The following is a 72,089-nucleotide window of genomic DNA, read 5'->3' on the forward strand; positions in this document are numbered from 1 at the left end:
ACCTCCATCGGGCCGGGGCACCTGACGGGCGAAGATGACATATGGTCCAGAGTGGGCAAGAGTTCCATGTCGGAGGACAACTGGTCACGGGAAGCGATCGGTGGTGCGTGACCCAAGGAAGCGCCCGGCAGTTGCAGTGGCGCGCCCACTGCGGGCGTCGCCGGCGGGAGAACAGGCGGCGACGGCGGCGGTGGCGGTGGCGGTGGCGACGTCGCGTTGCCATGGGACAAAATGGAAGGCAGTGTCGGTAACACCTGGGGCTGAGGCGAGCCGGTAGATGGATCCCTGAAGCGCTGACCGGACGGCACCGTCGCTGAAAGCAGATGGCGAGCGGCAGATCCCGTGTGACGACAGAGGCGCAGATGATTGAGATGCTGACGCAGAGGCCCCCGAAACCAGATACATAGCGCTGCCAAGGCAGCGAAAAATGTGCCCTTCGAGGCATCGCCGTGAATCTCGATAGTGGTGATAGTAGACAACATCGTCTGGAGCAAAAATAGGTGCCTGGCGCTGCACAGGAACCTGATGCGGCGGATGTAGCAAAGACATCAAGGTTCGATGATGATGACCGTGGAGCAACTCAGCCGGCGAGCGACCATCTCGGGGCTGAGAGCAATATGAGGACAAAAAGAGCAATAACGCGTTCTCCCGAGAATGCAACTCTTTCAACTTCAACATCTGTGACTTGAAACTCCTGACTAATCGTTCAGCGGCACCATTTGACTGTGGCGAAAATGGCGCGGACGTCAGATGTTGAATACCATTGGCCTTGCAGAATGACTGAAATTGTGCGGACATGAATTGTGGGCCATTGTCGGAAACAATAGTCTGTGGAAGACTTTCAATGCAAAAGATAACAGATAATGCTTAATGCAAGGATGGTAGATGACGTCGTGGAAGACGTTCGGAAAACAAAAGGAAAATTACTGAATGAATCTACCACAACCAACCATCGAGCATTCCAGAAAGGACCAGCAAAATCAATGTGTAAGCATTGCTAAGGGGAAGTGACTTTTGGCCATGCAAAGAATTTCTGCAGTGTTGCTGATTGTTGTTCGGCACACACCATGCAAGAAGAGCACATATTCGTAATCGCGGCATTGATTCCGAACCAAGTACAGTGCTGACGAGCAAGTTGTTTCGTTCTCACTACACCACAATGTCCTTGGTGGAGAAGCTGTAAGACAGAGGACTGTAACAAACGTGGTACCACGACCCTGGACTGATCATTATCAGAATGCAACAGCAAAACACCACGTCATACAAAAAGTCTCTCCTTGTGAACAAAATATTGGCGAACCAACGGGTTCCCGATCCGTGGCTTTGACAAGGGCCATTGCGTAGCAACAAAACGCAGAATGGCAGCAAGGACAGGGTCGGCAGCTGTGGCTATAGCTACACGATGAAAATCAATCGGAAACGATTCGACCATGTCATCGGTTTCCGCATCAATGAACATGCAAGCAAGTTCTGAGGAATCGAATGCCCTATCCTCAGCAACAGGCAAGCGGGACAACACATCGGCGTTTACATGCTTAGCAGTGGACCGATACAAGATATCATAGCGGTACTGCGAGAGGAAAATAGACCAGCAAATGAATTTCTGCGCTGTACGTGGAGATACAGGCTTGGTCGGATGAAGAAGCAATGTCAAAGGTTTGTGGTCTGTGATTATGGTAAAGTGACAAGAAATCATGGAACTTTCTAACACCAAATAAGAGAGCCAATCTTCTTCCTAGATCTGAGAATAATTTCTTTGCACAGACGTGAGCAATTTGGACACAAAGGCAATAGGGCGATCGTGCAATCCATATTTGTGCACAAGCACAGCACCGATCCTGAAATCCGATGCATCCACCATCAACAAGAGGGGCTTCTGGGGATCGAATGGCAAAAGGCAAGTATTGGAAAGCAACACCGATTTCAACCGGCGAAAGGTGCGTTTGCATTCTGTCATCCAGGCGAATGCAACACCCTTAAGCGTAAGCGATGAAGCGGAGCTGAAATGGATGAGGCATGCGGCACATAGCACAGTGTTAGTAATTTATTTTTCCCAGCACAATCTGTAGCTGCTTCAAATTCTGCAGTGAAGGCAAGTCTTGTATGGCACAAAGGTGCGTGGGACTGGGATGTATGCCTTGGGCATTGGGTACATGTCTCAGGTATGGCAAATCACGAGCAAAAAACACACATTTGTCCTTCCGCAGGCAAAGACTATTTTGTCGCAAGACCTGAAATAATGTTCTGAGATTGGCCAAATGTTCTTATTCCGTCTTTCCAGAGATCCAAATATTGTCCAGATAATTTGCTGCAGTAGGGACCTTCGCACAAACAGATTGTAGATATTGCTGAAACAATGCAGGAGCGGATGCACACCCAAATGGCAGTCGTTTGAATTGATACAACCCAAGATGCACGTTAACCACCAAATACGCTGGGATTCTTTGTCCACCGGTATTTGCAAGTACGCATCTGCGAGGTCCAACTTCGAAAAATATTTACCTTGGGGCAGTTTGTCAAAAAGATCTTCCGGGAAGGGTAAAGGAAAAGTTGCAATCACTAGTTGTGAATTCACTGTTGCCTTGAAGTCCACACAAAGTCTCAACTTTCCGGAAGGTTATGACAAAATTACTAAGGGTGATGCCCAGAGAGAAGCCCGCACACATTCAATTACACCTTGTGATTCCAAATTGTGTAATGTTTTGGCGACCTCATAACGCAATGCCTGGGGAACATTGTGTGCTCTGAAAAATTTCGGTTGCGCGTTTACTTTCAGTTCCAAATGTGCTTATAGTTCTTAGCGCAACTGAGGCCCAGTGCAAAAATGTCTGTAAATTCTTCACATAGACGAGAAACACTGTCTGAAGGCACCATCTGGTTCACTGATAGGACCTGATTTACTATAGAAAAGTTAAACAACTGAAATAAATCGAAACCAAACAAGTTCACTGCAGAAGAAGAACGAAGGACGTAAAATGACACAAGTTTTGTTTGTCCTTTGTATGTTGCAAACACAGGGATCTCTTGACCTGAAAAGCTAGTTAACTTAACATTTGCGGCACCCAACGGAGGTGTGCCCAGCAGTTTGTAAATGTCTTGATTGATCAGTGAAATGGCAGCCCCGGTATTGAGCTGGAATGGTATCACTTTGCCGTTAATGTCCAGGTCCACAAAAAGAGCCTGGAACGGTTTTGAGCTTCCGATCTGAGCCTTTTCTGGCAAACACTCTGAACATGTCCTTTTTTATTACAATAAAAGCAAATAGCTTGGCGTGATGGGCAATTCTCACGCGAATGTTTAGTAGCACACCGCGGGCATGATTTGATCACTGCATTTGCTTGCCGGCGCAGCACACGTGTCTGAGAGCCTGGTGGCAGCGGCGTGGCTGTTTACTGCTCTGTGCAGCTCGGCCGGCGGGCTGGTTAACCTGACACACTAATGGGGAAAAGTTTCAAATGATTCCTGAGCAAAGTCAAGTGTGTCCTGCCAATCCAATATGTCCATCACTTGTTGAAGGGAGGGATTTACTAATTTCAAAATCTGTTCCCTTATACAAACATCAGAAACATTCTGTGCAATTGCATCACATACCACAGTATCTGAATAAGGGAGTAAACATTGACACTCAAAAGCACAATCCCTAGTAAGGCATTGCAAGGTTGCAACCCACCCCCGATTAGTCTGACCTGCCGTACGTTTTGTACGAAAGAAGGTATACCGTTTGGCAACTACATTGACTGATACTTTGAAATATGCATCTAATGCAGACAAAATTTCTTCGTAGGACAGAGTTGCTACGTCGCGTCGGGGAAATAATTTGACTATCTCACGGTACATTTGTACGCCGACCGAAGACAACAAAAATGGCTGCCACTCGTTACCTTGAATTCTGTAGGCGGCGAGATGGAATCCAAACTGGTGTGACCACTCCATCCAGCTTTCCAGTGCAGCATCAAAAGGTTGAAAAGTTGGTGCAACAGCGTGTTGTGGCTGCGTTAGTGGTGAAGCGGCTGCTGCCACATCGTTTTGCATCGCACGTTGACCCTGGGCAAGCTGTCCAAGGGCATCCAGTAAGGCCTGCGTCTGCTGATTCTGTAAGCGATAAAATTCGGACAGTACATCTGGAGATTGTGGCGAAGCCATTACACAAGTAAATCAGGGCAATATCGATAAGAACGCGGTTGTGCCTCGTCGCCAATTTTGTGGTTGGCAGGAGAGCCAACAACGTGTTACTAGAGGAGGCCGAAAGGCACGCAATTTAGCTTACACAGGCTGGCATGAGGTCTGGAACAGGGCAAGGAAATTAGAATTTAGAAACAACAGACGTAGCTGGTGGAATAATTAACTTTAATCCATTAATGATGAACGTTGGATTTGACGGTACATAGTTCACATTATTATTATTAACTGATAATGGCGCCTTGCTAGGTCATAGCAAATAACGTAGCTGAAGGCTATGCTAACTATCGTCTCGGCAGATTAGAGTGTATTTAGTCAGTGAACCATCGCTAGCAAAGTCGGCTGTACAGCTGGGGTGAGTGCTAGGAAGTCTCTCTAGACCTGCCGTGTGGCGACGCTCGGTCTGCAATCACTGATAGTGGCGACACGCAGGTCCGACGTATACTACCAGACCGCGGCCGATTTAAAGGCTACCACCAAGCAAGTGTGGTGTCTGGCGGTGACACCACACTTTCCCCACAGAAAGAAATCCGGGGACGTCAGATCCGATGAACGTGTGGGCCATGGTATGGTGCTTCGACGACCAATCCACCTGTCATGAAATATGCTATTCAATACTGCTTCAACTGCATGCGAGTTATGTGCCAGATATGCATCATGTTGGCAGTACATTGCCATTTTGTCATGCACTGAATCATCTTGTAGTAACATTGGTAGAACATTATGTAGGAAATCAGCATACATTGCACCATTTAGATTTCCATCAATAAAATGGGGGCCAATTATCCTTCCTCCCATAATGCCGCACCATACGTTAATGAGCCAAGGTCACTGATGTTCCACTTGTCGCAGCCATCATGGATTTTCTGTTGCCCAATAGTGCATATTATGCCAGTTTATGTTACCACTGTTGGTGAAGGATACTTCGTTGCTAAATAGAACGTGTGCGAAAAATCTGTCATTTTCCCATAATTTATCTTGTGCCCAGCAGCAGAACTGTACATGATGTTCAGAGTCGTCACCATGCAATTCTTGGTGCATAGAAACATGATAGGGGGGCAATCGATGTTGATGTAGCATTCTCAACTCCGACGTTTTTGAGATTCCTGATTCTCACGCAATTTGTCTGCTACTGATGTGCAGATTAGCCATGACAGCAGCTAAAACACATACTTGGGCATCATCATTTGTTGCAGGTCTTGGTTACCATTACACATGTGGCTGAACACTTCCTTTTTCCTTAAATAACGTAACTCTCCGGCGAACGGTCTGGACACTTGGATGATGATGTCCAGGATGCCAAGCAGCATACATTGCACATGCCCATTGGTCATTTTGATCACAATAGCCATACATCAACATGATATCGACCTTTCCCGCAGTTGATAAATGGTCCATTTTAACACCGGTAATGTATCATGAAGCAAATACCATCTGCACTGGCGGAATGTTACGTGATACTACGAACTTTACATGTTTGTGACTATTACAGTGCCATCTATCACAAAGCGAAAACAGTGGTCTAAGTAAAACATTCATGTTTCTTTACGTACTACACGAATATATAATAAAAAAATGGGGGTTCCTATTTAAAAAAAAAACACATTTGATATCCGTTTGACCTAGCGGGCCAACCATAGCGCCATCTGGTTTACCCCTTCAAGCTGGACAAGTTTCGTTTTTTGTAGTTTTTTTGTTTGATGCTTATTTCGTGAGATATTTGGGCTGGTCACTATCAATGGACCACCCTGTATATGTTATTTCTTCACTATTCATTAATACAAAATACAGTTGTTCACAATTCACATGTAAGGTTACTCTTTCTTTTAAATGAGTATACTTGGGAAAGGTCCTAAAACTGTAAGTGAACTCATTGTAGCCCTTTAGGTGTTCAATGTATTCTTTTTTTAATATGGAAAGGTATTATCATTCTCATCTGAAAAGTTGTTATGCTTGCTTTGCTATCGAAAGCTAACCGATGTGTTTGATGTTCAAATGTTCTCACTTGAAGTTTATGACAATTGTTATCTGTTGATTGACTTTAATAAATATTGTGAACAATAAAAGCTGAATGGTCCCCCAGTACTAAGGTCGAGTCCTTCCGTTTAGTCCTTTGGACGTTTTATGATATGTCGTGATAATACTGGTTTCAAATGGTAGCAGAGCACGGTTGCTCTGGTTTAACAGGTTGGACAGGTATTTCCTTGCCTAGTAATTAATGTCATTCACCCTTTATTGTTTCCTGAATTCTTTTTTGGTATTTATACAGATTTACTAATTTGTATGCTGTTAATGTGTCAGTGGTCAGGGGTCTGTCAGTCATTTTGTTGTTAGGTTGTGATTTCATGCGACAAACCGGGCTTGTTTTGGATTATGCTGGTGGCACTATTTCCTTTCGATTTAATTCTAGTATCAGGATAGCAATATGTCCCCATCAAAAATTTCCAAGAGTTAACACCATGTAAGGCCAAACATCAGAGTTTGATGTCCATCATCTGGGGTCTACCGAGGGAAAGAAATTGTTGAGACTTCTCAGGCACTTTCCTGATGTTTTGACTACCAACCTGGGAGTCTAAGGGGTGGAGTATAATAAAATCCATTTGAAAGATGATGTCCCGGTGAGGCAATCTCCATATAGGCTCTCACCTCCCAAAATGAAAATTTTAAGGGGTTGATTTATGGTACGATGAGAGATGGGGTAATTAGGACCTCTTCATCTCCGTATGCCTCTCCAGTTTTATTGGTACCTAAGAAGCAAACGGGAGAATACCATTCTGTTGTGGATTAGAGAGTTCTGAATGAGAAAGTTATTTTGGAGTCTGTCCCTTTGCCAGATCTCCACAACTGTTTTACATGGTTTTCCAGTGTGCATTTCTTTACTGTTTTAGATTGAACCAAGCATATTACCAGATCCCATTAACTGAAGATTCCAAGCATGTCACTGCTTTCTGCACTGACTGGAATTTATACAAATTTAATAGAGTTCCTTTTGGGATTCCAACGGGAGCCCCTGTCTTGTCTCGTCTTCTAAATAATGTTCTGGGAGATATCAAGTTCAAATTTCTTGATAATTATTTGGATGATGTGGTCATTTATAGTGCCACCTTTGATGACCATTTAGAGCACCTTCATCAAGTTCTGTGTTGCATGAGGGAAGCTGGGCTCACAGTCAACCCATCTAAAATTAGTCTAGCTCACTCTCAAATTTCCTTCTTAGGGCATTTAGTTTCTGCTCAGGGTATTAGGATTGACCAGGAGCATATGCGCGATTTGCTCAGGTTTTCTCTTCCCAGAAACAAAAAGAGGGTAGCCCATTTTGTAGGTATGGCTAATTTCTTTCATAAATTTGTATCCAATTTCACTCAATTGGTGGCCCCTCTTAATAACTTACATAAGAAATTAAAGAAGCCTTAAGTAATCAACCTGTCTTGGACATTCCTAATTTTAAATTGCCATTTATTGTGCAGACGGATGCTTCCAATTCTGGAGTTGCTGCCGTGCTTCTGCAAGTATTTGACGGGCAGCAACACCTGATAACTTATGCCTCTAAGAGACTGTTGCCAGCAGAACTCAAATACTCTGTCTGTGAGTGGGGGGAGGCACTTGCTGTCCTCTTCATGTTAGACAAATTTAAGTTTTATCTTGAGCATAGAGTGTTTCAAGTTGAGAAGGGCAACCAGGCCTTGAGCTGGGTGTTGGGATGTCCGTAGAAGACATGAAGGGTTGCACAATAAGCCATCTGTATTCCCGCCTTTCAGTTTATGGTCAAGCATATCAGGGGTACTGAGAACCAGATTGCTGACACCCTAAGTCACAAGTGTGAGGAGGATACTTTTAGTCACAGCTGTTTGGAAGCTCAGCTTGTAGATTCCGTTGGTACCATTCTGAATGAGAGACTGTCTTTACTTGGCGATCTCAAGCAGAAACAAGATGGTGATATGATCATTAACCTGATTAAGCACGAATTGCTTGGGAGGGGGGGGGGGCAGGTTGAGGGATACTTGTTGCACAAGGGGCTGGTGTGTCATGAGGAAAAGAAAGGTGAAGACCTTATGATTTTTTTACCGATGGAGCTGATACCTGCCGTCTTTTGCTATTTCCACAGTTCTGTGGTGAGAGATAGAGTGATAGAGTGTACAAAGCTAATGCCAAGATCAAGAACCGTGTTACATGGCCTTTATTGTACCGAGATGTTAGACATTCGGTGGGGGAATGCAAAAAATGTAAGATGGAGAAACCCAATCAGAATTCACAAAAAGGGTTCCTGAATTCCACTCATGAGGAACACCCTATGCATAAATTGTACATTGATTATATCAGACCCCTTCTCAGACCAAAAATGGGAACCGTTATATTCTGGTGGTAATCAATGTTTTCTCCCATTTTATCTGGTTGTTTCCCAGCCATGGAGTTACCGCTGACTTGTTGATTAAACATCTTATGGGCATATTTTTGGTACTGGTATGCCTAAGTTGTTGGTGAGTGACAACAAATCAGCGTTTACTTCCAGGGAATTTGAGAAGTTTTGCTTTGGAAACGCTGTGCACAATAGAACCACCACCACGTATTATCCTCAGCCCTCATTTGCTGAAAGAGTCAACCACAATCTGAAATCCACATTGATCATTTCTCATGCAAAAGACCAATAAAGTTGGGATGCTCCAGTGCCCTGGCTAAAGTTCACATTTAACTCAGCTTGGCATGAAGCTATCAAGGCAACACCAGCGTCTTTAATGTTCACGTATCAGCTTAACTCACTGCTGACTAACTTGTGGTCATTGGACAAAATTCTACCAGACAAGACCAATGCCGATATTATGCAGCATAACTGGAAATGGGCAAAATGTAATATCGAGCTAGCACATAGAAGCCAGACTTATCGGTATAATCAGGGTAGGCGCCTCTTTAGGAGTAAAGTGGGTGATTCTGTGTTTGTGCAGAATTTTGGTAGCGGGTCAAAGTAAGAGGACAGTCCATCTGGGACATTAAGCACTCGATTCCTGGGACTCTGTCAGGTGCTTAAATTCCTGAGTCCTGTGAATATTCTGGTGCACAACCTGGCCACTGAGAAAACATCCAGGGTGCATGTTAGACAGGTTAAGGAATGTGGTTAAGTGTTTTGTGTGTGTGTGTGTGTGTGTGTGTGTGTGTGTGTTTGTTTCCCCCCCCCCCCACCCCCCCACCCCCCCACCCGGCCCGGCAAGTGGCTTTGTTGGGGGAGTTAAGCCATGCCAGCTTTGCAACTATTGATTTTTACTCAGAGATGCTAACTTTTCGGTGCTTGTGAGTTGGTCATGGTAGATATCAAAATAGACGACAGAGGGATAGAGAAACAATTAACATCGCTCAAAAGAGGAAAGGCCGCTGGTCCTGATGGGATACCAGTTCAATTTTACACAGAGTACGCGAAGGAACTTGCCCCCCTTCTTGCAGCGGTGTACCGTAGGTCTCTAGAAGAGCGAAGCATTCCGAAGGATTGGAAAAGGGCACAGGTTGTCCCCGTTTTCAAGAAGGGACGTCGAACAGATGTGCAGAACTATAGACCTATATCTCTAACGTCGATCAGTTGTAGAATTTTGGAACACGTATTACGTTCGAGTATAATGTCTTTTCTGGAGACTAGAAATCTACTCGTCGGTAAAGCAGATGCCAGACTGAGATTCATTGGAAGAATCCTAAGGAAATGCAATCCGACAACAAAGGAAGTAGGTTACAGTACGCTTGTTCGCCCACGACTTGAATACTGCTCAGCAGTGTGGGATCCGCACCAGATAGGGTTGATAGAAGAGATAGAGAAGATCCAACGGAGAGCAGCGCGCTTCGTTACATGATCATTTAGTAATCGCGAAAGCGTTACGGAGATGATAGATAAACTCCAGTGGAAGACTCTGCAGGAGAGACGCTCAGTAGCTCGGTTTGGGCTTTTGTTTAAGTTTCGAGAACATACCTTCACCGAAGAGTCAAGCAGTATATTGCTCCCTCCTACGTATATCTCGCGAAGAGATCATGAGGATAAAATCAGAGAGATTAGAGCCCACACAGAAGCATACGGACAATCCTTATTTCCACGTACAATACGAGACTGGAATAGAAGGGAGAACCGATAGAGGTACTCAGGGTACCCTCCACCACACAGTGTCAGGTGGCTTGCGGAGTATGGATATCGATGTAGATGTAGATGTAGATGTAGATGTAGATGTAGATGTCATGAGGTGGCGCGGCAGGGAGCAGATGGAGAGGTGAGTGCGAGTGAGTTGAGTTGTCAGCTGGAGAGAAGACGGTGCGATTGCCCAAGGAGGGGAGGTAACCCGGTCGGTGAAGAAGTGTTTTGATAAGGCCTTGTACAGGCGACAGTCCTTGCGGCTTCGTCTTCAGATGGTCTGTGCAGCCAAGCAGTTGGTGGCCGTTAACCGATTACATCTTATTGGGAGATTGTAGTGGCGACCTACTTCTCTAATGCTGTTGGATGATTATTCCACCAACCTGATAAGGTGACCTGATTCTAGTTACGTCTTTCACCACCCATGTACTTTCTGCCTTCCGTATTGCAAGTGTACCCCACCTTAGACAAACTATTAGCGAGTGCTGAGTTATGAAAATCTGTTAGTAATCCATATTGTGCTCGGACCCTACGGAATTTGTTGCACCATTTTGATGGAACTCTTGTTGCTTGGTGTCTAGTAGTGTTAGCACTCTGCCCTTACCATCCAAGCCATGGGGCTTATTGTGAATAATATTTTAAAACTGAGTGTTTAGTGTGTTCGAGACAATTGGGTGGATCTTGAACTGTATGATATAACAAAGTTTCCTAACTCTGTGAGGTATTGCTGCGGAGGTTTGAATGTTGGCATACACCAACGGCCAAGGGCTCAATTATCGTAAGGATAAAATATCATTTGGTGCCTTTTTTAGGGGGGGGGGGGGGGGGGGGGCAGGGTGGTGTGGATAGCATCACGCGTGAAAGTGAGCTCAATCAGTTACTTAAAATATCTCAACTCAGAGTGTGTTTAATTGTCACTTGTAAGCTAAATTTAGCAGTCACAATTTGTTTAAACTCTTGCAATACTACTGCTATGCCTCTTTATTTAAAGTTGTTTTAAGTGGTTGATTTTGGTTTTGTTAACATAGCATTGCTTCAGACATCTTGTTGCAGCATCTTGTTGCTGCCCCAGCATGTGTGATTTGTTGGACTATAACTGTTGACAATTTGTTCTACATCTGTGCCTAGGTGGTGGATCTGGGCTACACCATCAGGTTCATGCTTATTCTTGAATGTGACAGGATTAAACGTTCCATTAAGACCCAGATGCACCAAATAACAGCTCTCTGGATTAACCATTTGGGAGGGAGGAGCACCCGGGAAGTGAAGCTGGACGCACCTACAGTACTCTGCGCCCTTGGTCGGGCTGATAAATTGAGCTTGAACGGCACAACCAGGCATGGCCCGTGTTGGCCACTGCAGAATGTTTGTGAGTGCACTTGGCAGATCCCATGAGCTGGGAACTATTTGTAAGGCAAGTGTCTGATGTAGATTATTGTCTATCTAGTTGGGAGTCTGTATGTAAGGTTACTCTTTCCTTTAAATGAACATATTTAGGCAAGGTTTTAAAACTATCTGTAAGTGAACTTACAATAACCCTTTGGGTATGCAGTGTTTTTTATTTTGTATAAAAAGGTATTACCTGTCTCATTTGAAAAGTTGTTATACATTTGTCAGTAACTACAGGCAACTGATAGGCTTCATGTATAAATGTTCCCTGACAGGGAGTTTATTATTATAAATGTTATTTCTTCACTATTTGTTAATGGAAAATACAGTTATTAACAATTCATGTGTAAGGTTATTCTTTCTTTTAAATGAGTAAATTTGGGCAAGGTCTCAAAACTGTAAGTGAACTTATTGTAGCCCTTTAGGCATTCAGTGTATTCTATTTTTTTAATATCAAAAGGTATTATCTTTCTCTTCTGAAAAGTTGTTATGCTTGCTTTGCTATAGAAAGTTAACTGATGTGTTTGAAGTACAAAGGTTCACATTTGAAGTTTATGACAACTGTTATCTGTTGATTGACTTTAATAAATATTGTGAACAATAAAAGATGAATGGTCCCCCCAACCTAAGGTCCAGTCCTTATGCTTAGTCCTTTGGGCGTTTTATGATACGCCATGGTAATCTGTGGCTATACTGCCTATCCCCAAAATATGATGGATGTCAGTAGTAAATTGCGACATATACTCTAAATGCTGGTGTTGCCACCATGACAATTTAGAGTGATTGTTCTGAAATGTGTCAGTGAATGATTGGGGTCAGTGAAAATGATGAATTGTTGTGCTTATAACGACGAGCAGAAATACACTAGTATCCAAAATTAAAGCAACAAACTGTTATTTTCCTGTCCTGTGTCTAATTCACGATATAATCATACATACTGTCAACCAGATGTCCGTAGGATTGTGTTCTGCACGGAAGATGGCATTCCGGTCAATGGACAACCATGCCATCGATGATGTCAGGGCACCTATGAAACAAGGTAGTGTTTGCCGGATACCCTTACATCCACCATTGCTGTGTACAATGTCAGAGATGATGCAGTATGACACAGAGAAGATGCTTAGCAGTGGTAGATGGCCGTAGAAAGAAAGGAAGCAGGACAGTCGCAAACTGATGTGGCCCAATGGCTGCATGTAAATTGTTTTGTTGTTTCTCGGAGGTGGTGACAGTATATAGAGACTGAAACTGGATACTAAAGACCAGGGCAGAGCTGGTCACATTTGACTTCAGAACAGAGGACCATCATTTGTCTGTAAGGGCATGACAGTACCACCTTAGTACTGCACAGCAATTGGCATGTGAGCTCACAGCATCTACTGGATGTGTTGTATCAAGGCAAATGGCATGCAGAAGGCTTCGGCAGAGTGGTCTTAATTGCTGGAGACCTGCTGTATGTTTACCTCTGATGGATCTTCACAGAAGGGAATGTCTAGAATGGAATCATCAACATGCCACACGAATGTTTGTACTGTGGGTCCATGTTGTTTTCACAGATGAGTCCCAGTTTAGTCTGGAGAGGTATTCTGAGTGCATTCGCATTTGGAGGGAATGTGAAACTTAATTTTGGGACCCAAATATTGTGGAAAGAGACTGAAATCAAGGAGGACCCCTAATGGTGTGGGCAGGGGTTATGTTTACCACTTGAACATCTCTTCATCAGATAGGATGGGCGAATCAGCAAGGTTTAACTGCTGTCAGGTATTGTAATGAGATCTTGGAACCTCATTTTCACTTAATGCAAGGTGCTGTGGTGGTGTGTTGGGGCTTATGGGCGCTCAACATCGAGGTCATCAGCGCCAAGGTGCTGGGGGCCCAGATGTTATACTGATTAACGATAATGCTCAATCTTCTATAGCATGAGTGGTTGATGTTTTCTTGGAAATGGAAGATATTGTACACATGTCATGGTCTGCTCACTCTCCTGATTTGAATCCAATGGAGCATGTCTGCGATCCACTAGGGAGACAGCTTGCATCACGTCAGTATCCACCAACCACGCTCCAAGACTTCAACATGAAATTGATGACATAATTCACAGCATGCCCCATCACTGTCAGGCCTGTATTGCTGCCGGAGGAGATCACACCCCATTGTTGTTGTTGTGGTCTTCAGTCCTGAGACTGGTTTGATGCAGCTCACCATGCCGCTATATCCTGTGCAAGCATCTTCATCTCCCAGTACCTACTGCAACCTACATCCTTCTGAATCTGCTTAGTGTATTCATCTCTTGGTCTCCCTTTACAATTTTTACCCTCCATGCTGCCCTCCAGTACTAAATTGGTGATCCCTTGATGCCTCAAAACATGTCCTACCAACCGATCCCTTATTCTAATCAAGTTATGCCACAAACTTCTCTTCTCCCCAATCCTATTCAATACCTCCTCGTTAGTTATGTGATCTACCCATCTAATCTTCAGCATTCTTCTGTAGCACCACATTTTGAAAGCTTCTATTCTCTTCTTGTCCAAACTATTTATTGTCCATGTTTCTCTTCCATACATGGCTACACTCCATACAAATACTTTCAGAAATGACTTCCTGACACTTAAATCTATACTCGATGTTAACAAATTTCTCTTCTTCAGAAACACTTTCCTTGCCATTGCCAGTCTACATTTTATATCCTCTCTTCTCTGACCATCATCAGTTATTTTGCTCCCCAAATAGCAAAACTACTTTACTACTTTAAGTGCCTCATTTCCTAATCTAATTCCCTCAGCATCACCCGACTTAATTTGACTACATTCCATTATCCTTGTTTTGCTTTTGTTGATGTTCATCTTATACCCTCCATTCAAGACACTGTCCTTTCCGTTCAACTGCTCTTCCAAGTCCTTTGCTGTCTCTGACAGAATTACAATGTCATCGGCGAACCTCAAAGTTCTTCTCCTTGGATTTTAATACCTACTCCGAATTTTTCTTTTGTTTCCTTTACTGCTTGCTCAATATACAGATTGAATAACATCGGGGAGAGGCTACAACCCTGTCTTACTCCCTTCCCAACAACTGCTTCCCTTTCATGTCCCTCGACTCTTATAACTGCTATCTGGTTTCTGTACAAATTGTAAATAGCCTTTCGCTCCCTGTATTTTACCCCTGCCACCTTTAGAATTTGAAAGAGAGTATTCCAGTCAACATTGTCAAAAGCTTTCTCTAAGATAAGTCGTAAGGTCAGTATTGTTCGCATAGCTTCTTAGAGAAAAAACCAAGCAGCTGCCATCTCCCTCTGGCATACTGTTGTAATGCCACTCTGATGTCCATCTGGCTGGTGCCCATCACTACACCTAAATCTGCGTCGTGTGCCAGGAGCCTCGCTTCTGCGAGATTCCATTTTGAGTCCATGAAGCCCTGCTCCAATGCATCCATCCAATTCAAAGGTGTCATTTCTTTTGAGTTGGGACCATGTAGTGCGTTAGTCATGGGCTCTTGCACGTTGACAGTGTTAGGAAGATGGCGGCGATAAAAGTTCAACGTCTCAAGGTAACGGCATAATTCTTTGTGCTTCTGCAGATGCGGCATGTTCAACATTGCTTAACTTTCTCTAGTAGTGGTGTTGACACATTGGGGGGCCAAGGAACTCAATTTCCATCATGCCAAATGTAAACTTCATTGGATTGATAACAACACCAACTTCCCTCAGATGCTGAAAGACGGTTGTTAGGTGGCGGCAGTTGAGCTCGGGCAACTTGGAGTACACCAGGATGTCACTGAGGTATGCTAAACAAAATGGCAAGCCCCACAAGATGCCATCCAGGATCAGCTGCCAGGTCTGGGTAGCATTCCAAAGACTGAACATCATATATGGACTTTTTAAAAGCCCTAAGGGTGTTACTATAGCTGTTTTCTCAAAGTCTTTGGGCGCCACCAAAATCTGGGTGTACGCCTCTGCACAACTGATCTAGCTAAATACAGTGAAGCCCACCAAAGCATGGCTACAGTTTTGAAGGTGTGAGATTAGGTATCAGAAAGGCACCATCTGCAAAGTAAGGGTGTGATAGTCCCCACACGGGCACCGCAAATTGCCTTTTTTTGGGACTCAATGTAACACCAATGACCATGGGCTGCTAGATGGTTGAACAATGCCTTGCCACAACATTGCCTTGAGCTCTGCCTTTGCTACTGCAAGTCTATCAGGCATGAGTTGACATGGGCAGCACAATGTGGGAGAGCCAGGTGTGGTTATTTTGTAGTGCACTGTTAAATGTTTAAAGTGCTTTGGGGTGCCAGCTGGGCAGGTGAGGTCAGAGAATTTTTTGAGGATGTCAGAGTAAGGTCCAGGGCACTTCACATGTTTACACTACAGAATTCAGTCTGCTGGTGCTTTTCTGATATCTTTATATTTGTTGTCACATCAATCAGCTGGCCATTTGCAATGTCAGCTAGGAGCCTGTAGCGGTTGAGAAAGAGTGTGCCCAATATCAGCTCGTTTATGTTGGCCACAATAAATGTCCATGAGACTGTGGGCGTAGTCCTAGGTCTAAATTTTGGTTGTGTATCCTGTAAGTTTTAATGGCCAAATTTTTCACCATTGTGAGGGAGAGTGTCTCGGCCCACATGCAGCCTTTTAACATAAAATGGGAGAATATCCAAAGGTTCGAACCCGTGTCAACTGGTATTTGGGTGCTCAAAAGGAGGATGGCACTTAGCCGCTTCATTGCGAAGCACACGTGATACCAGTAGAAGTCGCTCACCAGCTGCTCTGCTGTCCATGGACTACCGTTGGAGCAGCTGGCGCTGGGTTGCCAGTTGCATGAGCCAGTTCAGCAGTGGCTGGATCAGCTGCCACTGTGGTGCCTGCTGCCATCTGCCTGTGAATGTGCCAAATGGTCGACTTGCATGGTGAGAGCTGACACATGTAGAGCCAAGTTATGCACTAGCTGGTGTAGATTAACATCAGATGCGGTGGCGGCAGGTGGTGTGTGCTGCACAGGGGTGGGAGAACGGTGTCATAAGCTGCTATGGTCGTGGTGGTAGGCACCATCACCACTGTATTATGCACCCTGTCAGCCAAGTTTGCAACAGCATCCATCTGCATCTCTGTCTGCACTACTATCACTGTTTGCAACTGAGCTGGGAGGCTGCACAGCCACATAGTATGTAACATCAATTCCAGGACCACGTCGGACTGCACGAGGCACCGCAATTGGTGCAGGTACTGTGGGGGTCTCCACACACCACATTCATCTTGCCCCAGCAGTTGGTACAACCATTGTTTCTCTGATGATGAGATCCACCAGATCAGCTCTTCCTTGAGGCTTTTGTATGATGACAGCATCGGCAGGGTGGTGATTATATCCTGCCCTTTGGGCATGTAGTTTTGGTCAGTCGGCTCACTATGTGTCTTATTTTTGCAAGGTTATGTGGTTGCTCATGACGAGTGCCTCCACTTGGCTGAACCATATTACAGGATGGTGGGGTCAAAAGGGAAGTAGCCTGATGAACAGCCAGCTAGTGCTTGAGTGCTGCAGCAACAGTAGGGGGCATTAGTGTGGCACAGCTCTGCATGCCAAAATTTTCCTGTGCTGTCAGTCACTGTGTGGCATCTGCACATGTAGGGCATGGTTGTAACTCACTCTCCAGCCTCTGGTTGTATACAAGCAGATCTTTGATAGTCTTTTTCAGCTCTTCTAAAGTCACCATCTTATCTTAGAGTCAAGTCCCCACACAAGGGGAAGCACACAATGAAAAGAACATGACACATAACAAAAAGAAGCACAAAAAATAACGATAGACAGTTCATGGGAGACGCATACAGAAAAATAAAAATGGAGCACTGTTCAGGTGCAACAGCATAAGTGCCTATTTCCTCATGGGTCCTCGTCACTCGTACCGATGAATGGTCATCACCACACGCCAGCCTCAGATCACACTGGGGTCACCAAACCAGTGAAGCAAGGACATAGTTATATCACCATTTACAGTCATAAACATGCAGTGAACTGGCTTTAATGCTGCGCCCAAGCACTAAGCCCAAGGGAGAGGTTGGTTACAGGAAATTACACGAGTCATTTTTGTCAATCACACACTTTTACTTTTCCATTTCTTGCTTGATGGTACAAACAATGTTTATCATTAATGTCAATCTGTACAGGAACGTTGCACTGGCAGTATGGCTCAATCATCAATCCTGGAGGGTATACACTCTGGTGATGAGCCAAGGCATGACCAGGTGTACAATGCGAGACGAAGGCCGTGTCTACAAAGTTCGATTTTCAGTGTGTCCCACAGAGTGTTGTGACTTTTCTGGATGGGAGAAAAAGCACCTTGGAATGAATGGATGCACATCATGAAATAAGCAAATGCACAACATGTCATAAATGTTTATGTGAGGAGTCACATTAACTCAACCCACGTGGTCTGAGGAAGAAAAGGTTCGAGATGTGTGTCATGTCGCATTGATCAGCTCGCACTGCCTGCCTGCTTTGTCCCGTGCGGGTGGGAAAGCTGCACATGTGGGTCATGTGAATGCTGGACGTGTTCGCTTGGGTCGGCTATGCCACAGTTCTGCCTTCACACGTTTCTGCAGTTCAGCTGTTATGAGTCTATAAAGATTTTTATAAATGAATGATTGGCGGAGAATGTATTAACTTATGGAGAATGGATACAGAGTAGCAGAACTTGTCTAGTAAAACTATTTTGGAAAAAAAGTTATAGTTCTATTCAGAGACATGGAAAAAATACCAATATTTTATATATTTATATTGGCAGTTAATAAAAGTACAATACAAGGTGTGTTTAAGTTCTAACATCTCCATTTTTCTTTCTCAGGACTGAGAGCAAATAAAATGTGATTTGGTTTCAAATACAAGGTCACCTTTTGCATATATGTGACACAGGTGGTAGTACTGTATGCCACACAGGATTCTAGTCATTGTGGAGAGAATGGGGAGGGATTTTGTTATTAGAAATGGTGACTTTCATTACAAGAGCAGTGAGTAATCATTCATTTATCCATGTGTGTTTTGTGCCATCCTTTGAAATTAATTCGCAGTTAGAGTGAGAGATGTTGATGGGGTCATGAATGTGAAGAAGGTAGATTCCGCGAATTCAAAGAAGGCCAAATGTCATGTGACAATGAACTAAAAGATTTTTGGCCTTGCGTCAGCCAGACTGAAAACATGGTAATGAGAATGAGAGCGTTTGCTTTGAAAGATCATCAATTGAGTGAGGATGATATTGCCAGCATAGTTGGTATTTCTGTGGGACCAATGCTCATAAACCTGTGTGACAACCTAAAAATGTGGAATGTGTCCTCCAAATAGGTTCCACAAATGCGGATGGATGACCTTAACAACTGTGACAGTGGATGAGTTATTGTCCCATTTTTCAACCCTCAAATGAACTCAGTGAAAGCATTTAGTCTCAATGCTGAAACAATAATGACTGTCATGTGTTGGACAGCAGGGGCATAATAGTTACTTAGTGTGTTCCAAAGGACACTGCAGCAATGGGTGTGAGGCACAAGATGTTTTGAAGAACAAGCTTCTTTCAGAATTGCGAGAATAACAGCCAGAAAATTTTGACATGTGCTCTTTCACAAGACAATGAGCCAATGCATTTTGTGAATGTGTCCACGAATTTCTTCTAGAAAACAACTTTCAAATGGTTTCTCAGGCACCTGACCTGGCTCCTAGTGATTTTTGCCTTTTTTCCAACAATAACGGGGATATCCATGATAGCAGTTTTCCAGTGGTCAAAAGAGACACTTCAAGTATTCATAGTGGCTATGGAATCATGATGACGATATTAAGAAAGTTGTGGATGGTTGCAGGGAGATTACTTTGAGAAATGACATATGTTTCAATTTTTTGTGAGATTGTTTTGTGGGAAAAAAACCGATACCTTAGAACTTTGATGCACCTTGTAACAATTGTTCATCAAAGCAAAAACAGATTATTTATATTTTTAGTGAATCAGGAAATATATGAAGTGAAAAAGTGCCTCTCATTATAAGTGAGATCTGAGGAATGATGCCTACTCCAAGGTCTCAGAGTAAGGTTTTTTGAAATCCCTTGGTTCTTATTGAACAAGGGCATAATGTAGGCTCCAAGTGAAATAGCACAAAGCTCCTGCTCCAGAAAAACGATTCCACAATCGTAACTAGTTGATGGAACAGCAAAATTTGGAATCAGTTTTATCATACCTACCAAGACACTTTAATTTTTAGCTAAGGCACTGTCACATCTACAGTGGGAAATGTACCATACGTCAAGGTACACGCCAGATGTGTTCCATGTAGTATATTTAAGACATTAGAGTTACACAGCTGTCAAGACAGAGGAATGTTTTATGGAAAAAAAGTAACCTAACCTGGACTAGTTACGTTTCCACAGGGTGTCTTGGTGTCAGCCATTCTATTTAGTTACTACACACTGTAATTGTAGATAAAATCAACATATTCCATTTGTAGAAAAGTATATCTTCATGGAATACATTAGAATTCTAAGAGGGCCAGTTCTGCATGATTTTTGAAGGACTATTTCCTTTTCTGTCTGTTCATAATATAAATGGACGATAACCTATGCCGTGTTTTATTTGTGTTAGTGCGAAGTATCCCAATATGAAGACACAATGTTTCTTCACTCTGCCGAAAAATAATGTGTTGATATCATCATCATCATCATTGTATGCATCAATTACAACAAATCCAATACACATTTAAACAAAAAATACACATGTGCAACTATTTAAACTATATAAATATCACGCATCCAGTTTACACACTATTTCGGAAGCCTCAGTCCAGTGGAGCACCTAATTGGATGCGTCAAGTAGACTCTTAATGCCACTGGAAAAATATATGTTAGGTTACTCATTTACAAGGTAGCTCATTGGATGTCACCATGGTTATATGTTCTGTCAGTCTCAAAGCCCCTTGCACTTACTATCTTCAGTCCGCTATCTGTTAAGCTGTACCCACACCTCTTTCAGATGATAAAATCGTGGAACTTCAACAGTTGGATTGTGAATAAGTTCATGGTTCTTGGTTCCCATGGTTTGCCACTCACATTTCCACTCACTGTCATGGCTGAACCCAGTGGAGAGCATTAGGACTCCTCCTCTCTATGCTGTTCTTATGGATTTGAGGTGTTTCCTAGACAGTGAGAGAAATCTTCATCAAGAGAAATCGACTCATTATTAGAAACTTGCTGGAAAAGATTTTACAGAACAGCCTTTCAATGAAGATGAGTTGGACATATGTTTGATGCTGTTGGCAGCCAGCATGTAGGTGTCACTAACAGTTCTCATACTTGCACTCAAATGAATGCCAGTTTTCTTCACATGAGTGCTGCAGAGCCAAAGCGGTGCCCAATATTCTGCTGTAGAACATACCAGTCCATGTGATGCTCCATGGACAACTGGTGAATTTGCTCCCTCATGTGCTACCTGCCAGCTTCCTTACCATGTTCATTGGTGTTTGTACCTTCTCAGCTGTGTTGGAGAGGCGTGTATGATACGTTAGCATTCTGTCTAATGCGACACCAGGTATTTTGGCTTACCGTTCGAGCCATGCGTGGCTTGTGTTACCACCATAATATATTTTACACCCTGTTTTCAACGTACTTCCACCTCACTATGTTAATTTAAATTACTACTGTCACGGAGTTGCTGCTTTGCCTCACTATGACTGGCACTAGCACTGCATATTGATATATCCCCTCTCATAGTATCTTTGCTAGACTGCTATGACTTCCCGGTAATTGTCTGTCGTAGGGGAGTTCAGGTTGCGAGTTCGCATCGCGAGTTCCGGTCTGACAGTCAGTTGGAACATGTTTGGAGTGCAGTCCGGACCTGCCAGTTGGGGAGTTGCAATGCGGCACTAGTGCAGTCGGGTTGGAGCAGCACTGAGGTCTGCTTGCCCGACCACTGCTGCCATGCATCACTTGAGCTGGGCTGCAGTCTTGGTGGATCGTTGGTCAGTCGTCCTACCGGACAACACCTTTGGGCTCGCCGATTGTTTATGAGTTGTGTGTGTGTGTGTGTGTGTGTGTGTGTGTGTGTGTGTGTGTGTGTGTGTGTGTGTGTGTGTGCATCAACTCCTGATTTGTCTTAGTGCGTGCTTAGTTGCTGTTGGGTATCATTCAGGTCTTCGTGCAAGTGTTTGTCAGGTTGTGTGTGTAGTTGTGATTTGCGTCGACAAGTTATTTTAATGTCATCGCTGTATTGGCTCGTTCGACCTATACTTGAGTATTGCTCATCAGTGTGGGATCCGTACTAGGTCGGGTTGAGGGAGAAGATAGAGAAGATCCAAAGAAGAGCGGCGCGTTTCGTCATAGGGTTATTTGGTAAGCGTGATAGTGTTACAGAGATGTTTAACAAACTCAAGTGGCATACTCTGCAAGAGAGGCGCTCTGCATCGCGGTGTAGCTCGCTTGCCAGGTTTCAAGACAGTGCGTTTCTGGATGAGGTATCGAATATATTTCTTCCCCCTACTTATACCTCCCGAGGAGATCACGAATGTAAAATTAGAGAGATTCGAGCGCGTTCGGAGGCTTTCAGACAGTCGTTTTTCCCGCGAACCATACGCGACAAGCAGAGAAGGCAGGTAATGACAGTGGCACGTAAAGTGCCCTCCGCCACACACCGTTGGGTGGCGGAGATGTAGATGTATGTTACAAAACAGTTTGAATTTTTGAAAGGCACAAATACACATTACATTTGGTACACCGTGTTTTGTTCACTTTGTACAACCTGCATTTCTACAACATCCTGCAGTAGACAAGTCATCAACTGTAGGCCAGTGTGCATATTCATCGAGCCTTCTGTCCAAAAAAGGCTGATTAGCAGGTCGTACTTTTTTTGCAGGAACCTGTGCTGCCCAATTATCAGGGTTTTCAGTGGAAGGCCTTCATTTAGTAGAGAACAAAAGTGACTCTTCAAGAGCCATTCTGAAACCATAAAAATGTAGTTTATCCTTCACAAGTACTCCAGCAACTTGACAAGCTTCCTTGCATCCTGTCCAGGAATTGATGCAAGGTCTATGAGATGAATGCATTTCAGAGTCCATATAAATGTTCTGCAGGCCTCCACCATCTGATCACAAATGTCAGCTCCTCCCAGGCTCATATTGTACTTTTGTAGCAACTGATGGATAAAGAACATTGACACACACTTTTTCCTTTTTGCTACACTGTTCTACATTTGTAACTGGATTGCATCCGAAGCAGTTTCATATCAATGCCACTGTGTGCATGTATTTTCAACAAATACCTTGGTGTCCGAAAGCTTATTTTGTGATTGTCTTTTTGTAGTGCCTATCTGTGACTCAGCCTCTCTGCTATATGGTGAGTAGCAACTTCCCTTTCATAACATGTATGTACTTTCTATTATTTTACAGAAAATAGATGAATAGTGTGGAGATAAAATTAAAAACATGGAAAAATATATACATATTTTTTTAATAAGGAAGTTGCTGAATTTTTTGTGATGATTGTCAGATGTAGATACCCATATTAATTTTTTTTAGTATCTATACCATGCCTCTGCAAAAATATATGTCATTGATTTTGCTAGTACTAATGCAAAAGTTTTCATGCGGAGAGCTATTGAACATAACAGTCTATATAAGCCTCTCATTTTAATTTTCTTATTCAGGAACAATGGACATTTGTTTGCAACAAGTAAAATAGACCTAGGGACAAGTACAGTGTACCCAATTCACTTGGGTCCACGCACTATTCTCTAAATCTACTTGTCCCTTACAGGATCGTGTGGCACAGTAATTCTGTTTTTGCTTCTACACTGCTGGAAAAAAATTTGAAAGATGACTTCAGTTTTGATCTGATAACAGCATAATGCCACATGGGGGAGAGCCAGAAGGCTTAATTTGCTGCATACATGTGAAGCAAGCAGGCAACCATGCCACAGGGACACACTTGTGCTTTCTAGAGCCAACTGAGTGAGTTTGAAAGGGGTCAAATTGTGGCCTACTGAATGGCGAGATGGTCCTTTCAGAGAATTGCCACACAATGAGGCCAAGAGATGAATACACCAAGCAGATTCAGAAGGATGTAGGTCGCAGTAGGTACTGGGAGATGAAGCTTGCACAGGATAGAGTAGCATGGAGAGCTGCATCAAACCAGTCTCATGACTGAAGACCACAACAACAACAACAACAAAAACATGGATGTGCTGCATAGTCGTGCAACAATGCTGGTGTCAGTGGTCCCATGAACATTCTTACACCCTTAGACAAGGTTCTGAACATCCACATAGCACAGACACCTGGAAGGATCATTCTATTGTACATGCGGCAATGGCAAGTTGTAGAGCCATCACAGCACGGATAAGGGGGCTTATGAGCCCACACATATCAACACAAACTGTGGCAAACCAATTATTAGCAGTGGGACTACGGGCACACACATCTGTAGACCATCTTCCACTAATGCCACAGCAATGACCTGCATGGCTCAACTGGTGTCCACAATGGACTCACATTTGGGATGATGATTGTTCAAATTCCCGTTCAGCCATCCAGATTTAGGTTTTCTGCAATTTCCCTAAACCACACCGTCAAAATACCAGGATAATTCCTTTAAGAAGAGCACAGCCGATGTCCTCCCCCATCCTTCTGTAATCAGAGTTTTGTGCTCCATCTCCAATGACTTCGCTAATCTTCTCCTCTTGTCCCCTGCCCCTTCTTGACTGGTGCCATCAGAGCAGCACTTCCATCGGAGCAGCACCTGCAAGAAGGATTGGCATGCTGTGGTCTTCCGTGATGAAAGCGAATTCCACCTACATGCAAGTGGTAGTTATTCACACGTCTGAAGTAGATTTTGTGAGTGCTGTCTCGTATGTGCACTTGTCCAAAATACACTGGCTCCACTCCATGCCTTATGGTCTGGGGTGCAATAAGTTAACTATTGTTCATCTTTTGTGTTTCTGTAGTGGTCCCTAACCAGCAGTGTGTGTGTGTGTGTGTGTGTGTGTGTGTGTGTGTGTGTGTAGAATGCTGTTACACCTGTTCTTGCAACAAGAAGGTAATGTGTTGTTCCAACAGGATAATGCTCACCACAATACTGTCAGTGAAACTCACCGTGCTCTAAGAGACATGCAGCAACTTCCCTGGCCAGGAAAATCTCTTTAATTGTCTCCAATGTAGCAAGTTGGTATATACTGGGAAGAGCAGCGATTCATGCAACTTGATGGCCAACAATTCTTACAGAAAAACATGAACAGGTCAAGTGGACATGGCACAACGTATCCTGGAACTGGATGTCAGAGTCAGTGTGAACAATGCAGTCCAGGGAGGTTACATCATATACTAATATGGGTGTTCCAGCATGGTTTGATGTCTAGTACCTCAGAACCACTTGTGCTGTTGATTTGTAAACATAATAATTTCGTGTACTCCTATTCACTGTTGCAACAATAAAGCTCGAGTGAAGAGGGAACCTCTAAAAGGATGTACTAATGTTTTTTCCAGTGGTGCCCATACACTAAGGTGACAAAAGTTGTGGGATTGAGATACGCACATAGTTGAGTCACATGAAAAGGTGTCCAACACGATTGTAGCCGCACAACTGGTTGAACATAGAATGGTAGCTGGAGCTAGATGCATGGGACATTCCATTTTGGAAATAGTTACAGAATTCAATATTCCGAGCTATACAGTGTCAAGATTTTGCCGAGAATACCAGATTTCAGGCATTACCTCTCACCACGGACACCAGAGTGGCCAACAGTCTTTGCTTAATGACAGTGCAGCAGCGCTCCTGTAGAGTGTCAGTGCTAACAGACAAGCAACACTGTGTGAAATAACAGTAAAAATTGTTGTAGGATGAATGACATATGCATCCATTAGGACAGGTTGGTAACATTTGGTGTTGATGAGCTACAGCAGCTAAAGATCGATACGAGGGCTGTCTCCGAAGTACCCAACCTACCAAATAAAACACAGAAAACTGGGAAAACACATGTTTATGTCTTCACAGTCTCCTTTCATGTTGATACAATTTTGAAATGTTCAATAGCTTCTATACCCTGTTTATGGTGAGAACTGTCACTCTCTGCAGAACAGCCATCAAATGCAGACTCCACCTCTATTTTTGGCAAATCTTTTACTATCAAGCCATTTTTTCAAATTTGGAAACAAAATAATCAGAGGAGGCTAAATATGGTGAAGCATGAGGAAGCAGTTCAATCTTTAACTAACTGATTTTGGCCATGGTGACAACAGATATGTGAACTAGTGCATCATCTTCATGAAGCAAAGCTTTATTTTTTGCTAAACATGGCCATTTTTGCTTGAATTAATCACTCAGTTGCTGCAATAAGTTTGCATAATATTCCTCATTGATTACTTTTCTTTCTGAACATAAACAATGAAAATTATCCCACACTCATCCCAACAAAATGACACCATGACCTGGCCTGCAAATGGAACTGGTTTCACCTTCTCTGGTGCTGATTCTTCCATTTCAATCCACTGTTTTGACTTTTTGGTCATCCCAGGTGTGACATGACAGATCCATGGTTACGAATAAATGCTAATATTAATTTATTACAGGGAAACATCACCAAAAACTCAACTGAAACCTCCTAACAACACTGCTTTTGCTCCATTGTGAGTAGATGCCGCACACACCAAGCACACAACCTTTTCATGTTCAAATTTACAGTCAGTGTGCAGTGTACAGCACTTTTTGAAATGCCTACAATGTTCACTAGCTTGTGCACTTTCACCCAGTTATCATCCACAACCATTTTGTGGCTTTCCTTCACAGTTTCTCACATGGATGCCTCATTTGGTTGACACACTATGTTGCCATCTAGTACAGCCATGCTTAAACTGTGTCATTCACTATTTTTTTATTGTAAACAAAGCAGCGGACTTTTCCAGAGCAGAATCTAGCTTGCCTGTAACCTAAGCTGGACTGCGGCCTTTAAAATGAGAATGCTGTATCACATAATTACCATTTTATCCATATTTACAAATTTGCTGAATGTTCACAACTGATGGCTGCCAAACAAATACCAAACAGTATAGCATTGTCTAACATTATCTAACTTCAGATGTTAGCTTTATAAGACTGGTACATTCTACCAGACTCATCAGGTCTGGTACTTCTGGGACAGTCCTTCCATAAGATGCTTTTTCCAGTTTAGAAACATACGCACAACTAGAGAATGATTGTTATGGCATTACTGGGTAACAATCCTGCCTATTTTAATTTTCGTCAGAGGAACGTACCTCTTACCATTAAAAACTTAATCATTTGTGTGTGTGTGTGTGTTTTCTACTATTTTAGCAAGTGTTTGCCCAGAAACAAATGAGTGTCATATTGAATCACGCTAATCCTTTACTAATAATTATAGTTCAAGTAAAAAATAAATGCTGATAATTTGATGAAAATCCATGTTCATTCGCAAAATCTTATCATCCACACTTAACAGGAATAGCGTTATAACTATATTTTTGGAAAGGAATTATTAATGACTCCAATAATGTTTCGACACTAACAAGTTCCTCAACAGTGCCTATTTTTAAAACTCTACCATCACTCATATTTGTAGATTTCATCATTGAAATTCAGGTCTGCCAGTTCACAAATAGCTTCTTTTTTAATTGGCCAGATATGTTTATACCAAGCTCAGAACAAGAACATGAGCAATGTATTAAATCTCATTGGAACTTGTTAGAGTTGTTCTTTAAAAACACGTTCTATTTCTCTGTACGTATTTCTGCAACAGATGAGCAAGCAGGTGAGCACTGGAACCAGGACATAATTATATCAAGCTATACAACAATGAAAAGTAGGTCATACAGAACTTAACAGCCTAAAGAATGTGACCTGAATAAAAGTACTGATGTTTGAGAAATAAAAAATTAGTCGTTTCCACTATAGGTGGTCCTGAATTGCCATAATTTGAAAAATGTAGCTGATACAGCTAACATGGAATTGGTACAATGAAAAAATTTTACATTAATTACAGAAATAAATTATTTATTTTTTAACAATATACAACATACACTTACATTCAAGAATAAAATTACTTTCTTTAGCACAGCCACATTTTTTTTACATACTATTCTGCATTAACTTCATGCAGATCATGGTGATTACAAATTTTAATGTAATGTTCTAAATTTCATTACTGACACTTATGACTATTCAGTACAGAAGACTGTACTTCTTTTCATCCATGAGGTCATCTCTAATCATGCCTGCAGGCATGTGTACAAAATGAACTAGTTAACTTCACCCTGTTAATATAACAGGAATTTTAAATAAATTCAAGGCCTTCATACTTCATCTCAGCAACAGGAGTTTCTTTAAGCAGTATTTTACCAGTAACTGTAAATGCCATAACAAATGTCCGCACCTCTTTAGAAGTCTCCATTGTTTTGAGTGCTACTATTATACTGTCATCAGTTCCTGGCAGAAACTTGAAAGATGAAAATCCATGGGTAGGAACAACTTCCCCAACGAAAGTAACCTGTAAAAAATAAATAAAGTTACAAATGTGCACTGGGCAACACAATACAAAGGAAGACATTCACTTACAAGAGATTTACAGATGAAGTACATGAAGAAATATCATAGCTTTATTTTCTCCCTGCATCCCTTGATCTTACAACAAAGGTGACAATCAACTCACTTCTGTAACCAACATGCAATGTATACTTAGAATATGAACAAGAATTAAAAAATGGCACCAGATATCACTAGCAATATGCTTGTGTTATGTAAAGTGAGAAAAAAAAATGGCCATGTCAGTTCCAAAGCCCACCCCAGTGTGAAATTCCTGCTGAAAACTAATTTTATGGATACAAACACTTACTAAAAATCACATCCAACTCATCTGGATTTAATGCAAAGATATAAAAATGATGTTATCAATTTTAAGAAGCAGTAATGATTAAAAGTAGTGAAAAGTAGTGAAATTCATAGACTGTGCCAAAATTTTCTTGAAGATTTAGATTATGGTGAATGATTTCAACATTGATCCAGAAGGGTCAAAAATCAGACTGCATTCAGCTGTCACAGACTTGACTGCGTTATCAGAAACTATACACATTGGGTCCTGAAAAAATGATCTCACACTGAAGATTTAAGTGCTAAGGAAAGATAAATGACAATCAGTTATGATGCTCCACAGAGACTTTTACATTGAATGTTTTCTACATAACCTTACTTATGAACATAAGCAGTCAGACTTAGTAATAGTTATTATGCTATAAAATAAATATAAATAGTCCTTCAGTACTTACAGTTTTACACAAGTACATTTCATTATTGTCATTACAACATATTGCAGAGATAAGAAGAGATGTGTGTGCATGTTTCACCAAAATTTAGTGACCAACATACTAATGGGGGGAGATTACATAAACATTATGTTTGGAAATTTGTGTTAAGTTCTTATGGGACCAAACTGCTAAGGTCATCGGTCCCCCAAGCTCTGTTTAAATACATTACTGCCTTTTAATTCACTGTAAATTTTAAACCCCATATAACTATTTTTAAATAACAGTGGTCAACAGGATAACCATTGTTTTGCAGGCAACACACATGTTCCTAATTATTTTCTTTTGTAATACTAGGAGTCTCATGATGTTGAATTTCCCCAAAAGATTATGTCATAATGAATAACTGACTCAAAGTAGTGGTGATAGACTACCTTTCTGTTGTCTATATTTGTGAAACATGGCAAAACACACACTGCAAATGCTAAGCTTTTAAGTTTACTTGCTAAGCAGACAACCTTTGAATTTAGATTTTTATCAAGATTTATGCCTAAGAACTTTACACTGTTTGCATCTGTGAAATCCTGATAATTGTGAGTTGCTTTTATTTCACTCCATTCTAATGCTTTAGCTCCTAAGTGCAACATTTTACTTTTAGTTACATTGTACTGAAATGCAGGAGGATCTGCAGCGAATTGACACATGGTGCACGGAATGGCAATTGAATCTCAATGTAGACAAGTGTAATGTGATGCGAATACATAGAAAGATAGGTCCCTTATCATTTAGCTACAAAATAGCAGGTCAGCAACTGGAAGCAGTTAATTCCATAAATTATCTGGGAGTACTCATTAGGAGTGATTTAAAATGGAATGATCATATAAAGTTGATCGTCAGTAAAGCAGATGCCAGACAGATTCATTGGAAGAATCCTAAGGAAATGCAATCCGACAACAAAGGAAGTAGGTTACAGTACGCTTGTTCGCCCAATGCTTGAATACGGCTCAGCAGTGTGGGATCCGCACCAGGTAGGGTTGATAGAAGAGATAGAGAAGATCCAACGGAGAGCAGCGCACTTCGTTACAGGATCATTTAGTAATTGCGAAAGCGTTACGGAGATGATAGATAAACTCCAGTGGAAGACTCTGCAGGAGAGACGCTCAGTAGCTCGGTACGGGCTTTTGTTAAAGTTTGGAGAACATACCTTCACCGAAGAGTCAAGCAGTATATTGCTCCCTCCTACGTATATCTCGCGAAGAGACCATGAGGATAAAATCAGAGAGATTAGAGCCCACACAGAAGCATACCGATAATCCTTCTTTCCACGTACAATACGAGACTGGAATAGAAGGGAGAACCGATAGAGGTACTCAGGGTACCCTCCGCCACACACCGTCAGATGGCTTGCGGAGTATGGATGTAGATTTAGTTTCAGTTACATTTAGTTTCAGTTACATTTAGTTTCAGTTACATTTAGTTTCAGTTACATTTAGTTTCAGTTACATTTAGTTTCAGTTACATTTTGGCAGAATCAATATGCAAGACATTTTAGAGTATTTTTGACACTTCCTGGAATTCTTTCAGGTATCTCACACTTCCAATTAGAGTTGACATATTGTCAGTAAATAAAATTTAATGAACATCAATGACAAGTGATAGCTCATTGTGAAATTATGTTATGTACACTTGACTACAGAAGTCGGTATCTCATCCCACCCAGACGAGGTTTTTTTTAAGACAGTTTCTCATTTTCCACAACCCTTTGGATGCTTCTTTTAAACACTTTAAAAGATGAGTTCCATTTGTTTACCACGATTATGAAATTTGCTTTGTCTTGTTAAGTTGCCATATCTACCTCTGATCTTGCTGCATTTAAGAAGAATTTGTTGAAACAGTTTGACAGCTGAACAGGATTTATTATAATATTTCCAAATTTAATTTTCAAAATCTCTTGACTATTGACTTTGGCTCCTAATTCTGACTGAACAAGTGACCACAATGCTTTTGCTTACTTTTAGGTTTGAGAATAAATGTACTATTTGCCATTTTTACCTGCTACTACAGCTTTCCCAAATAAAACATTATCATGTTTGACATATATAACAAAATCAGGATTTCTGTTCTATTTTAATTCATTACGTGGTTATCTTTTTTCTAGCACTTGAAATTTTTGTTCCTGGTGTAATTTAAGTTTACTATTCATGTTTATTTGACAAGATCTAGTAGGAAAAGACTCATTAAATATATTTAAAATACAATTTAAGAATTTGCCACAGTTTACAGTGCTTTAATAGTAGTGGTCTATTGGTCAGCTTACAATACACAGTTTTTTTTGTTGTGAAATATATCCATATTATTCACACACACACACACACACACACACACACACACACACACACACACACACACACAAAAAAAAGAACCAGTACTTAGAATGATGTCATACTTTAAAGGGATATTATTGGAGAAGAGCAAAATGTTACAGAAATAGAAAGAACTAACAAAAATGTCTCCCCTTCTATGTGGCATCGTAGGCACCATAATGGAAATAGGTTCTGCTACAAATGACACATGAACCACAATACAACAGCTATGGTGTGATTCACACATTAAACTAACCTTACAGTGCAACATACATGATCACATAAGTTTTGCATTCAACAGTTCTGGTACTTATAGTCAGGTAAGCCCATCCCCTTAGCAAGGTTGTAAGATATCAGACAGGAAAATCTGTTTTTAATTATCCTGATGCCAAAACTGCATAAAAAGCAACACTAATATTAGTTTTTAATTGTTCTGAGACCAAAAACCACACAAAACAACAATTAAATCTGTTATTAGCCAAGAGACTGGTGTAAGACATGTTCAATAAGCTGTTCACAGTTTTCTGCTACAACTGAAATCAAGAAACAGTACTTTCCCCAACAGATAAGAGTGTCTCACAGATCACATTCAGGATGTGTTGTGCAATGCATACCTTCAATTCAGGTACATTTGTAATCTGAGCAAGTTTCAGATAACCCCACAGCTAGAAGTCACACTGACTAACATCATGTGATCTGTACAGCCAGGCTATAGGGAAATTGTGGTATCATGTACAGAAACCAACCCACGAGCATCAAAGTTAGCAATGGAATTGTGAGTTTCCATCACTCACTGGTAGCATTAGGGTGGGATCTGGCAGACTCAAAGGCACTTGTACTCTGAGCCACACTTCCAGCAGCTCTGGACCATGAGCCGCCTCTACCTCTGCAGTATAGTATGGTCAGTGACAGTCACTCTGCTCATTCGTGCTTTGAGTCTCTTCACTATGGGACGTATGCAGGTGGCGCCAAGTCAATATTCCGACACCACTATTTGTGCTTTAGTTCAGAGAGCCTCTTCCTTGTTGACACCGAGCTGCATTATTTGTAATGAGCCTCTGTATGCTTACAGAAATACAAGTTCAGTAAATCTTCTTTTTACTATGTTAATTTGCTCACTTATCATTTCTGCTCCTGTCCAGCTCTCCTAAAATAACAGTTGTCGCACCACTCTGTAGGCTACCTACTCTTACAGTTGTGTATGAAGTCTTGTACAACAGAAATGGCAGCTGACAGTTTAAGCAGTTTCAAAATTTCCTTTGCAGCAGCTGTTTCACTGGCTGTGCAATGTGCAGAGTAGTGCCGTTTTGAATAAAAAGGGTCCAACCCACATGTCCATGCTGCTGATGGGTTGGAACAATGTTGGTGCACAAGACTCAGTGTGTACCAGTGGCATTATAGGTACGAGGAACTGCAGGACCCATTTCCTTCATAAAATATGGCCCTATGATAAACAATGCCATCAAACAAGTCACCTTTGCAGAATGAAGTAGTATTGGCTGATGTGCATGCAAATTTTGTGTTGGCCATATTGTATAATTCTGTGTATTGACATGTCCTTGCAGACAGAAATGGTGTTCATCTGTCCACAGAATGTTCCATGGCAATTCATTGTCCACTTCCATGCAAGCAAGAAATTCTAGAGCAAACATTTGCCTTTCATGCAGGTCAGCATGAAGCAACTTCTGAAAAGTAATTCTGTATAGATAGCAAAGCAGGATGTTTTGTCAAATTTTATGTACCATGTCCACAGGCAAGTCCAAAGCTCGTACAACTCCCCATGCACTGCATGTTTGCACACCACCACTCAATCACACATGCAATACTGCAACCACACCTACTGATGGCAGATCAGTTTTTTGTCTCCCACAACCACATGGACATTCAAAAAGATTGGGTCTTTTGAAGTGCAATCATTTCTCCAGAGCCTTGGCAGCAGTGTATAAATGCCTCTTATCGTACCCTTGAGTGTCCAGAACTTCTGCAGAGTTACTAGCGCGCAGTCACCATTGTAGTAGAAGAACTTTATCAGCAACACACAATCCTGCTTGAGATAGGCTTGCCGACCAGCTCAGACGGAAACTGCAGAACAGATGTGTACATGGCATTCTATGCATATTCTGCCACTTACAGCACCATCTGAGGGTAAGATTTTTGCAAATTTTTATTTGTTTACACAACTTTTCCCTTCTATTTGATAATATTCAGCTCAAATTTGATGTAATTCTGAACAATGGTTCTTATGCTTACAGTGTTTTGGACCTGGAACTTTAATTATAATCACACTGTATATACTGGTTGGTCGGCCAGTCTGTCAGAGCTATGGCAATTAGATTATCTGAACATGAGAGAGGCATGAGATTAAGAAAGAAGAATTCAACCTTTGCCAATAATCTTTTTAACAGAAAACCACTCATATGGCTTAAGAGTGTGAAGTTTTATACTTCGTTAAGCAAAGCTGAAGGATGGCCCTCCTGGAAATATTGTAGAACAAAAACATGATACTGAATTCCAGGTTCATATTAAACCAGTAAACTCTTCTATTCTTTACAAATCTTACTCCCATGTATAAACCTGCTTCAAACTTTTTACTTTATAAATGAATCAATGGGGTCAAATATTTTATATCTAGCATTGAAGTGAGAGAAAGTTTAGAAACACTCAATTATGTTTGAAGTTTGTGGTCAGTCACTAACCCAAATACTAGACGAGTATGCTGTTGTGGTCATCAGTTCCGAAGACTGGTTTTATGCAGCTCTCCACGCTACTCTATCCTGTGCAAGTCTCTAAATCTCTGAATATCTACTGCAGCTTGCATCCTTTTGAGTGCTTACAGTATTCACTTCTTGGTCTCTCTCTCTATGTTTATTACTCCCACACTTCCCTCCAATACTAAGCTGGTGATCCCTTGATGTCTCAGAATAAGACCTGTCAACCAACCTCTTCTACTTTACAGGCTGTGCCACAAATTTATTTTTTCACCGATCTGTTCAGTATCTCCTGATTAGTTAAAGGATCTACATATCTAATCTTCAGCATTATTCTGCAGCACAACATTTCAAAAGCTTCTCTTCTCTTTTTGTCTAAACTATTTAACACCCATTTTTCATTTCCATATGTGGCTACACTCCACACAAAGACTTTCAGAAAGGACTTCATAACACTTAAATCTGTGTTTGATCTTAAATTTCTCTTCTTCAGAAACATTTTTCTTGCCATTACCAGTTACATTTTCCACCACCATTTATTTTGCTGCCCAAATAGCAAAACACGTCTACTATAAGTATATCATTTCCTAATCTAATTCCCTAAGTATCATCTGATTTAATTTCACTACATTCCATTATCCTTGTTTTGCTTTTGTTGATGTTTATTTTATATTAACCTCCTTGCAAGACAATGTCCATTCGATTCAGCCACTCTCCCAAGTCCTTTGCTCCCTCTGACAGAATTACAAAGTCATCAGCAAATCTCAAAGTTTTTATTTTTTCTCCCGGAACTTTGAAACTAGTCTGCATAATCTACACTCAGTTTTAAGAAAAATATGGCTTTGCATGCATCTCAATGTTTATGTCATATCTCCAGAGGTATGTGTTGCACAATGGTAATTTTTGCTGATACCTTTTTTGGTACATGTAGACACTGTCTGCAAAATGTACTGTATACAGAGTAGTAGGAAATAAGTAATAAAATTAAAACTTCATGCTTGATGCAGCAGTTTTACTGCACGAACAGCAAAAAAGATTAAGCAATAAACTTTTTCCTTCCATCATTTGTGAAAGATGTCAATGTGAAAAAGTTTTGTGAAGTTTTGAAATTATTTGTAAAGGTTGTTGGAAGTTATCAAGTGCTTTCACTCTCAAATAGTGGATGAATTTATTCTGGCTGCCTCCAGGCATATACACAGTTTCTAATGTTAATACTTGCCTTATAGTGTTAAACGTTTAACATAATAATCTTATATTAATGAGTGGATTATTACAGCATTTTTTTTTTTTTAATCTGGTGAATAATCAAATTTCTGTTGCCTCTGGAAGCTATCAGTGAGACAGTTTACAACTGGGACCAGGTGATGGCCTAGGAAGCTGAAAACTTGTTATGACCAAAAATTTAATTTTGCAGAACATTATGAAGCAATTATTCAATATGACTAGGAGTATACATACATAGTATCAATTTATCGTTACTATTACACTTTTATTAATGTATTACTGATTTTTTACCTTTATATCATCAAAGTTTTCATCAGCTGTGATAATCATGTTAGTTCCTCTTTCATTATCCAGATTTTCATCATATTTTTCTTTTGAGGAACGTCTTGGAAGGAAAAACCAGCGTTTATGGTATGTACTCCATGAAACTGCTTCATGGATCATGTACCCTGTAAACAATATGAGCTGTTACTTTTGTCTACAGTAAACTAATACAGAAACTATCTCTTCTAGATGCAAAATTGTGTGTTACATTTCTTCTCACACATGAAACCATTTCTTTCATTTGCTAATATAAAAATATGTAAATTCTCCAAATTCCTACTTCCAGACATCTTGCAAAAGTGTGATACATTTGGGAGGAAATAATTTTCATAAACTCATGTAAAATATTGTCTTTGGAGGTGGTGGTTCACTTTGTTGTCACTTACTCAGTGGCATGGGGCACAAACAGCAAGCAATTTTTTTACTCTGCACAGGTTGATAAGATATAAATCTCAGAGGCTGCTGGATTTTAGACCACTTTCTGTATGAGATGCACTTCGATACTGTCACATCTTGACATTTTTCCTTGCTAAAAAATGGGTTGTGTGAGGAATTTATGCATACTTCAAAACAAAGTTTGTGTGTAGATGCAATATATTTTGCATATAGTTGCTTTTTATGTACTAATCTGGTGGGAACATACTTCTAACATTTAGGAAAAAGTAAGAGATCAAAGGAATACTAGAACACATTTTTACACAGGAAGACAGACTCTCTAAATATTTGGATTAAAACAGCAAGCTGAATACATGTAAAGGTAATTTTGGCATATTCACTGTATACCTTTTCATCACATTCTGCACATTTCATATCACATCTTCCCCTTCTTTTCTGCAAGTGTGCAAGTTGGTTCAACTTAAATAGGCTATGTCCATGACACGCAAATGAACTGAGGCCCTTGGACAAGGGCACTGTGTATCCCAAACACACATTTCAGACAATGATGCTCCTGCGCTAAGGTATTATAGCACTTATGGAAAGCGTGACTTCAATGGGTCAGTGACTAATGAGAAGCTTTTAATTTATTTTAAACAGCAATGTTATCTAACAGGACAACTTAAATGAAGTCTCGAATACGTAAATGGTTCTGGCTCAAGTATGAAAATTAAAATAACTTCAACATGCAACCATAAATCTTATTTATGATTTTATGAGTAATGTGTATGTGTTCAGAGACATTAGATTACCTTTAAGCATGTGCCAAGGAAAGAAAACTGAGAACTGTGTACTGAAATTAGTTACCATCTCATTAAATGTAAGTTATGTTTGAATATGATTACAAAACAATAAAGGAAATTGCTGGAAGGCAATCACTCAGTTATAGCAGACTGATGTGTAGCATACAGCCACACAAAATGGTGTTCATTAGCTTTGAAGCCCTGCAGACACCCAAATGCACAGTACCGTGGCCCTGTAAACACTTGCTGCGGCTACAGTGAGTGAGTGAGTTTTCTACTAGAAAAACAGCCAGAGCTCAAAAGCTAGTAAACACTTGTGTTGCATGTATCTATATGCCACATGTCAGTCTATCATAGATGGGTTTTGAAATAAATATTTTGGTCTGTACACTTCTTACGAAAATGTAGCATATTTGGACACTAACATAAATTTCAATTTTGGTAAATATCACAAATTCATAGTAAACATTTATATATCCATCCTTTATTTACTGCTCAATCATGTCAAAGATTTAACTTATTTATTAAATAAATGTTTAAGCATCATAATTTTCATTGCCCAATTCAACTGCTCCTCTCCTCAGAGCGAGCAAGTGAGCAAGCGAGAGAGAGAGAGAGAGAGAGAGAGAGAGAGAGAGAGAGAGAGAGAGAGAGAGAGAGAGAGAGAGAGAGAGAGAGAGAGAGAGAGAGAGAGAGAGAGAGAGCGCATACAATTTTTCTTCACATTGTTACAAAGGGTTTTCGTCAACGCAGCTGATGATGATACCTGGAAATTCAATCCCTACAGCACGTCTAATCTTGTTGTACTTATCACGCCAGTTTATATGAGAAACTTCTCCAGACACGGATACTGTTTTAATCCATTGAGGGTTGAAGTTAACAAGCTCTCCTGAACTTGTGGTCCATTCTTTACCAAGGCCACCGATGTACAAGGTTTGATCCTTCACTGTAGCCCACTCCATTTTGAAACCTGAAAAAGAGTAATTTTGATAAGCGTATTTTATCAAAAAAGCAGTATCTAACTGCATCTTAAAATGTTAGTTTATTTATATTACCTCTAAAACTCAAGATTGTAATAAAATCAACTTTGAAAAGAGAAACTGGACATACAAATATCCGATGTTAGAAATTCAAGCCATGTGGTAATAGTAACATTTAGCATGAATGCATAAAAATGTGATGAATGTAATCAAAATACACGACAAAGAACAGTAACGTTGTCAAGGATCTGAATGCCGATACATGAGACTAAGCCCAACAAAAATAGAAACCCTGAAGCAAAGTGAAAAAAAAGACTCCAAAGAACTTATGATTTTTTTAAAACGCAAAAATCAGAATACATAATGTAAACTAAAAACATGTGTCACCTATGAGTGTAGTTCAATATAAAGAAATGACAACAGGTTGAAACAACAGAAAGTAAACAACTATAGGAAAATGGCTTACAAAATTTAAGGAACAGGAATACTGTGTTTCAAGACTCATCTCTTACGCCCATTAACCATCATCACGAAATATCAGAAATTATCACCTATACAGTCACATATACTTTTACACTTCACATTAGTTTAATCAATCCACTGGCAGTTGGATAGAGTAATTAAACACAGTCTATAAAACTTTTGCCGCTCAATATTGTAGGGAACTCTCAAGATCGTTAAAGATTGGGTGGAACTGATATGTTCAACAGGTCACAGAGGTGTTTGAAGTGGAGATTAGAAGTATCTCTGAATTTCAAAAACTGATGCTGCTTTGTCTTCAAAGGACAAAGTTTTTTGGTCACAAAACTGGTATAAGTGTAATAATCTTGTTACCTATGTCAAGTCTGCTGCACTGTTCAGCATTCAATTTTTATAACAAGTCTTTTTGCATAGCAGCAACTGGTGTTCTCAATGACTCTTCAGAATTCAGTTTCGCAGTCTGACTGCTTCAGCACTTTTTTGATTTCATTCAAATTTGTCAGTCTGCGAGCATCACAACTGTTTGATATGTAATCGACACACACACACACAGACACAGACACAGACACACAGAGAGAGAGAGAGAGAGAGAGAGAGAGAGAGAGAGAGAGAGAGAGAGAGAGAGAGAGAGAGAGAGAGAGAGAGAGCGGGGGGGGGGGGGGGGCAGAGGAGAGGAGAAGAGGGGGCAGAGGAGACGAGATGGGTGTTGGGGAGAGAGGAGAAGGGTGTTGGGGAGAGAGGAGAAGGGTGTTGGGGAGAGAGGAGAAGGGTGTTGGGGAGAGAGGAGAAGGGTGTTGGGGAGAGAGGAGAAGGGTGTTGGGGAGAGAGGAGAAGGGTGTTGGGGAGAGAGGAGAAGGGTGTTGGGGAGAGAGGAGAAGGGTGTTGGGGAGAGAGGAGAAGGGTGTTGGGGAGAGAGGAGAAGGGTGTTGGGGAGAGAGGAGAAGGGTGTTGGGGAGAGAGGAGAAGGGTGTTGGGGAGAGAGGAGAAGGGTGTTGGGGAGAGAGGAGAAGGGTGTTGGGGAGAGAGGAGAAGGGTGTTGGGGAGAGAGGAGAAGGGTGTTGGGGAGAGAGGAGAAGGGTGTTGGGGAGAGAGGAGAAGGGTGTTGGGGAGAGAGGAGAAGGGTGTTGGGGAGAGAGGAGAAGGGTGTTGGGGAGAGAGGAGAAGGGTGTTGGGGAGAGAGGAGAAGGGTGTTGGGGAGAGAGGAGAAGGGTGTTGGGGAGAGAGGAGAAGGGTGTTGGGGAGAGAGGAGAAGGGTGTTGGGGAGAGAGGAGAAGGGTGTTGGGGAGAGAGGAGAAGGGTGTTGGGGAGAGAGGAGAAGGGTGTTGGGGAGAGAGGAGAAGGGTGTTGGGGAGAGAGGAGAAGGGTGTTGGGGAGAGAGGAGAAGGGTGTTGGGGAGAGGAGAAGGGTGGGGGAGAGGAGAAGGGGGGAGATACTTCAGGTCACTGCTTTGTAATGTAACACACTTCATAATCTAGGTCAAATCTTTGAATATTACTGAAGAATGATTATTGATAGCAAAATTATTACTAACAGCTAGCAAGTGTTTCTTGATCATAAATGAGTTCTTATATGTTAAACTGTTTTCAGTGGGGGGAATAAAAGCTTTCTCAGATGTAACAACATACTTGAAACAGACTATAGTTTTCTGTTGAGATCCTTTCTTTATCTACTTTTGTATGACTGCACTGCTTTGAAGGTAAAATGAGAACATTAATGAAGACTCAGTAACAAAGAATCAATGCCCAGAACACTAGAAACATTTGATTCTGATACTAGTCAATTCCTAGAGAAATGGTGATTCAAGGGATCTGAATCAGCACATGACTCAACAACCCTAATTAAAATCATTATGGATAAACTTTTTTACTTTAATTTTTTTGTGGTTGTATATTGTAAGATAAAATACTACCTGCAGACTACCTACTTAATATAAACTAGCCTTTATTTTCTTTTTTTATTATTATAATGTACTGTCCCAAGAATTGACCTCATTAAAATGTATAATTATATTTACAGCCCACTTTATTCCCCCCTAATAACTCTGCCATAACTCTCAAGCAGCTTTTTCAACTTGGTTACCCAACCACTACAGAAACAGTGTTGCAAAACACCTTTTCAAATAAAAAAATATCAGTTAATTTTTTTTTTAATATAAGCACCACCTATCAATCTTTAAAATGCATAAATGCCTAGGCATTTATGAATTTTGGGTATTTGCTCCAACTTACAAATGCCCAGGCATTTTGCATTACTGATCAGAGAAGCACCATCCTTCTCCAGCATCTACTGGTGACAGCATTCACTTCAGGGGACCCTCTTCCCAGAAATCTAAGGATCAGCAGCTCGACACCAGCAAGTGGATGTAGGAGCCACAGCCACTGCGTTCCAGGGCTGACTAATACTCTTCTGTTCCTGCTACCACAGTGAATAAGCCCTTGCAAAACTCCCAACATTTAAAAGTACTTCAGGAGGAGGCTACATCACTGATCCCAGAGGCACCAGATCCTTCTGAGCTATTCGACTCAGAATCTATGTTCATTGATGCTGTTTCTGATAGCCGGCCTGTCTCCTTGGCTGCTTCATGCCTAACCACTGTGCCCTCAACATAATTCAATGGAAGTGGAATGGCTATTACTATCACATACCAAAACTACAAGTAATACCCACCTGTTCTGCGAGCTTTTTGCTGTTTAATAAACATATTTCACTGACAATCATTCTCCAACATTTTGAGGCTACCATGGCATCTGTCAGAACCACTCTGATCTCTTCTCATATTGGCCCCCCAGAACATCTGGAGAGGTCTGTGTGTTGGTTCACATAAATGTCATAAATAATCTCCCCCCCCCCTCCACCCCCACCCCATACTACATTGGAAATAATAGCAGTAAGAGTGTGAAAGACACCAGCACTTACTACTTGCAATATTTTTTTAGCTCTGGACAGGGCATTTACATACACTGAGATAGCTGCCTTCATCAGACAATCTTACCTCCCTGCTCTCTGGCCCCCCCTCCTCCCCACTTAGAATGTAGATGCACACCACTGCCTGTGAGGAAGTACCACGTTACCATGTTATTCGATGGATCCTCTGACCAACTTCTTTCTCATATTAATCTCTGTCTTCAAAATAGTGATGTAAAATGCCTGGGTATAAGTTGGGACAACTCCTTGAGAATAAGGAGAGAGTTACTAGAGAGCTCTTTGATGAGATCAAACTTGAGTTTAAAAGAAATTTTTGAAATAAAGTATAGTTTGTATTAAGTAGTTAGCCTGAAAGTAGTATTTTTATCAACTACTGATTCAGAGTGTTGCCGATTCTCTGGGAAGGAACTAGTGTCAGAATCAATTGATTCCAACATCTTGGACATTGATTCTTTGTTATTAATTTTTTTTTTTAAGTCAGCTTTCTCTTTCTATCTTCGCAGCAGTGCAGTCATAAGAAAGTAAGTAAAGAAAGGAGCAGAACAGGAAACTATAATCTGTCTCAAATGTTGTTACATCTGACAATAAAGCACTCTTTTCTTGTTTTTCATTGAAAACGGTTAAACATTTAAGAACAATCATCATCAAGAAACATATGCCAGCTGTCCAATACATCCAGTAATAATTTTGCTATCAATAATCACAAAAATTGATAAAAAATACTTTTTTCTACATGGCCAGATTTTGGACATTTAAAGCTGCTTTGGGAAAATTCGCAGGTAAAATTCTCCTTTATAAATGCCCTGCTCACTGGGCATTTGCCCAGCGCACATCACTACCGATCACGTGTAAACGGTCAAGATCCCTGAAGACTTTACAGCAGCCTGAATTGGGGAAGACCTATCTGCCTTATGGGCTAACTTTCTTGTCCAACTACCACAGGTCAACATTAAGGGAACAGAGGGAGTAAGCACTCCAAGTATGGCTGATAAGCACCTCACACAAGAGGCGAAAGGTGACACCAATAGGATGGAATGCAAGCAATCTTACTTTTTCTGAGCTTCGAATATGAGAAGCAAAGACCTTAAATTTTGGATTATGTAGTCCTTAATTAGGCTGGGACACTTCAGGCAGTGGGGAGGATGATCATCTCTGCAATTGACAAAGAAAGATTGTGACTCGGATAGCAAGTTTTCATGACACAGTCGACCAGTCCCCACAAATTGGGGTGTTCATATAATTCGAGGACATATGCTCAAAGTGTTGGGGTATGAAGCATTAACCTAGGCATCCAACTATGCTACAGATTAAACTATTACCACAGTTTTTATTTTAAATCACGCTTTCACATTAACCTAGGCTGTGGTAGCTACATATCAGTCTGTCACCACAACCTACATTTCAAAAGCTGATATAAACACAAAAGAAATGTCAATTTTCTACTTTCTCTGTTTGTGCACATTTAACACCTGACCAGCATTATGTAACAGGGTAAAGCTGATATCTAGTATTGGTAGCTCAGTTGACCTGGTTCATCAGCCTGAGCATACTATTCTGGATATACAGATGAGCCAGCATCCAGCCCAAATTCCAATTCCCACCTCCCCCCAAACTCAACTGTGGACAAATTGCTTGACTGAACTCACAATTTAAATGTTAAAAATAAATTAAATTTTAATTTAAATATTCATATTAAAATCTCACTGAATCATACACTGATAGAATCTCCCAAAGGTTTATTAACATACAGAACACACACTGTGCTCCACAGAAATTCAAATGCAATCAGCACATTATGTCACAGCTGCCATAAGTAAAATTTAACTTGAAGTGAGTCATGAGTCTTAAACAAAAGATCATTTTCAAAGTGCACAAGTGCAAATTTCACAAGCAACCAAAGGATACAAAATGACAAAATTATAAATGTGAAAACTGAAAAAAACTTGGTAGAGTATGTACAAAAAAGAAAACATGAGCAAAAAAGGAGTCAGAAGACAGAGGAAATCATCCACCAGAACCAATATAGAGAGAGGGGGGGAAAAAAAAGGAAACCACAGGAACAAGCAGAATTCTAGTTGTGTGCAAATGTTATCAAGTCCAAGATAAAACAATGAAAAAGCTATATTGTTTGTAAATGAAGTGGAGTCAAAGTAAACAGGTTGATAATCTAAAAAATATTATTATTAGGCCCTATCCAAATCTGGAGAACAAACAATCTTCTTACCACAAACAATTCAGTTGGCAATGATAAACCAAAATGAAAATTTACACAATACTAGACTTGACATGCACGCCATTAAAGAAATGACAAAGTGTCCATCATTGCATTAGGAGTCAGTATTACAATTGCCAATAAATACATGTCTAAGTTCTGAATATACTATCAGGTAACTCCTCTACATCAGGACTATCAGTTGCACAGAGTTACACAAAGGATACACGCAGTCAGTTTTCAAAGATTCACTCAACTTAAAAAGTTAGGCTGTCAGACTATCTGTAATTTGGTAAGAGCGGCAGTGTAACTTGCATTCTGTAATGTAGGTAAGCACATGTATTCCATACTATACGCCTAAGGCACCAGCGTCCTTACCAGTACCATGTAGTTACAAACCTTTTGAAGTCCTTCCATCACCATCCGGTAGTACCACCCAAGGAATAACTTTATCACTGTTGATTTCGTAAACCACCCCCGTTCTGTCATCAAACGCTAAAATTTTGGCATTAAATGTTACTAGTTCTGACAGTTCCATGCCCCTGCCAGATTCGCCAAGGTTGGATTTTAAAGTCAAAGGTTCCACATCATCCCAGGTCACTAACATTTTTTCCGTTTTTGCATTCCAAGTCAGGTACCCCTTTTTCAAGCAACTTCGCCAAGCATTTTCTTCGTTTGCCTGTTTGGAACTTTTATCCATATCACTTATAATACCAATACGAAACATGACGCCCTTTGGTGTTGTCATTGATGGGGTCAATGGATAAGAAAAATTATAAAACTCTTGCTTTATGGGAGGTAAATACAAATTTTTTATGTTGTAATCTACAGACGCGTGGTCTTGGGTAAGAACTATATTTCGTAATTTATGCCGACTAGATGGACCATAAGTATATAATACTAATAATAATATCAAAACACCAACAGCAATTAAGCTGACGAAATGTGTCTGAATCCTTAACGTACTGTTCCCAACACGGTATGCTGTTGGCGTCCTGATTGCTTGCCTCCAGTCTCGCAATGTCATCATTTCACTGCTTTCTGAGGCGACTGGCATGTGTTAAAACTCAGTGCACAAAGTATGAAACATAGAAATACATAACTAATAATAAACCCCCCCTTTTGTCACATATTCACACCTACAACTTTCACGTCCCCATGTTCGTCTGCGTTACTCCCCCCTCCTGTCATCATACAACACCTGGGCTAACTTCAGCCAACTGTACACCAAAGATAATACATTTCTCGAAGAAATGTCACTGCCCACTATATTGCGAGAATTAAATGCGGACGGGGAACTACGTGCTATTTTAAATCACTACGTCGTTCCGTGGTGCAAGTTCATTTTCCTTGGGTTATTTCTAAGAGATTTGTCTAAATAATTTGCAGAAAATCATTGTAGGTTTTGGCTGCGTCATTTACTTAGCAAGTTGACTGCCATACACTGTGATGAATGTTTTATCACTACTCCAGGTCAGGCATATCGCGTTAGGCGTGCTGTTCTACTGTGGCCACTGGTGGCTACATCGTGTTGGACTTAGGTCCTCCAATGCTAAAATGCATATCAGGCTACAAGTTTTCTCCAGCAAACTCGATCAGCTGTCAGGGTTTTCACCTTCTTTCCAGTTCATGTCCAAGCATGAATGACCCCTTTTCAAAAATTTTCTATCTCGGGTTTCGAAGTCTTCGGCTACATCTCCAGCCAGTGGTTTCCATAACAGTGTTGATTTGGGAACTGTTCCATAAAACATGCCCCACAAGCATCAGTATCCTTCCAGCGACAATTTTTTGTGGGCTACATTACACTTCATTATCTAAAGCTTTGTCCCGATTACTGACCTTTAGAATTCACATCAAGTATCGTTGGTGAAAAATATTGTTATTGTGTGCTGATTTTATTGACATTTTCCAGACCTCATATGCGTTTATGGCCATCGGTAGCTGATAGAGAAGAACAGCTACAGCCGCAGCATTGTGGACATAGTTATAAAGTCTGTTTGCCATATGGATCGCATTCGTTGAAGACTGTAGAAGCTTGTGCAATTCTGCTCCTGATGTCTGAATCAACATAACCCTTATACAGATAAGATTGTCGAGACATGGAAATCGATCATCTTGTAGTACCTTCCGTTGCACTCTATTTTCAGTACACATAGTGCCACTTTTAATCACGTTGCTTTTGTCTTCTCAACATTTATTTTTAGCTCTACACAACTGGTCATTCCACCCATCTTGGTAATCATTGGTTATAAAATTTGTTGTGTTTCAGAAAAATATCGTCAGCAAAAGTCAGTGCATAAGACTTGATTTCTTAATCCGGCACATAATCAATTTGGAGTTGTTTTCTCATTATGAATTCTGTGATTAATATTAAAAAGAATAGTGATAAAATGCATGTTTGTCTGATGTCTGTCAGAATTTTAAAGAAAGAGGTGTCGTGTCTCTGATACAGAAACTCGAATCAGACAAGTTTCTGAAAAGCATCAATGAGATGGACAGGAATTTCATATAGGCTTATAATATTCCAAAACGATTTTAGGTATATATTGTTTGTTTTAATCAACGAGGTGCAGTGGACAGATGAATTCTACGAATTTTTCCGTTTTGTTCCACAGAACAAATATTTCTATAGAGCAGAATCTCTCTCTTTGAAAGCGAGCCTGTTCTTCTGTTGAGAACCTGCTGCTTCTTGTATCTCTTTTATGAGAACACGGCAAACGACTTTGTTTGATACCCACAGAAGCATGATACCCCTCCAATTTGTACATTTCGTTTGTTTACCTTTCTTCAGCAGTTTAACAATGATGCTAGACCTCCAGTCTATTGAAATTTACTTTCTTTGTCAAGAAGTATTGCACAGTTTTGCAAGGCGATGAATTAAGTTCACACATACAAATTTCAAAATTTCGGATGAGATTTTGTCGAAGCCAGATGCTTTATTGTTTTTAAGTTTATCAATAGCTGCCTACTGCGCACACATCTGTTTATGTGACATCATCCGTCTTTTTTTTTTTTAACCATTCGTTCGTGTATTTTTGGCTCATTTTCGCAGTTGTAAGCATTAAGTTGACTGGGCTGGTTTTATTTTTATCTCATTGGGCATTTTGTTCACGTTTTGATGAATTATAGTTCTTTTTGTGAATGTTTAGAAAACTGGGGGCTACAGTAAGACATGGTATGGATAACAAACAGCCTGGTGACATTTTGGGCAGCATCATTACAAAGCACTAGAGCAACCATTGTTACTACATAATCAATGGTTCTCTTGAGGTCTTCAGGTCGGCTACAGCACTGACTACAACCAAAACGTAGGTTGTGTAGCTGTTTTAGTGATTTATAATGACATGGCCGAATGCCCCAACTGATTTTATTCAAATTGACACTGTCCATGGACGCCAACGAACTTATGTTGTCTAAACAATTTTATCTACAGATAAATTTATACAGTATACGAATGCATGTTTTCGCGGCGATATATACTAATAAAATTTTCTCAGTCTTCCAGCCACGTCCAGTTGTTTAAAATCCACCTCTGGACTCAGCTGGAAGCCCTTGAAAATTTTATCAAATGTATATTACTATCATGTTTTCCAATTATTTGTTATAAGATACAAACTCGTGGTGTAGCCAATGGGAGCAAATAGACATCAGTCATTGATTATCTTTTTCTGTTTTTGAAGTTCATCTGAACACCACGTTTAAACTGCAATTAGCTTTAATTTTTTTACAATACTTCATCATCTGTTTACACTTTTCAGTTTTCTCTCGTGCTGTCCATTTTCGCCCTTGTCTCCTAGAGAGCAGAAAGTGTAACGTTTTAAGTTTATTTCTGAACTTCGACATGTTTTCAATATTCTGTTAGTTTGTAAAAAATTTTTCGGTATTTCATGCACTTTCCCAAGCCAGTTGCATTTTCTTCTTGTCACTCTTTCGTAAATTCGTCTGTAATGTTTCAGACATGTCTGCATATTTCTTAATTTAAATGTTTCACCTAGTCTGTTCACTTCCATCTATTGTTGTTATTTTATTTATTTTTATTTACTCGTCGAGTTCTGTAGGACCAAATTGAGGAGCAAATCTCCAAGGTCATGGAACATGTCAGTACATGAAATACAACATAAACGTAATAACAGATAAAAATAAACGTTCATGAACCTTAAAAAAGTCAGTCCATAAGTATAAATAAACGCTATCAGCAATACAATAAAAATCAGCTTAATTTTTCAAGGAACTCCTCGACAGAATAGAAGGAGTGACCCATGACGAAGCTCTTCAGTTTCGATTTGAAAGCGCGAGGATTTACTGTTAAGATTTTTGAATTCGAGGCGCAGCTTTTTGAAAATGGATTCAGCAGTATACTCCACACCTTTCTGCACAAGAGTTAAGTAAGTCCGATCCAAATGCAGGTTTGATTTCTGCCGAGTATTAACCGAGTGAGAGTTGCTTATTCTTGGGAATAAACTAATATTGGTAACAAGAAAAGACAATAAGGAATACAGGTAGTGAGAAGACAATGTCAAAATACCCAGACTTGTGAACAGAGATCGACAAGAGGTTCGTGAACTAACACCACTTATTGCCTGAACCGCCCGTTTCTGAGCCAAAAACATCATTTTAGAGTGGGAATAGTTACCCCAAAATATAAAACCATGCGACAATAGCGAATGAAAATAAGCAACGTAGCCTAATTTTCGTGTTGAGCGATCACTTCAGATACCGTTCGAATAGTAGAAATGGCAGTATTAAGTCTTTGAACAAGATCCTGAATGTGGGCTTTCCACAACAGCTTACTATCCATCTGAACACCTAGAAATTTGAACTGTTCAGTTTCATAATCATATGCCTGTTCTGTGAAATTAAAATGTCAGGTTTTGTTGAATTGTGTGTTAGAAACTGCAAAAACTGAGTTTTACTGTAATTTAGCGTTAGTTTATTTTCTACAAGCCATGAACTGTCATGTACTGCACTATTTGAAACCGAGCCAATGTTGCACACAACATCCTTTACTACCAAGCTGTCATCAGCAAACAGAAATATTTTATAGTTATCCATAATACTAGAGGATATATCATTTATATAAATAAGGAACAGGAGTGGCCCCAACACTGATATCCTGGGGCGCCCACCACTTGACAGTACCCCACTCAGACCACACATCACAGCCGCTATAAACATTGTGAATGATGACCTTTTGCTGCCCACTGACAAAGTAAGAGGTGAACCAATTGTGAGCTACTCCCCTTATTCCATAATCGTCCAACTTCTGGAACAATATTTTATGATCAACACAATCAAATGCCTTAGTTAAATCAAAAAATATGACAAGCGTTCGAAACCTTTTGTTTAACCCATCCAGTACCTCGCAGAGAAAAGAGAGTATAGCATTTTCAGTTGTTCAACGACTTCTAAAGCCGAACTGTACATTTGATAGTAAATCGTGTGATATAAAATGATCAATTATCCTTACATACACAGCCTATTCAATAACTTTTGCAAACACTGGTGGCATAGAAATAGGTCCAAAATTATCTACATTATCCCTTTCTCCCTTATTATAAAGTTGCTTTACTATTGAGTACTTTAATTGCTCAGGAAACTGTCCATTCCTAAAGGATAAATTATAAATATGGCTAAATACAGGGCTAACAAGTGCAGCACAGTACTTCAATATTCTGCTCGACACTCCATCATAACCATGAGAGTCCTTAGTCTTCTGTGATCTAATTATTGACTCGATCTCCCTCTTGTCTGTATCACAGAGGAGTATTTCAGAAATCGATCTCAGACGACATTTGTAAAGAAAGTTATACGATTTCCTGTAGAAACTAAATTTTTATTTAATTCACCAGCAATGCTCAGAAAATGATTGTTAAATACTGTACATATATCTGATTTATCACTAACAGAGATATTTTTACTGTGAACTGACTTTATATCGTCGACCTTGTGCTGCTGTGCAACAGACCATATGGTTTTGATTATATCCTGTGAATCAGCTATTCTATTTACATACCACATACTCTTTGCCTTCCTGATAACATTATTAAGCACCTTACAATACTGTTTCTAATGGGCTACTGCTGATTGATTGTGACAACTTATAACATTTTGATATAATTCCCTCTTTGTTCTAGATGATATCCTTATCCTACAAGTCAGCCACCTGGGCTGCCCATTACTGCCAGTACCCCATTTAGAATGTTGTAATGGAAAGCAACTCTCAAAGATGATGAGGAATCTGTTCAGCTTGAGCAGAAATGCTCTGAAGTCAGAATTAGGGGACCTATAAACAATAACAATTAGAAGTTTAGTTTCACTAAATTCAACTGCCGATGCACAACATTAAAATATCTGCTCAGTGCACTGTCGTGATACATCTATGGACTCACGTGGAAAACTGTTTTTTACTACAGAACCACTCCCCCACCCCACAAGGAACTACTTGAAAAAACATCCAGCTAATCTGTAGCCTGGTAAAGGAAGCCTCTGAATTGTCAAATATTTAAGTGGTTCTCTGATATACCAATAATTTCATACTCAAAATCTATAAGCAGTTCACTAACTTTATCTCTAATACCTCTTATATTTTGATGAAATGTGCTAATTCCTTCTCTACTTGGAAACATGAAATCCTCGGAAGGTGAGCCCTTAGTTAGAGGGACTCCCCTTAAGCAGGTATATCAGCTGACTTCAATCTAAAATAGGTGCACCTCTAACACCAACTATTACAGGAATTTTTCCATGAGAGACACCACCACCACCACCACTCACTACACTGTCATCTACAAGCTTAGCCAGCATCCCCTTCCCATACCTATTGATGTGCAGGCCATGCCTAGTGAAACTCGATCTACTGATAGACCCAACTGGCACCACTGAGATGTGACCCATGCCCTCTGCCATCAGCGCCCTCTCCAGCCCCACGTTTGTTTTTTTCAGTCTGAAGCTTACCATACAAGTTTAACCTGTGAAAGGCACTTCATATCTGCAGAACTACTCCATCCCACATCTGTTACAATATGTTTAATCTAGTCAAGTCTTGGTCCGTATTTCTTTACTTGTATATTCCACAGTGATTGATGGGGAAAGTGTGCTGACTCCCCTAGTTCAGTGGTTCCGCCGAGAAATGTCAATTGGTCCTCCTGTGATCCATGGAAGGACACGTTATAACAACAAAAGCAGCACACAGACTCATTCAGTCATGAAATTTACGTAGTGCATCGGACTGAACCATTGTGAAGGTCTGTGGAGTACACAGAATTGTGTTGATCATGTTTTCCTGTTCCACAACTCTGTCATGCAAAGGCAGAGTTAACATCCATATTTGGCTTACGTATGATGTCGACTAAAATTCACAGTTTCCACAGGAAGATACTGAAAATTTCACAGGGATGTGAACATGCTGTGAACTGTCCAATCTGACAAACTGTATTACTGACAGATGATCATTCGAACTCGAGATCCTACAATGCTGAAATACTGTTGCTGTCAGGACATAATTGAGACTCCTTTTCTGTAAGTTATTCTTAATGCACTGGTGGTGGTTACTCTGAGACTGGAGAATTCTTTCATTAGCAAGATTGCTTCTCCATTTCATTACCGTTTTGTGAACCTCTGGGTTTTTCTACAAAGCACATTACGAAAATAAAATGCATCCACTAAGCTTTTCATATATCTAATGAATCATCCTGTTGAATGGTTGTTTTCGAATCTTATTGCTTTAAATGGCGTGAAGAATTTTAAACTATTTTTTACTGAATTGGTGCATATGTATGTCAGAAAATAATCTCACATATACTTGTGACATTTACACTACTGACCATTAAAATTGCTACACCAAGAAGAAATGCAGATGATAAACGGGTATTCATTGGACAAATATATTATACTAGAACTGACATGTGATTACATTTACACGCAATTTGGGTGCATAGATCCTGAAAAATCAGTACCCAGAACAATCACTTCTGGCCGTAATAATGGCCTTGATACGCCTGGGCATTGAGTCAAACAAAGCTAGGATGGCGTGTACAGGTACAGCTGCCCATGCAGCTTCAACACAATACCACAGTTCATCAAGAGTAGTGACTGACGTATTGTGACGAGCCAGTTGCTCCGCCACCATTGACCAGACGTTTTCAATTGGTGAGAGATCTGGAGAATGTGCTAGCCAGGGCAGCAGTTGAACATTTACTGTATCCAGAAACATGCGGTCGTGCATTATCCTGCTGAAATGTAAGGTTTTGCAGGGATCGAATGAAGGGTAGAGCCACGGGTCGTAACATATCTGAAATGTAACATCCACTGTTCAAAGTGCCATCAATGTGAACAAGAGGTGACCGAGACGTGTAACCAATGGCACCCCATACCATCATGCTGGGTGATACCCCAGTATGGCGATGACAAATACACACTTCCAATGTGCGTTCACCGCGATGCCGCCAAACACAGATGTGAGCACCATGATGCTGTAAACAGAACCTGGATTCATCCAAAAAAAATGCCATTTTACCATTCGTGCAACCAGGTTCGTCGTTGAGTAAACCATCACTGGCCTTCCTGTCTGTGATGCAGCGTCAATGGTAACCACAGACATGGTCTCCGAGCTGATAGTCCATGCTGCTGCAAACGTCGTCGAAATGTCCGTGCAGATAGTTGTTGTTTTGCAAACGTCCCCATCTGTTGAAACAGGCACCGAGACGTGGCTGCACGATCCGTTACAGCCATACGGATGACTGTCATCTCGGCTGCTAGTGATACGTGGCCGTTGGGATGCAGCACGGCGTTCTGTATTACCCTCCTGAACCCACCGTTCCATATTCTGCTAACAGTCATTGGATCTCGACCAACGTGAGCAGCAATGTCGCGATACGATAATCCGTAATCGCGATAGGCTACAATCCTACCTTTATCAATGTCGGAATCGTGATGGTACGCATTCCTTCTTCTTACACGAGGCATCACAACAACGTTTCACCAGGAAACGCCGGTCAACTGCTGTTTGTGTATGAGAAATCGGTTGGAAACTTGCCCCGTGTCAGCACGTTGCACGTGTCGCCACCGGCGCCAGCCTTGTGTGAATGCTCTGAAAAGCTAATCATTTGCATATCACAGCATCTTCTTCCTATCAGTTAAATGTCGCGTCTGTAGCACGTCATCTTCGTGGTGTGGCAATTTTAATGGCCAGTAGTTTATTTACTGGGAGTAATGTCGGAAGTACAGCTCTAAACAAAAGACAAAGAAACAGCAAACCATCGAAATCTGTTACTCTTCCAAGGATCAAACAATACACTTCACTGGTCGGTCGGTGTCTTGTTCCCACATAGTCGCCCGCCCCCCTCCCCCACCCGTGATGTAGGGGTACTTGAATCTGACCCGTCGTCGAGCTCTCTGGTCCAAATTACTAACTGCCAGCGTAAACTTTTCACGGTCCTCTGTGATTCGTCGTTGTGTGCAAATGCTTTCCAGGATCGCAAGCCATACGTCCGGTTTTGAAGGCGTAAATGGAGGTGCCGTAATTGTATGTGCGGCGCAGCTGGCATGAACGAATCTGTACGTGGATAATTTTCGGCGCAGGTGTGCGCTCGTGGCGCTGTAGTAATCGCTGGAGTTTGTGATTTCGGCGAGTCCCTCTTGCTATCGCTTCTCAACGACTGTTCTAAAACTCCAATCTCTTGTTGCAGCTGCAGGATCTGGTCACCAATGGTTTGTTCTCACTCAGGTGTTTCTCGTCTGTGTGTGCAAACTGAATTTTAAAATGACAAACACATGTCAGTGTTCTAGATAGTGCATTAACAAATTCTCTCTTTGGATAAGAGACATACATGTTTGTAAAACATTAAAAGCAGGGAAAACAGCGACACAGATAAGAAAGCAGCTACTTATAACTCTTTAGCAGAGAAATTACTAGTGGTTGACGTTACAGCAAACACGGCAACGGCACGTACTAAAAAAAATTCGTTGCGGACTGTTTACCACAAACCTAAACATAGTAACGAAATCAATCTGGTGGCGGGGCATTGCTAGCATACTTTCACTCAGTACTGTTCTGTGTCATAACATAATGTGAGATGTGACAGTGTAGGATAAAAGACGCCCTATTTGTTCTGAAGAGAAGTGCAGTCAGATTATTGTGTTAGGCCAGTGAAGGACAGTCATGGAACAGTCAGGTTTATAATGAAAAAAAAAAAGGAACTACATCAGGAAACAAAATAAAACTATACAGGTTATTCTGAAGACAGAGACAGATGGGACAAAAAAGGCAGTGAGACAAATAGCTGTAAAAATAAATGAGACATTTTTAACAAGTGCATGTAGTGTTGTAAAATAACAAGTACTTGGTTCTGTTACTGACAGCTCGAGGTTATCAGGTTCAGTAAACAGTGCAATGGAACATCTAAGACTAATATTTACAAAATATGTCAGTAAAATTGAAATGACACTCATGTCTCCCAGAGAAGTAGCACTTATCATAAGTCACAATTTGGGTTCCTTAAGGGTTCAAACATAGAGAATGCAATTTACATGTTCAGTAAGAATGTATTTAATTCGTTAAATAACAAACTAGAGGCTACTGGCATTTTCTGTGACCTGTCATTAGCTTTTGTCTGTGTGAATCATAGCATTCTCTTGAGTAAATTAGAATGTTATGGTGTCAGAGGCAGTGCTGCGAAATGGTTCAAGTCTCATCTAACTAATAGGAAACAAAGGATGTTGTTGCAAAATACCTGTGGGGTGACTTGGAAAATATATTATTTGCAGTCGGATGCGTAAGAACATGCTTGAACACAACCTTTCAAATGTTTTCAAAAAAGCTGTAATAGTTTGACGGTATCTCTTTGTCCCCCTTCTTGTAAGTGACTTGAATGCAGCATATTTCAGCCAGTTTGGAAATGTTCCACTGATAAGAGACTGACTACAGAAATAACAAAAGATATAACTCAACTCTCATGAGTACACTTTGATTAATTTGGTTGGTATGTTATCATAACCACTAGAATTCTTTAATTTTAAGGATCTTATGATAAGTGCTACTTCTCTGGGAGACATGAGTGTCATTTCAATTTTACTGACATATTTGGTAAATATTAGTCTTAGATGTTCCATTGCACTGTTTACTGAACCTGATAACCTCGAGCTGTCAGTAACAGAACCAAGTACTTGTTATTTTACAACACTACATGCACTTGTTAAAAATGTCTCATTTATTTTTACAGCTATTTGTCTCACTGCCTTTTTTGTCCCATCTGTCTCTGTCTTCAGAATAACCTGTATAGTTTTATTTTGTTTCCTGATGTAGTTCCTTTTTTTTTCATTATAAACCTGACTGTTCCATGACTGTCCTTCACTGGCCTAACATTATTAAGAGTTAATTACATATGATGTTTCTCAAGGTTCCATCTTGGGTAAGTTGCTTTTTCTTGTGTACATTAATGACCTCTCATCTGTTACATGCCAGATGCTAAGACTGTGTTGTTTGCAGATGATATGAACATTGTAACATAAAGTACAGATTTAGAAATGTCTGCTAATCAATTTTTCACTGACATTGATAAACTGTTTAAAGCTAATTTGCTGTCATTAAACTTTGAAAACACTCACTATAGACAGTTCAGAATCTGTAAGAGATTTTCTTCCAGCATGTGTAACATATGAAATCAAGCAGATCAAAGACGTTGCAAGTGCTAAATTTCAGGGATTATAACTCGATAATAAAGGGTGTAGCACAGAATTGCTGAACTGCAAAAAAAATCTGTATTTTCAGTGCAAATGATGTTAGATGTAGGTGATATAAATACAAGAAACTTGCATACTTTGCTTGTTTCCATTATTTTATGGCAAATAGGATTATATTCTGGGGTAACTAGTCAAAGCAAGCAAAAGTTTTAGAATGCAAAACCGTGTAATAAGATTCATTTGAGGTATAAAGTCAAGAATATCATGTACAAACCTGTTCAAGAAACTGAGTATTCTAGTCACTGCTTCTCGGTATATTTATTCTTTAATGAAATTTGTTGCAAGTAATATATTTCTGGTTCCAACCAATAGCTTAATATGGAGTATCAATATTAGAAATAAGAGCAGTCTACATAAAGACATAAAATCATTTAGCTTGGTCCAAAATGGGGTCCAATATTAAGGAACACACAGTTTAAATAAATTGCCAACAACCATTAAAAACTGGATTTCAGTTACAGCACAGTTTAAAAAAAGTTTGAAAGAGTTTTAGACAGGAAACTCCTGCTCTATAGATGAATATCTTAACAGGGACTGTTAGACCAGCTTAAGTAAAAATGTCTGTTAGATCTCAGTTTTGACAGCATGTGGTCACAAAGTCAAGCTTAGGAATTTCATGAATGATAAATTTATTAAAAGTGCTGAAGTATGTTACATTCGGACAGTTTATTAATTCTGTAAATATTAGCCGTTTCAGTTTACTGTAACGTATTCACATATTTTGACAATCTCCTCACAAATAATCAGGGAAGTGAGTATTATTTTCAACTGTTTTATATTATATTTTCTGAATTATTTCACACCTATGAGAATCAAGTCATTTTTGGGTCTATGGAAAGAAAACTGAATCTAATGTCGTCTAATCTGCCTTTAGGAACATAATTAGTGTTATACATCTTTCACTTCCTAATATAATGCGTGGTTCATAATAAGAATGATTTAGAGGTGAACTTTAGAATTTAGTACCACAATTCTACAAGTAAAACTTTGCAAATACCGATATACCACACTATGAATATCTGTCTAGAGTTCAGAATGGAGTTTTATATTCTGGTGCAAAAGTTGCTGGCGGACTTCAGACAGGGAACGGAAAATCACGATTTAGAAACAAACTGAACTATAGTTCACTGATAATTGTATATAACTTCTAACAAGGGAACCTCCCCATCTCACCCTCCTCAGATTTAGTTATAAATTGACACAGTGGATAGGCCCTGAAAAACTGAACTCAGATCAATCGAGAAAACAAGAAGAAGTTGCGTGGAACTATGCAAAAATAAGCAAAAGATACAAACTGAGTAGTCCATGTGCAAGATAGGCAACATCAAGGACATTGCAAGCTGAGGAGCACCGTGGTCCCGTGGTTAGAGTGAACAGCTGCAGAACGAAACTGTTCACTGTAATAAGTTTAGTGTCTGTGTTTTGCGACCGCACCGCAAAACCGTGCGATTAGTAGACGAAAGGATGTGCCTCTCCAATAGGAACCGAAAACATTTGATCGCAAGGTCATAGGTCAACCGATTCCTCCACAGGAAAACACGTCTGATATATTCTATACGACGCTGGTGACGCCATGTGCGTCACACGACAGGAATATGTTGTCGACCCATCTAACTTGCACACCTGGCGAATGGGTAAAAAGATTCTTCTACCTGGCCTGATATAGGTTTTCTTGTGGATGTGATAATCACTCCCAAAAAAGTGATGAAAACATAAGAGTTTGTCACATAAACTGCAACAAATGAATGCAACAGTTTCACAGTCGCACAGTTTTCCCTGTGCTCTGTCAAAACATATGTTTTTTTACGTTTTCAAATGTTTCCGTGTGTAGACCGTCAAATCCTGCATATGTCCAAGCAAATCTGAACACGTCCTGGAATTTTGGAGAGCGAAGTTGATTATGTGTGAGTGCCTGAACTTTGATAATTGTCTGAAAATAAAAAATTAAACTTTTCACTCGAGAAAAGACTTGAACCAAGGACCTCTCGTTCCGCAGCTGCTCACGCTAACCACGGGACCACGGGGCTCGTATTCTCCTTGATCTTACCTACCGTCCGCATGGACTACTCAGTTTATATATTTTGCTTGTTTTTTCATAGTTCCACACAACTTCTTCCTGTTTTCTCGATTGATCTGTGTTCAGTTTTTCAAGGCCTATCCCTGTGCCAACTTATAACTAAATCTGTAAGAATATGTTGAGTCTCAAACACGTCTATAAATGCAAAAATATGATTTGTAATCGTACTGAGATACAGTACTGTACTTGCCTTCACGTAATCATCGTTCAGGAGAGCTTAAATAGCTCACATGCGTTGGATATGATTTGTATCGAAACTGAAGTAGCAAATTCTAGATCCTCGTATCTCCTACTGCCAGGAATCTTAACGTTACTGTTTCCACTCATCTGGAGAAATTGCTTTCCTCATAAAAGCTTTTACGTGTAATACTACCTGCTATGAGTGTCAAAAGACGAGTATACCTTTCTAAACCCATCTTCATATAAACTATGTCAGTGGCTGGGTCCGGTTCAGGCGCTAAGTCCGGAACCGCGTGACTGCTACGGTCGCAGGTTCGAATCCTGCCTCGGGCATGGATGTGTGTGATGTCCTTAGGTTAGTTAGGTTTAAGTAGTTCTAAGTTCTAGGGGACTGATGACCACAGCAGTTGAGTCCCATAGTGCTCAGAGCCATTTGAACCATTTTTTAATGGCTGGGTCCGCGCTGCAACTCGTGAAGTTCAAATGGCTCTGAGCACTATGGGATTTAACTTCTGAGGCCTTCAGTCCCCTAGAACTTCTTAAACCTAACTAACGTAAGGACATCACACACATCCATGCCTGAGACAGGATTCGATCCAGCGACCGTACTGGTCGCGCGGTTACAGACTGTAGTGCTTAGAACCGCTTGGCCACACCGGCCGGCCAACTCGTGAAGTAAATTTAGGTGCTACCAGTGCATTTGCTGAAGCAGCAATTATGCAGACCATTTTGACCTGTCTCCCTGTTTCTGGTTTTCTTTCTTTTTGTAACACAAGTTGCAAACACAGACCGTAATAGAATTTTCTCCATTTCCGAATAAATGCAATAAACTCTGAGGTTACTTCACGAGAATGTAGCCACTTGCCACTGAAATTTCTTTTTTACACAGACAAAGGGCGGGCGAGAAGAAGATTGAAACTGTGGTCGTGTGAACTTACCATATTTGTAACAACTTTCTGCATGCGCAGAGAGAGAGAGTTGCGCGTGGCGTACTTCGATATAGAGCAGGTAACTTTATTTTTATGCCAGTAATTTCTAGGCATTGCCAGATCTTTTCATTCGGTTGATTACCATATATCCCTGAAATGACGAAACCGCCAATTTTATGCGAAGTGTTATTGTAATGTAAAACTTTTCTTGGAGCTTAACTCCATCAAAAAGCAGCACTTCTTTGTTTTCATCTGGTATTTCCTGCAAAACAATTTCTAGTGGCTTCCATAGCATGTATTTTAGTTCCACTTGAGCAGCTGAGATTATTTGCTAAATTTCGGAGTTGGGTTTCGGAAGGTTGTGTGAACAAACGGTGCTTAGAAAATATCTATCTCCTTTGGGCTACTTAATTTTTAAGAGCATGCTGTCCAGAAGAAACTCGTTGTCATAACAGATTCGCTGGTTTTCTGGTGGTAGTCAGCCCGTTCGCATGGGACTCCCGAAACTGGATTTCGTAAACCGAATTCCCAATACTGTTTCTGGTTGGTCTAGTAAACACTTCAAAATCGATTCTGGAAATCTGCTTCTGGTTGCCGGTTTTCCAATTCAGCAACAGATTTTCGCTACCATGATACGCAACGAGTTTTGAAACGTGTTTGGAACGTCAGGTTTCGTCTTGTTTTTCAAAATTTTTGGCTAATATGGACGGTGAAGGATAAGTAAATATATTAGACTGAAGCTGTTTACACCTCATGTAACTGAAGAGAAGCAGCGTTTGTGTAGACTAAATAAGAAACTGTAATAGCTGTTTTCCAAGCACCATATTTAACTGAGCTTGCAAACACGCTTCAGACCGTAACATGTAAACACGACAATGAAAAACGCTTTGCGAAATTCGGTTTTCGTCTTTCGGATGATGTGTCGTATGTAAATGTATGAGTGTTGGCCACGAGTTCCTTTTTCTTACTTAGTTTACAGTGATTGGGGACATTTGACTGAACCGTCTTAAACCTCGTTTACACGACAACACTAGGTTGCAGGCAACTGCGCTACCGGCCACTGCGCATGAGCGCCGCTCGTTTGCGCAACTCGTTGGTGAAACTACACGCTTTCGGCGTGTGGCAACTTTGGCGACACTAGTTGCATGAGTTTTGAGGTTGTGCGTGTTCGTAGAGTATAGACAAACTGAAACTGGATATCTATGTTTTGCATAGGTGTTTGTGGAATTTCAGTGATGATGATTACAAAAATAAGCAACATATTGCTGCCGCTGAAACCGTCATGTGCGATCATAACATAGGTTTGACAATATCTGAGCTTCAAGGCAAAATTTATTGAGTTAGGAGCACATATACAACTGAATTAAGAAAAATACAAGCAAGTGTAATTCTAGCAATGCTCTCGACTACAACACTAAAATCCCATAGTTCAAGTTGACCAACAATATTGTTGACAGGAGGGAAGGCTATACAAATTCAAGAAGCTGCATTCTTTATTCAATATTCATCTATTTAAAACGTCGCTGCAGTGCTCTCCATTCACACATGTTAGAATTTTGAAATATAATTAAAGTACCTTATTCCTTATCGCATAATTAACTCTATTTAGAAGAAAGGTGAACAATTCTGGTGACAATATAAGATAATTAAGAGCGCTTCTGGGGTCTTCTAATATAAACTATTTCAGCAAGGATGCTGAGCAGCCGAGCTGACGTCTTTTCTTCATCGAGTCACGAATCGAAACAAGTTTATTATTTTGTTCTTATGCACCGATTCCACGCAACAAACTTTAACTCTATTACATCTCGTGCGGCGGACAGCTGCCAAAACTTTCATTTCAGACACGACTCAGGCACCCACAAAACGACGAAACAACGTATACACTGGTTTCGCCGTGTCTACAGTCAAATAGGAAAACATTTGCGTTCAACTCACTCCACGCAACGAGTGGTGCAACCCAATTTCGTCGTGTAAACCGGGCTTTACGCTTTTCATCCAATAGTTACTTTCGCAGATGGTTTATTTCAGCATTCGCTGTTTATGATTTATCACTTGATTTCACAATTTCCAGTTTTTTTGCACTTCACTTCAATGCTGTCCTTAACTTACGCTCTATCCGGTAATGTAGCGTTCCCAACGTTTTCCTGGACATAAAAAAACACTAAGGCTAGGCGCAAATTGACACGCGTATAGCGCGTGTGGCGCGACGCAGCGCAGCGCGCGTTTTTGTAACATCACAGGTTCAAATGGGACCGCGCAAATTGGGACGCGACACGAGCCTGCGCCAGGTCGCGCTTCGTTGTGGTTGAGGCACAGTTTCTCGCGCCGCGCATCGCACGTGCCTCGCTAGCACCGAGGGAAATTTGAGTCGGGGAGCGGAAAAGTAGCCCGGCCATATGCTCACATCGGAACGGCGCATTTGAGTATTGCCCATACGATAAATTTCACCTTACTGTGTACTAAATTTTATTGCCTTTGGGTAGTGTTTCGTTTTTTGCCATTTAAACGCTCCAGCTATCTTCGTTAGCATGTTTTACTTTTCTGTTATTTATATCTGTATAGTTTTGTTTTGTTTTTCTTCTGTCAAGAAAAATGCCTACTTCAGTAACTGATGAGCCATTGGCCGCTGGAATTGCATCATACGCCTCCGCGATGTTTTCAGATCGCAAGAAGGGACAGAGGGTAGTGAATAAGGAAGCAAGGAATATTATAAAATCATGTGATTAAGAATCAAGGCAGGAAAGTAAAATAAGGTTATCTTCTCACTGCCTAGTATGCTGGCGTGTCTGTACGATCTGTTACAAAAATTTAGAAAGCGATAATCTCCACAGGTGTGATCCCTTTGTGCTTCTGGTAAAATGCGTCCACGACATGAAGTATACAAGTCTCACTGAGATTACTCTGATATGGATGTAATAATGTAATACAACACGCTGTACTACATGCATGTAAACATCATATTTCCACTGCAAACTAGAAACAGTCGAAAAGCAGTCACAAATAACAATGTTTTAATTGGTTCACCGTAACGACAAAAAGCATTTAAATTCTTACATGGGCATTATCAGCATTAATAAACTAATTATACGACAGGCTACACACAGGAGGAAAATTGTCTGTGTTATTACGAAAGTAGGAATATCCTAAAAGAGAGTTTTGATTAGATATATTTCATTTGTTGAAATGTACTCCTGACAAAGGCACATCTTACATGACAATGTTTTTCGAACTCCAACTCACAAAGCACACATGGCTAGCTTGTGCATTCCTGTCACGCGCATTATCCTTCGCTGCTGACAATACACTGACTATTGTGTTGTGCGACAGATCAATTGTTTATTTTTCTCACTAATAACAATTTTATTCGCGATCACACATTGTCAGTTTGGCAAGCCCTAGGTGAGTAACCAGTATCTAGCATGTGCCTACCATCCGGCTGAGGGAAAGCTCGTCATTATTTTAATACTGCTCAGATCAAGAGAAGGAATAAAATCCTTTAGTAAGTTTCCATTCCAGTCGCTCAGTGTTAAAAATAGGATGGATTACGAGGATTCCACCAAAATTCCAAATCTGTTTTTATGTGAGTTGTTAACCTTTTGTCATTCGAAGAAGCATCTCCATTTATGAGTAAAGGTCACATTTCTCTTGGTGACTGGTTTAATTGTACTTGCTTTGTCACAATGTAATTTGCCAAACTCATCTCACAGTAGCTATTGAGACAGAATTCCGAAACGGAGGGCCTCATTAAACAAGTAATTGGTAATCACAGAGCTCAATAGCTTACGAAAAACCTCATAGTATCGGTTTTCAGTAACACAAAAGAAGAAATTTCATATTTATTTTCCTAATAGGAAGCTCTTGTTTCGCTAGCTGTCGATAACTCTTAAAAAATTACAGTCACTGGAGTGAAATAAATAAAAAAAGAAGTACTGATATATCGCCACAGATAAGAAATTCCGCGTGTTTAATAACTGGGAAAACAGGCTAGGCGCAAATTGAGACGCGTATAGCGCGTGTGGAGCGACGCAGCGCAGCGCGCGTTTTTGTAACATCACAGGTTCAAAAGGGACTGCGCAAATTGCGGCGCGACGCGACTGGGACGCGATACGCGTCAGGTCGCGCGGCGTTGTGGTTGCGGCACAGTTTCTCGCGCCGCGCTTGCCTCGCTAGCACCGTGGGAAATTTGAGGCGGGGAGCGGTAAAATAGCCCGGCCATATGCTCACATCGTAACGGTGCATATGAGCAGTGGTAGTATTGCCAATACGATACATTTTGCCTTACTGTGTACTAAATTTGATTGCCTTTTGGTAGTGTTTCGATTTTTGCCATTTAAACGCTCCAGCTATCTTCGTTAGCATGTTTTACTTTTCTGTTATTTATATCTGTAGAGTTTTGTTTTGCTTTTCTTCTGTCAATAAAAATGCATACTTCAGTAACTAATGAGCCATTGGCCACTGGAATTGTATCATATGCCTCCGCGATGTTTTCAGATCGCAAGAAGGGACAACGGGTAGTGGATAAGGAAGCAAGGATTATTATAACGTCATGTGATTAAGGATCAAGGTAGGAAAGTAAAACAAGGTTATCTTCTCGCTGCCTAGTATGCTGGTGTATCTGTACGATCTGCTGTGATCCCTTTGTGCTCCTGGTAAAAAGCGTTCAAGATCTGAAGTATAGAAGTCTCACTGTGATTACTCTGATATGGATGTAATACGACACACTAGTGTCATGATATTTAATACTGCTGACAAAGGCAGATCTACTTTCACGACAATGCTTTTCGAACTCCAGCTCACAAAGCACACATGGCTAGCTTGTGCATTCCTGTCACACTCATTATCCTCCGCTGCTGACAATACACTGACCATTGTGTTGAGCGACAGATCAATTGTTTATTTTTCTCGATAACAACTATTTTACTCGCGATCACACATTGTCGATTTGGCAAGTCGTAGATGAGTGACCACTAGTGATGGGCTAAACTGCGATTTTCCGTAATCAGTGATTTATGTGAATGCTACTTTTCAGTATCTGCTATTCTTAACTGTGATTTGTCGCAGTTAAGGAACGTAGGTCGCGTATCCCTCCGCCACTGCTATTTCTGCTACTTCCGCGATTTCTGTGACTTCTGCTACTTCTGCGACTTACCACCGTATGAAAAAGTTACATCTGCCCACACAGAAAATTGCATCTCAACAAATCTGTCATTGGTAAGTAAGTTTTAAGTTTGTTCTTCCGTTGGCTTTAATTATGTATTAAAGAAACAACTGTGAAAATATTAACAGTGTAATTAATATGTAAGTAGCCATACAGTAGCGTAATAGTTCGTGTTTAGAAAATGAATTCTAACATATTGCTATGTTCACAGGTACCCGAACTACATTTCAGTCACTCAGTAAATTCATAACTCAAAATATCATTGTCAACAGATCTGGAGAAATTGCCACTGCATCTTTAGACCGTTTTCGTCAGACAAGAGGTTAGTTTCTAAGTGTTTCGATGGACTTAATTGCTTCAGTGAGATCGTTCTTGCAAATGTGAAATATACCCCATTGAGTGGCTTTCATTACAGCAAATATTAGCAATATACTCTGTCAATTATATTGCTTGTAATTAGTGACAGCAAAAATTGTTTAATAATCCTTGTGATTTTGCAGACAGTTCTGACTCTTGACTACTGGTTGCTGTACATATCTATCAACATCAAAGCTATTGAGAGAGGCTCGTGAAGATTCAAGACAGCTCTTAGAGGATTTGCAGTTTATAAGTGACATAATTGTGAAATACGTGTGCAGATGAGTGATTAAACTGTGTTTTATTCAAGTTGTTATGCGATTTTAAAGGAATACTAAATGTTAAATACAGTGATTGAATAATGAAAATCTCATTTTCCACATGTTTAAACCGTCGTATACCCGTAATTTTCCGCATATTTACTGGTAAACACTAGTTGAAGAATGACAGCCGCCCCCCCCCCCCCCCCCCCCCCCGCAATCTTGGTGTGACACTGACCTGTAACATAGCCCGAGGTATAGAATATGCATTTTGAGGCTGTTGATATTAAAGTGGGAAGTACAGATCTTCCAGTTAAATCAGGAATAGCTTAAGTGCAGTACTTGAAAGTAACACATGAAAAGCTTACTTATGTAGGTGGTTGTAGTGTCGGCAAAAAGTTCGTGTGTGAAGTTGCCATGTAGAACACCAGGGGCAAAACTTTTATCCCGAGTCTTGAACTGTGCCGGAATAAAAGTGAGGCATTCATATGACTCAATAATGCTGTTTTCATTTCACTACACATATACAGATGTCTAAGTTCTGTTGTGTTAACATTGCAAAGTCCTGTAGACCTGTGGAGTATTAACCAAAATTGTCATATTGTTACGTTACTTGATATTTTCAGGAGAAAAAGGCAACGTCTCTTCTTATTAATATAATACATTCAGAGTCACAGCTGTGTTTGACCAATCATAACTGATGCTGAATGTGCATGTCGTCATATAATGTGAAGGGCTTATTTCAATAGTGGCACAAGTCCATTACCTCCACTTTTCTGTCTATAATGCTTCTGAAATTAATGATCCAAACAAACATTAATAAAGGTTCATTTCTAGCAAGAAGCCATATGCTTGAATATTTCTGGTATCTCAACTGTAGATTTTTCAGCGCTCATTTAACTTTACGACTCCGTATCTCAAAATGAACAAAAATGGACTTGTACCACTAATGAAATAAGTCCTTCATATGCACACACAGCACACCGATCTCGTGAGGCACAAGGCTCTTATAACGAAGTACGTACATCGTTCAACAGATGGCACTAGGAAAAGAATGTTAACTGCACTTTTTAGTTGCTACTTGTGACTCTTAGTTGCGATTTGTCACGGAAATCGCAGTTTGACTCGATAGCGAATAGAATAGTATGAGCTTTGCTCAACAGATGGCACTGGTAACTGCGCTTTTTAGTTGCTACTTGCGACGCTTAGTTGCGATTTGTCACTGAAATCGCATTAAGCAGTATGGAATTCGGCCAACAGATGGCTCACGGCGTTTATTGTGAAATGTTACTCGCGACTGCTAACTGTGACTGAAATCGCAGCTAGATTTTGTAAAGTTGTTACTGTGATATCTGTGACTTCTCAATCACTGTGATTTCTAACAGATACGCGATTTCCTGCCCACCAGTAGCAACCACTATCTGACATGTGCCTATCACTCCGCCTGAAGGAACGCTCGTAATTTTAAGAGAACGACTAAAATACTTTGGTAAGTTTCCATTCCAGTCGCTTAGTGTTAAAAATACAATTGGTTACGAAGATTCCACGAAAATTGCAACAGGATTGGCAATCTATTCTTGTGAGAGTTGTTAACCTTTTCTCATTCGAAGAAGCATCGCGGTTTGTGAGTAACGGCCATATTTCTCTTGGTGACTGGTTTAATTGTACTTCCTTTGTCACAGTGTAATTTGCCAAACCCATCTCACAGCAGTTATTGCGACGAAATATCTAACACGGAGTGCCTCATTAAATAAGTAATTGGCAATCACAGAACTCAATAGCTTATCAAAAACCTCATGTGTCGGTTTGCAGTAACATAACAGAAGAAATTTCCTGTTTATTTTCATACTAGGAAGCTCTTGTTTTGCTAGCTGTCGATAACTCTTATAAAATTAGTCACTGGAGTGAAATAAAAAAAAGGGGAAGTATAAGTACTGATATATCTCCATAGATAATAAAATTCCGTGTGTTTAAGAATTGACAAAACACTCTCCTCCCTGTGTGCTAACATTCGCCAAACTTTCTTTTCGATGTCTCGAGCTGTTTAGGAGATAAATGAGAGATGTTACGAGTATTTCATTCTCGCGGGCGTGAGATCGGAAGTGAAAGCGCTACATAGGATCCATTTTCTCGAGATCGGAGGCAGATAGAGACCTCCTCCCAAGTCCAAACAAAAATTCAACGTGTTAGCTAAATTTCATACGCAGCAACATATGGTGTAATACGCACCAAACTCACTATCACAGTAAACCCTAATAGACTTTGCAAACTTTTTGAGTTTTGCGTAGTGTCTTGCTAAAATGTGTACTAGAGATGGGCAAACCAACACTTAACTGTTTCGAAACAAATGAAACAGTGCAATGTAATGTTTCGATACGCTGTTTTGAAACAGTTTGTGTTTTGTAATCTAATTAACCTACACATTTTATCATCTTGAATGTCTACTGTGTAAGTATGTCCATATAAACACAAATGAGGTGCAAGAGCGCTAATAATTTCGCAGAAAGTATGAAACTATCACTTGGCCGTCTTGGCAGTTTCGTATTTCCTGCTGCAAATGCGCTGCATTCGTGTTATGCGACTTTCATACTTTTCAATTGGTTGAGGACAGCCATAGCTGAACACAGAAGAACCACCACGAAACTGGAGGTAGGAGCAGACTGCAGAAACAACGGATATGCTACCCATCCTGCTAATTTCCATGCACACAAAGGGAATCATTGTGAATAATAGGCACAGTGACTGTAGACTCACATAAAACGCCAAATAATTCGAATAAATAACAAAATATAACAGAAAATTTTTTTGTCTTTCAAGGTGTTTCGAACCGTTACCATAAAGTCACCATGTTTCCCACCCTTCCCGTTCACAATTACACTACCAGTGATATGTCAAACAGATTGCTTGCAATTATACCTAGATCAAATTTATGTATATGTCTAATAACTGTCAGTCTACGCCTTTTTTTAAATTCAAAATGTTATAGGCTTACTTGCGTTTATAATACGATTACTGTACATGAAAAGAGAAGCGCATCTTATTAAAAAAAAGTGTAATTTAATCGATTGATTTTCACATATTTATTATTTTGAATGTGAATAGTATGTTTTGTTTTATTGTTTGGTTAGTGTTTATAAAGCAGATGTTACGCTATTTCGTTTAGGACAGTCAGTCAGAAACGAAGCTTTATTTTCGGATATCTTAAGCTTCATGCTATTGCTTGTCAAAAAGATTTCGACACTCTTGAAAGTGTTTCATGAAGTGTTATGTTGTGTTTCAGTATCCGTGCCGAGCCCGAATCTCGTACGACACAGAGCGGAATGAAACATCACTGTTTCGATACAATTAGTCCGTTCCAAGCGCAGGTGGACTGACACAGCCTTATTTTGAAACAACGATATAGTTTCTGTGTCTGGCTCGAAATCGAATCTGGTGCGGTTATCAGAGACAGGGACGGAATGAAACACCACTGTTTCGAAACAGTGAACCACAGCCGTTCCGAAACACAAACAGTTCCACGTATAGAAACATAGAAACAGTGGCCAAGTCTAATGTGTACATCACAATAAGAATGGTCATTAGCGAGATGATGGGCACTTCGCCACAAAGCTGACATATAACGCTACAAGTAATGAAATATATTCAGTGAATAGTTTCTGTAAAATCGTTTGAGAAAGATAAGAGGGTGCGCGCGCTTAGGTTCAGTCAGCGCGGAGTCGCCAGTCGGCGCGGGCGGGTTCGAAGTATGGTGTACGCGTCACAATATGCGCTGGATCCGCGCGTCTCGCGCTGTAGTGTCGTGTCACGTCACACGTGCTATACGTGTGTCAATTTGCGCCTAGCCTAACAGACATCGCAACTGCGTCTTGTCTGCTGTTTTCTTTCCGCAGCTTCTCTATTGCGACTGTTTTACAGGTGATTTTCTTGTGTGTGTGTGTGTGTGTGTGTGTGTGTGTGTGTGTGTGTGTGTGTGTGTGTGTGTGTGAGTGAGAGAGAGAGAGAGAGAGAGAGAGAGAGAGAGAGAACTGGAAAATAAATTAAGATCCGCTCCTGGTTTAAGAGACCAACTTTGTCTTCGAATCTCAACTTTTTTACCACGATAAACAAGTCTGCTTTTGATTTTCCTCACCGAAATATGAATCGCACACAAAAAATTTGAGAGAGATCTGCGTCTTTCAGATGAAATGCTCTCACCCATTTTGAAAATTCTACTTCATTCTTTGAGGCACTAGAAATATTTACCTTCAGTTTCTCTGCAGCCAGATCTGCACGCTGGAACGAAAAACGTAGCCATTTTTTATTCTTTTTCTTCTGTAAAAACGAGTAACTAAGTACTCTTAACACCTCCTTGCGGTCTTCAGCTCTTCAACATTCACTCAAAACACCGTAAACAAATCCACGAAGTAAATCTAGACAAAAGCAATCGACACTGTCCTATTATACACTCCTCGAAATGGAAAAAAGAACACATTGACACCGGTGTGTCAGACCCACCATACTTGCTCCGGACACTGCGAGAGGGCTGTACAAGCAATGATCACACGCACAGCACAGCGGACACACCAGGAACCGCGGTGTTAGCCGTCGAATGGCGCTAGCTGCGCAACATTTGTGCACCGCCGCCGTCAGTGTCAGCCAGTTTGCCGTGGCATACGGAGCTCCATCGCAGTCTTTAACACTGGTAGCGTGCCGCGACAGCGTGGACGTGAACCGTATGTGCAGTTGACGGACTTTGAGCGAGGACGTATAGTGGGCATGCGGGAGGCCGGGTGGACGTACCGCCGAATTGCTCAACACGTGGGGCGTGAGGTCTCCACAGTACATCGATTTTGTCGCCAGTGGTCGGAGGAAGGTGCACGTGCCCGTCGACCTGGGACCAGACCGCAGCGACGCACAGATGCACACCAAGACCGTAGGATCCTACGCAGTGCTGTAGGGGACCGCACCGCCACTTCCCAGCAAATTAGGGACACTGTTGGTCCTGGGGTATCGGCGAGGACCATTCGCAACCGTCTCCATGAAGCTGGGCTACGGTCCCGCACACCGTTAGGCCGTCTTCCGCTCACGCCCCAACATCGTGCAGCCCGCCTCCAGTGGTGTCGCGACAGGCGTGAATGGAGGGACAAATGGAGACGTGTCGTCTTCAGCGATGAGAGTCGCTTCTGCCTTGGTGCCAATGATGGTCGTATGCGTGTTTGGCGCTGTGCATGTGAACACCACAATCAGGACTGCATACGACCGAGGCACACAGGGCCAACACCCGGCATCATGGTGTGGGGAGCGATCTCCTACACTGGCCGTAGACCTCTGGTGATCGTCGAGGGGACACTGAATAGTGCACGGTACATCCAAACTGTCATCGAACTCATCGTTCTACCATTCCTAGACCGGCAAGGGAACTTGCTGTTCCAACAGGACAATGCTCGTCCGCATGTATCCCGTGACACCCAACGTGCTCTAGAAGGTGTAAGTCAACTACCCTGGCCAGCAAGATCTCCGGATCTGTCCCCCATTGAGCATGTTTGGGACTGGATGAAGCGTCGTCTCACGCGGTCTGCATGTCCAGCACGAACGCTGGTCCAACTGAGGCGCCAGGTGGAAATGGCATGCCAAGCCGTTCCACAGGACTACATCCAGCATCTCTACGATCGTCTCCGTGGGAGAATAGCAGCCTGCATTGCTGCGAAAGGTGGATATACACTGTACTAGTGCCGACATTGTGCATGCTCTGTTGCCTGTGTCTATGTGCCTGTGGTTCTGTCAGTGTGATCATGTGATGTATCTGACCCCAGGAATGTGTCAATAAAGTTTCCCCTTCCTGGGACGATGAATTCACGGTGTTCTTATTTCAATTTCCAGGAGTGTACATCAACCTGAATCTCAAGCGACAGTGCTGCTTGTAGTTCACAGGGACACTACTTTTCCTACGCTACCTGTATTAACGTGCAGCGAGTCAGCGTACTTTATCTTCTATGCGCCATGTAAATACGTTACAATTTAATACTTAATTATTATTATTATTATTATTATTATTATTATTATTATTAATTAACAAGTCAGCATCGTTCACCAGCCATAGCTGGTTAGACAGTATAAAAATTACAAAAAAAATTGAACAGATTAAACATTTTAATATAGATAAATTTCCTATGCCTTTGGCATTTCTGTTCTCTGACAGATTTAGGAGGTTTGAAGATCGTTCAGTAAATCCATTCACTTTCCTCAGACTCAAAAAATACCTGGATGGAGTACAGCTAGCAGTGCCACATCTATCTGATACCTCATCGGGACACTGGCAAGAATGTGTGGAAATGAAGTAAAAAAATTATTTAATATAATTGCTTCTTATTTAGAACACAATTACATGGAGCTTGTTGAGGCAGAAGTAGTTGGTACACCAAATTTTTGGACGATTTCACCTTTACAACAAGTCTTTTTTCACTTTTATGTATTTATAAAACTTCATACTAGTCAGCTTGTAGTTAAACTGACACTGTACTATTGATTCCACAGTCCTTGACAGCAGTCTATTTCTTTCATCAGTCCACTGTGCTAACATTAGCGAAATTTTCTTTCGACAGTGTTACTGTGTGTAGGAATAGTAAACAAGTACTTGCATAAATTTAGTATTTGGCATTTGTATTCAGAATTTTTGGTTTCATTAAGTAAGTAAATCCACCTCTCTTTTAGACTTCCATTCTTCTGAGCAACGCCTTATTTCTAACAAGTTCTTCAGGTACATATATTCCTGAAAACAATTGTCACTTGAAATTTTCAGTCAGGTTTATTACATCACACAGTCTGTGTTTCAGATAGTGTCAGCCAATCAAATATTTGACATTTATTAAAAGAAATTACCAATTTCTTTAAATAATCAAATGCTACGATATAGAAAACCATTGCCTGTTGCTCAAATTATTTATTTCTTGGTTTTGCAAAATCAGGACAAAATTGAGTATATTGTAAGAAAATGAGTTGACAGTTGATGGTTGGTGAGATGGCCCCAGAGTTACAGATAGTCTACATAAACCAGTTACATTGGCCACTGGTGCATCATATATATTGATCGTGATAACCCCTTCAGCATCAACTAAGTGCTGAAGTTGGTGCATTAAAGCAACGAAACTGGTAGCTACACAATAAATGACATCATAAGGACAGCTGTAGTGTTTCATTTTCTTAAAACGATTATAGTCCCCCTGACCTCTAGGCAAAAGGATGGACATACAAAAATTGGGTCTTGTCGGGATGTCGTGACAAGAATGTCCATAACTGTGGTGTTCCCGATATACTGGGACAGATGGCAACCCTAAAGTAGAGTGGATGTAAATTTAAGTTTTTTTGAGGCTTTTTTCTTGAGCTTCTCCAGTGGCAGGGCCTGCTCTTCCATGGCAATTGTCAGAAAGCTGTCTCTTGTTTTGGACAGTTGATAGGTTGTTTATGTTCTTTTTGTGTGGGGGTGTTGTGGTTGTGTATCTCATGCCTTTAGCTGAAGGAATTTATATTTTCTTTAACATGAGGGAGGCACAAAAATACAAGGAGTGATGCTGGAATGAGGAGAATCAGGTGAAGCGGATGGAAGAGAAGATGTCGAGGTTGTGAAAGAATTAGGATTGGGTATCAGATCATGAAGAAATTATCAATGGACCTGAACCAAACCATGGATTTGGGGTTTTGTGAGGCTAGAAAGCTTTCCTCTATGACATATAAACAGGTTGGCATAGGAGGGTGCACTGTGGGTGCTGATGGCTATGCCATGGATTTGTTTGTCCACCTTCACTCAAAACAAGAATTAGTTGTGTGTTAGAATAAAGTTAGGAAGATGTATGTGGAATGAGGTGGTGAGTTTGGAGTCTGACGGGTGCTAGGAGAGGTAATCTTCAATAGGGGCAACACCATGGGCATGAAGGATGTTGGTGTAGAGAGAAGCGACATCAGCAGTGACGAGTAGGGATCCAGGTGGTAAAGGAGTGGAGATAGCAAAGAGTCAATGAAGAAGTGATTGATATCTTTGATGTGGGAGGGTGCATTTTGGGCAACTGCCTCTTGTTTGAAGGAAACATAATACAAACAAAT

The 72,089-nt window shown here is 40.7% G+C and overlaps 2 protein-coding genes and 1 long non-coding RNA gene across 3 annotated transcripts; 2 read left to right on the forward strand and 1 right to left on the reverse strand.

The window, feature by feature from the left end:
• Nucleotides 1–9,420: 9,420 nt before the first annotated feature.
• LOC126335323 (uncharacterized) lies at nucleotides 9,421–31,164 on the forward strand. The gene is made up of 2 exons (XM_049998480.1): nucleotides 9,421–9,888; nucleotides 29,889–31,164. The coding sequence occupies exons 1-2, from the start codon at nucleotides 9,474–9,476 to the stop codon at nucleotides 30,233–30,235; spliced, it is 762 nt and encodes a 253-aa protein (XP_049854437.1). The 5' UTR covers nucleotides 9,421–9,473; the 3' UTR covers nucleotides 30,236–31,164.
• LOC126335322 (soluble calcium-activated nucleotidase 1) lies at nucleotides 27,662–44,573 on the reverse strand. Its single transcript, XM_049998479.1, has 4 exons — nucleotides 43,716–44,573; nucleotides 37,486–37,689; nucleotides 35,509–35,666; nucleotides 27,662–28,171 (listed from the first exon to the last, which is right to left on the reverse strand). Exons 1-4 carry the CDS (start codon nucleotides 44,371–44,373, stop codon nucleotides 27,959–27,961), a joined length of 1,233 nt encoding a protein of 410 aa, XP_049854436.1. The 5' UTR covers nucleotides 44,374–44,573; the 3' UTR covers nucleotides 27,662–27,958.
• Nucleotides 44,574–63,301: 18,728 nt separating this feature from the next.
• LOC126335327 (uncharacterized) lies at nucleotides 63,302–64,062 on the forward strand. The gene is made up of 3 exons (XR_007564859.1): nucleotides 63,302–63,449; nucleotides 63,608–63,718; nucleotides 63,897–64,062. It is a non-coding gene; the product is annotated as an uncharacterized LOC126335327 (long non-coding RNA).
• Nucleotides 64,063–72,089: the final 8,027 nt, after the last annotated feature.

Source organism: Schistocerca gregaria, chromosome 2 (genome assembly GCF_023897955.1).
Source record: "Schistocerca gregaria isolate iqSchGreg1 chromosome 2, iqSchGreg1.2, whole genome shotgun sequence".
NCBI lineage: Eukaryota > Metazoa > Arthropoda > Insecta > Orthoptera > Acrididae > Schistocerca > Schistocerca gregaria.

What these genes read in the sequence shown, in the direction of transcription:
- LOC126335323 (XM_049998480.1), top strand. Translation starts at nt 9,474, where the DNA reads ATGGTAGATATCAAAATAGACGACAGAGGGATAGAGAAACAATTAACA. An exon ending in TCCGACAACAAAGGAAGTAG is followed by an intron (nt 9,889 to 29,888) that starts GTTACAGTACGC and finishes CAAAGGAAGTAG; the next exon opens with GTTACAGTACGCTTGTTCGC.
- LOC126335322 (XM_049998479.1), bottom strand. Translation starts at nt 44,373, where the DNA reads ATGCCAGTCGCCTCAGAAAGCAGTGAAATGATGACATTGCGAGACTGG. An exon ending in TGTAGGGATTGAATTTCCAG is followed by an intron (nt 35,667 to 37,485) that starts GTATCATCATCA and finishes TATTGTTTACAG; the next exon opens with GGTACATGATCCATGAAGCA. An exon ending in AAAACTTTGATGATATAAAG is followed by an intron (nt 28,172 to 35,508) that starts GTAAAAAATCAG and finishes TATTTTTTACAG; the next exon opens with GTTACTTTCGTTGGGGAAGT.